This window comes from Bos mutus, chromosome 7, assembly GCF_027580195.1.
Source record: "Bos mutus isolate GX-2022 chromosome 7, NWIPB_WYAK_1.1, whole genome shotgun sequence".
Lineage (NCBI taxonomy): Eukaryota > Metazoa > Chordata > Mammalia > Artiodactyla > Bovidae > Bos > Bos mutus.
Genome location: NC_091623.1, coordinates 83,949,035 through 84,018,335, shown reverse-complemented (window position 1 = coordinate 84,018,335; position 69,301 = coordinate 83,949,035). Strand labels below are relative to the sequence as shown.

General features: G+C 55.5%; 4 protein-coding genes across 7 annotated transcripts in view; 1 reads left to right on the top strand and 3 right to left on the bottom strand.

Annotated features, from left to right (window-relative positions):
- BTBD2 (BTB domain containing 2) overlaps nucleotides 1-4,460 on the top strand; it is a 23,009-nt gene extending 18,549 nt beyond the window's left edge. Inside the window, 4 exon segments of the mRNA XM_005890439.3 lie at nucleotides 2,401-2,593; nucleotides 2,721-2,808; nucleotides 3,050-3,196; nucleotides 3,465-4,460. Of these exon segments, the coding sequence (XP_005890501.2) occupies nucleotides 2,401-2,593; nucleotides 2,721-2,808; nucleotides 3,050-3,196; nucleotides 3,465-3,626 (590 nt within the window). The 3' untranslated portion in view covers nucleotides 3,627-4,460.
- Nucleotides 4,461-16,636: 12,176 nt separating this feature from the next.
- Nucleotides 16,637-40,929, bottom strand: CSNK1G2 (casein kinase 1 gamma 2). 2 transcript variants are annotated; one of them, XM_070374329.1, is made up of 12 exons: nucleotides 40,652-40,929; nucleotides 25,426-25,857; nucleotides 19,380-19,420; nucleotides 19,185-19,254; nucleotides 18,960-19,108; nucleotides 18,630-18,864; nucleotides 18,471-18,556; nucleotides 18,301-18,385; nucleotides 18,053-18,201; nucleotides 17,866-17,949; nucleotides 17,661-17,767; nucleotides 16,637-17,549 (listed from the first exon to the last, which is right to left on the bottom strand). In XM_070374329.1, exons 2-12 carry the CDS (start codon nucleotides 25,607-25,609, stop codon nucleotides 17,495-17,497), a joined length of 1,245 nt encoding a protein of 414 aa, XP_070230430.1. In that variant the 5' UTR covers nucleotides 25,610-25,857; nucleotides 40,652-40,929; the 3' UTR covers nucleotides 16,637-17,494. The 2 variants fall into 2 exon arrangements, with proteins under 2 accessions (XP_070230430.1, XP_070230431.1); XM_070374330.1 differs by lacking the exon at nucleotides 40,652-40,929 and having other exon boundaries at nucleotides 25,623-25,642.
- A 6,661-nt stretch (nucleotides 40,930-47,590) lies between these two features.
- On the bottom strand, nucleotides 47,591-64,526 carry SCAMP4 (secretory carrier membrane protein 4). 3 transcript variants are annotated; one of them, XM_005890433.2, is made up of 7 exons: nucleotides 64,438-64,526; nucleotides 57,482-57,530; nucleotides 55,784-55,912; nucleotides 55,136-55,292; nucleotides 53,782-53,883; nucleotides 50,720-50,837; nucleotides 47,591-49,123 (listed from the first exon to the last, which is right to left on the bottom strand). In XM_005890433.2, the coding sequence occupies exons 2-7, from the start codon at nucleotides 57,486-57,488 to the stop codon at nucleotides 48,944-48,946; spliced, it is 693 nt and encodes a 230-aa protein (XP_005890495.1). In that variant the 5' UTR covers nucleotides 57,489-57,530; nucleotides 64,438-64,526; the 3' UTR covers nucleotides 47,591-48,943. The 3 variants fall into 3 exon arrangements, with proteins under 3 accessions (XP_005890495.1, XP_070230428.1, XP_070230429.1); XM_070374327.1 differs by lacking the exon at nucleotides 64,438-64,526 and adding an exon at nucleotides 64,301-64,430; XM_070374328.1 differs by lacking the exon at nucleotides 64,438-64,526 and adding an exon at nucleotides 58,836-58,919.
- Nucleotides 57,481-64,285, bottom strand: ADAT3 (adenosine deaminase tRNA specific 3). Its single transcript, XM_070374326.1, is given in 4 exon segments — nucleotides 57,481-57,530; nucleotides 58,923-59,907; nucleotides 59,910-60,171; nucleotides 60,174-64,285. Coding segments are annotated over 3 exon segments (1,098 nt in total). The 5' UTR covers nucleotides 60,210-64,285; the 3' UTR covers nucleotides 57,481-57,530; nucleotides 58,923-59,107.
- Nucleotides 64,527-69,301: the final 4,775 nt, after the last annotated feature.

The following is a 69,301-nucleotide window of genomic DNA, read 5'->3' as shown; positions in this document are numbered from 1 at the left end:
AGCCGTGTCCGTGTGAGAACAGGACTGGGCTTGAGACCCTGATGTTGGAATGACCTCCAGAGGCCAACCATCCTGAGTCCCCACATCTCAAGTGTCCACACACGTGTGTCTTGAGTGTTGCAGATCCCCAACAGGGGCTCATGTCCGGGGAATGGGCTGTGGCGTCCGGGTCTTCCATGAGCCTATGAAGGGCTGAGAGGTGTCTGGAGCCATGCTGCAGGGCTCAGGTTGGGACTCAGGCCTAGGCAGGGTTGGCCCTGGCCCTACCTCCTGCCCCATGGGGACCCTCCAATCCTTTGGGCCGTGTGGCAGTAGATGCCAACTTGGCACCCTCCCCCAGGGAGGCTGGGCCTCCCCTTTGGGTCATTTTCGTGGCTGATGCCAACCTTGGTCCTGGAGCCACACTGGCCTGGGAGGTTCTGGGTGGAGCTCTAGCCCACAGCAGGTGCACCACGTCCTGTCTCTCCCAGGTCATGCTGCTCCTATTCCCGCTCTGGTTCAGGGTCTCCAGATTGAACAGCGACAGCAAACAGATCATTTTCCAGTGTGTCTGCCATGCAGTGGCGGGGAGGCACTTCTTCTATGGGTCAGCTCTCTATGATCAGAATCTGACTTGACCAGGTGACCTGTTTTATCTGGCAGTCACTGGTGGCACAGCAGAACTTGGGTACAGCCTCAGAGGCCGTCTCCGGTACTCTGGGGCTCACTTATCCATCAAATACTTAGCACTTCCTCATACCAGACCCTGGCAGCACCACAGTGACGGGGCCGTCCTGGGTGCTGTGGGGTGTGGAGCAGCCTCCCTAGCCCCACTCCCTCCATGCCAAGAGCCCCGCTTGTCTTCTTTAAGATTTTAATTATTTGGCCGCGTTGTGTCTTAGTTGTGGGACGCAGGATCTTGCATTTCGGTGCATGGACTCTGGTTGTGGTGCACAGGCTCTAGGGTGCAGGCTTCAGTAGTTGCAGGACATAGGTTTTCTGGTTGTGGCACTGAGGCTTGGTTGCCCTGTGGCATGTGGGAACTTAGTTCCCCAACCAGGGATTCAACCAGAGTCCCCTGCATTGCACGGCGGGTTCTTAACCACTGGGCTGCTAGGGAAGTCCCACCCTTATCTTGATGATCACGGATATCACAAACATTGCCCAGTGTTCCCTGGGGAGCTGGGACCTCCAGGTGAGAGCCCTCAGCTATAGTGTTGAGCTGTCCCAACCTAAGATGCCTGTGTGAGCCTTGCAGGATTCCTCTTTCTCCAGCCCTGCTTGTCACCCTGAAATAGCTCTCCTCCTGGTCCCTCAGCCCACCTGGTTTCCAAAGCCCCCCAGGGTCTCAGGTCTCCTGGAAGTACCACCCTCCAGCCTTTCTTGGCCCCCTCGCCCCTCCTCCCATGAGGGTCCCCAGGCTGGAGCACCCGCCCCCCACATGCAAGCTCTTGGGGTGTGTGCCAGACCTGGGCCTTGTCCTTCTGCTATGGGCGGGACCTCTGGGGCTTTGGCTGTTTGTCACTCAATTGTGTTTTGGAGAATTTTCCTGCCTCTTCTATTCCCCTTGAAAATGTAGGAAAGTAGAGAGAAGGTTGGGAAAATGTCCCCCAAAGACTACCCTGGCTGTGTGCGTCAGGACTGAGGTCACAGGTGGTTTGCTTTCTGTTTTCTGTGTGGAGATTTAAAGAGCGGTTCCTGTCTGTGTTCAGTTTTGTATCTTATGTGCTCCACAGACATCTCTCCCCTGTTGCTGCAATATGCGTACATGGGGCTACCGGGTCTGTGAGCCAGGCCATGGCTGACCTGCCCCAGAAACGAGCTCAAAGCTGGTGAATGAGCGATTCCTGTAAAGGAGGGCAGTGCCATCTAGGCCTGTTGCAGGCACCTTGTCCTGCCACAGGTGGTGGGCAGGGCGGGTGTAATCCTCCCGCCCTGTGGCCCAGGAGACCCCAGCACACTGGTCTTCCCCACCAGAAGCTCCTCTGAGTTCTTGGGTTTGCTGCATCTAGGCTCCCACCTCCAGAGTCTTCCCCAGCTCCAGGCCTGACTTGGGGCCAGCACCCCCGCATCTGTAGGTGCCTGGGGTAGACAGGCAGGGGCATGAGCTCTGTGGACCCATGGTGTTCCCCTAGGTAGTCCCCGAGGGGGTCAGGAGACCCGAGTAGCTGAAAGGGGTTTTGCCCAGTTAGCTAGCACATTGGAGCATTGGCCCCATGTCAACCTGGGACCGCTCCCCAAACGCTCTTGGAAGGGCCATTTCCCCCTCACTAACACTCCCCCCCCGCCCCCCCGCCCAGGGGCTGCCTGGACCCATGACGGTTTGCAGAGAAAAGAGGCTGGGTCTTATGTCTTGCCTTCTGGTGTCTTTGTGCGCTCACGGTTTGCCCCATCCTTCCCAACTCCCTCCTGTGCCCACAGGGCCCGCGCAGTCGGGGATCCTGGTGGACCGTGAGGTGGTCAGCCTCTTCCTGCACTTCACCGTCAATCCCAAGCCACGTGTGGACTTCATTGATCGGCCACGCTGCTGCCTCCGCGGGAAGGAATGCAGCATCAACCGCTTCCAGCAGGTGGAGAGCCGCTGGGGCTACAGCGGCACGAGCGACCGCATCAGGTGGGCGGGGCAAGTCTCATGGGCAGGGCAAGTTGTGGGGCGGGGCCTAGTTGGGGCCTCCCCATGGGGAGGGGCAGGGCCTGGTTGGTGGAGGTCACTCAGCATCTCCTTCCTCCGATGCCCTCAGGTTCTCGGTCAACAAACGCATCTTTGTGGTCGGCTTCGGGCTCTACGGCTCTATCCATGGGCCCACAGATTACCAAGTGAACATCCAGGTCCTGCCCCTACCTCTGGGCCCTGTCCCTCCAGATCACCCCTTCCTCTTCTCGCCCCTTCTTCACATCCCACCCCTCTTCCGCTAGTCAAGGGGGGACCCAGGACCATGCCTCTCTACCCCCACCATTGGCCTCCTCCTTTCAGGTTAGCTTAGTCCTCACATCCAGGCTCCGTGGGGTCCTGTGGGTGGGCACCGGGTTGGGGGCACCGGGGTGAGCTGTGCCCGGCTCTGGCCCTTAGATCATCCACACGGACAGTAACACGGTTCTGGGCCAGAACGACACGGGCTTCAGCTGTGACGGCTCTGCCAGCACCTTCAGAGTCATGTTCAAGGAGCCGGTGGAGGTGCTGCCCAACGTCAACTACACGGCCTGTGCCACGCTCAAGGTGTGCCTGACCCCACCCCACCCAGGCCCCTGACCCCAGAAACCTACCCCAGGACCCCAACCCTGAACCTGACCCCCAGCCCAGACTCAGGGTCTCTGAGCCCCACCCAGGACCTCGCCTCCCAGTTTACTGCCCACCTCTAAGGATGTGAGGCTGGGAGGGCACAACCTTGTGTCCTCCTTTGGAGGCCTGCTGCGCACACTGGGTGGGCCCTGAGCTGTGTTCTTATGCAGCACATCCTTGCGGACCTGCTGGGTCCTCCCCACAGGGCCCAGACTCCCACTATGGCACCAAGGGCCTGCGCAAGGTGACCCACGAGTCGCCCACGACGGGGGCCAAGACCTGCTTCACCTTCTGCTATGCGGCCGGGAACAACAATGGCACATCGGTGGAGGACGGCCAGATTCCAGAAGTCATCTTCTACACCTAGGCCACTGGCCCGGTGCCCCCCAGCCCAGGCAGGCCGCCTGGCCCCACTGCTGTGCCTGCCGCCCACGCTGCTGCCCCCCACAGGGCCAGGAGGGCTCCTCTCTGCGTGCGGTGAGCTGGCTGCCTATTCCAAGGTGATGGAGGGGTGGGCAGGGCGGCAGAGACAATCCCCCTCAGGACTTGGGGGGCAGGGTCAGCCTAACCCCGCCCTGAGCAGAGGGTCCACCCGCCCACCACCCCTGCAGCCCCACTCAGGGTTGGTGTAGGGTGTTGCCTCCTGTTTGTTTCAGCTGCACATGGCAATGCATCCTGAATTCCTGTTTCTCTGGTAGGAGAGCACGTGCGGGGCCGTAGCTGGCATGGGGGGCTTGTGTGCCTCTGCTCTGTTCACTGGGGAGGCTCAGGCCCCCCAACCTGCCCGAGAATGAGGGCTCAAGCCCTCCCAAGGTCCTGCAGGCCGGCTTCCTGCCAGGCCCAGGCCCTGCCCCTGGGCCCAGTAAAGGACCATCTGTGTCCAGCCTCCCTGGACGCCCCTCCCCGCCCCTGCAGCTGTGGACGCGGGTGGCAGACCGGGTCTGCCTGGGAGGGGCCATGTTGCGGGCCAGCCATGGTGGCCACGTCCCCACTGGCCCGCCTGCCCAACCTGTAGCCCCACTCCCAGCCCCCAGCAAGTACTCTGCCCAAGGTGCTGGAGGGTGCAGCCCCTACCCCACCCCCATGCTTCCATCTGGAGCCTGTGTCCTCCCCTAAGCCATGGAAGGTGTGTCTGCACACCACACCCCAAATGTTTTTGTTTTTTTTTTTTAAATAAAGGAAAGAAACGTATAATCCCTGAGACATGTGCTGCTTCCAGTGTGATGGGGTCCTGGCAGTGGAGCCAGACTTCTCACCTTCAGCGCATCCAGATCACATGGGGGCTTGCCCTGGGCTCCTTCTGGAGCAGCCAAGAGTGTCAGGAGCCCCCCCCCCACCCCCTGAACCAGGAATCTTGTTGGCAGGGATGCAACCCAGAGTGGCCGTGCTGGCTCTGCCCAGGGGGGTGTCCTCCTGCTTCCACAACCCATCCTGGCCCCTCCTGTCCAGTGAGGACTCTTAGGGATGAACCGGACCCAGGACCAGGCTGGCTGCAGAGACTCTGAGCCCCTGAGCTCCAGCCCTTGGGCTCCTCGTCACTTCCTGAGACCTGCCACACTGTAGGCAGACCCCAAGTGAGGGGTCCATGGGGCAGGGGACCAGGCCTCCCACTGTAGCCCCCAGAGCAGCCTGTCCTGGGGCCACTACAGTTCAGGACAGAAGGACAAATGGTGTCAGCCTGGGCACCCACAGGTTGTGGGCATGCCAGAGTAAAGGCTGGGCAACAAGCCGGTGGGCTCATTAGAAGGGGTCCCAAGATGGCTGTGCCCCACTCCCAAGGCGTGTGGCTATTCAGGGTCACAGTGAGCTGCTGTGACTGTCTCCTGCCAATGGAACATGTGGCCTGCACTCTGGAGGAGGACCGCAGTGCAAGCTCCCTACAGCAGTGCACAGATATGAAGCGAGAGACAAAACAGAACAGATCTACATGTACTTCAGAAGCTGGAGTTATCAGCGTTCCTCGACATGATAAAGGCCATATATAACAAGTCCAGAGCTTACACCGTACTCTGGTGAGAAGCTGAGAGCATTTCCTCTAAGATCAGGAACAAGACAAGGATTCCCACTCTTGCCCACTCTTATCCAAGAAGGTTTTGGAAGTCCTAGCCAGAGCAATCAGAGAAGAAGAAATGAAAGGGATTCATGTTGGAAAAGATGAAGTAAAACTGTCACTATTTGCAGATAACATGACGCTATACATACATTACCAGAAAACTACTAAAGCTCATCAATGAATTTGGTAAAGTTGCAGGATACAAAATTAATTTACAGAAAGCTGTTGCTTTTCTCTAACAATGAAATATCAGAAATTAAGGAAACAATCCCATTTACCACTGCACCAAAGACAAAATACCTAGGAATAAACCTACCTAAGGAAGCAAAGACCTGTAGGCCAAAAACAATGAGAGCCTGATGAAAGAAAATGAACACAGAAACATGCAAAAACATAGCATGTTCTTGCACTGGAAAAATCAATAGTTAAAATGTCCGTACTACCCAAGGCAACCTACAGATTCAGTGCAATCTCTTCCAAATAACCAATTGCATTTTTCATAGAACCAGAAGAAAAAATTTTAAAATTCATATGGAAACACAATCCTGAATAGCCAAAACAATCTTGAGAAAAAAGAACAGTAGAAATCAGAACACACTCATAACTTCACACACTACTACAGAATACAGTCATCAAAACAGTGTAGCACTAACAAAAAGACATGGAGCAACAGAACAGGCTAGAAAGACCAGAGAGACCCATGCACTTACTGTCAATGAATCTATGAGGCAAATGGACTTCCTTGGCAGTCCAGTGGTTAAGACTCTACAATTCCACTGCAGAGGGTATGGATTCAATCCCTGGTTGGGGAACTAAGACCCTGGATGCCATGCAGTGAGACTGAAAAATAAAATATGCTCCCCAGGTGGCTCTAGTGGTAAAGAACCTGCCTGCCAATGCAAGAGACTTAAAGAGACACGGGTTCAGTCCCCAGGTCAGGAAGATCCACTGGAGGAAGGCATGGCAACTCACTCTACTATTCCTGCCTGGAGAATCCCATGGACAGAGGAGCCTGGTGGGTTACAGTCCATAGGGTTGCAAAGAATCAGATGTGACTGAAGCAACTTAGCATGGAAGCATATATACATATATATATATATATATATATATATATATATATATATATATATATATATATATATATATATATGTATGTATGTATGTATGTATGTATGTGAGGCAAGGATATACAATGGAGAAAAGACAGTCTCCACTAGTGATGCTAAGACCTGACAGCTAAATTTAAAAGAATGAAATTAGAACTTTCTCTAACATCATATATAAAATAAACTCAAAATGGATTAAAGACCTAAATGTAAGACTGGATAGTATAAAATCCCTAGAGGAAAACATAGGCATAACACTGACATAAATTGCACCAATAGCTCTTTTGGCTCCCCCTCTTAGAGTAATGGAAACAAAAGTAAAAATAAACAGATGGAAACTAAACTTAAAAGGTTAAGAAAGTCACTCTGTCATGTCCACCTCTTTGTGACCCCATAGTCTGTCTAGTCAAGGCTGTGGTTTTTCCAGTAGTCACGTATGGATGTGAGAGTTGGACTATAAAGAAAGCTGAGCGCCAAAGAATTGATGCTTTTGAACTGTGGTGTTGGAGAAGACTCTTGAGAGTCCCTTGGACTGCAAGGAGATCCAACCAGTCCATCCTAAAGGAGATCAGTCCTGAATATTCATTGGAAGGACTGATGCTAAAGCTGAAACTCCAATACTTTGGCCACCTGATGCAAAGTACTGACTCATTTGAAAAGACCCTGATGCTGGGAAAGATTGAAGGCAGGAGGAGAAGGGGCTTACAGAGGATGAGATGGTTGGAGGGCATCACAGACTCAATGGGCATGAGTTTGAGTAAACTCCAGGAGTTGGTGATGGACAGGGAGACCTGGAATGCTGCAGTCCATTGAGTCGCAAAGAGTCAGACACGACTTGAGCGACTGAACTGAAGTCTATAGCCCACCAGGCTCTTCTATCCATGGAATTCTCCAGGCAAGAATGCTGGAGTGGGTTGCCATTTCATTCTCCAGGTTAAAAGCTTTAGTACAGCAAAAGAAACCTTGAACAAAATGAATAGGCTGTCTAGCCTATGGATTGAGAGAAAACATTTGCAAACAAGTGACATATAAGGGATTAATTTCCAAAATATGCAAACAGCTCATACAACTCAGTATAAAAGAAAAAAAGGGCCCAATCAAAAAATGGGCAGAAGATTTAAATAGACATTTCTCCAAAGAAGAGATACATATGGCAAAAGGCACATGAAAAGATGCTCAACATCACTAGTTATTAATACTAGGCAAATGAAGATCAAAACTATGAGGTATCACGTCTCTGATCAGAATGGCCATCATCAAAAAGTCTACAAACAATAAATGCTGGAGAGGGGGTGGAGAGAAGGGAACCCTCCTACACTGTTGGTGGGAATGTAAACTGTTGCAGCCACTATGGAGAACAATATGGAGAGTCTTCAGAAAACTAAAAATAGACAATCCCACCCCTGGTCATCTATCCAGATAAAACCATGCACCCCTATGTTCATAGCAGCACTATTCACAATAGCCAAGATGTGGAAGCAACCTAAATGTCCATCAACAGGTGAGTGGTTAAAGAAAATGTGGTACATGTATGCAATGGAATATCACTCAGCCATAAAAAGAATGAAATAATGTCATTTGCAGCAACAAGGATGGACCTAGAGATTATCATACTAAGTGAAGTAAGAAAGAAAGACAAACATCATTTCACTTATATGTGAAATCTAAAAAATAATACAAATGAACATATTTACAAAACAGAAACAGACTCACAGATGTAGAGAACAAACTTACAGTTACCAAGGGTAAGGATGAGGGGTAGGGATAAATTGGGAGTATGGGATTACCTACTTAAAGCACAGGAAACTATCTAGTATCTGTAATCTATAATAGAATAATCTGAAAAAGAACATAAATGTAACTGAATCACTTTGCTGTACATCTGAAACTAATACAAAACTGTAAGTCAACTGTACTTCAAGAATAATTTATCTCCTGCAAAGCATGGTCTCTGGCTAAAGTGGAATCACACTGGAATCAATCACAGGATAAAAACAAGAAATCCCCAGATGTTTGTTAACCAACTCCTTGACATAAACATAGGCTGAAACAGAAACTATATGGAAATAAGGAGCTATTTTGAACTGAATGATACTGTGATTATAACATACCACAATTTGATGATCCCACTGAAGCAGAATTGAGAGGGACGTTTATACTTTATGCATAGACTGGAAAAGAAGGTTTATTTTTATTATTGTTGTTTGGTTGCACTGTGTTACTTGTAACATCTCAGTTCCCTAACCAGGGACGGAAACCAGGCCCTGATAGTGAGAGTGCTGAGTCCTGACCACTGAACCAACTGGGACCTCCCAATAATAAAAGTTTAAAATCCACGGTCTAAGCTTTCATCTTAAGACACTAGAGAGTTAACAGCAAGTTCCACTCAAAACAGGAGAAATAACAAAATAATGAGGCTGAAAATGAAGCAGAAAATGAATGAAATACAAACCGTCAGATGGCTCTTTGACAAAAACACAGCAAAATGTTTCTTTTTGTTCATTTTTTGTTGTTGTTCATTTGTTTTTAAAGACAGATAACACATGACTAATATCAAAAGTGAGAAAGGGCCACCATGACAGATCCTACAGACATTCAGTAGATAGTAGAAGGGGTTCAATTTCTGGACAGGATATAGACTGATGTGGCAGACCACAGCTTTAGCTGGTTATAAAAAAACTAGAAAAAGAACAGACTCACTACAGGAATCATATATATGTACAGCCACAGTGGAAAACAGCATAGAGGTTCCTCAAAAAATTTGAAACAGAATTACATACTCTGGCCACCTGATGCGAAGAGCTGACTCATTGGAAAAGACCCTGATGCTGGGGAAGACTGAAGGCAAGAGGAGAAGGGGGTGACAGAGGATGAGATGGTTGGATGGCATCACCAACTCAACGGACATGAATTTGAACAAACTCTGGGAGATAGTGAAGGATAGGGGAGCCTGGTGTGCTGCAGTCCATGGGGTTGCAAAGAGTTGGACACAACTTAAGTGACTAAACAACACCAACCAGCAATCCCAATTCTGGGTATTTATCCAAAGGAAATAAAATCAGTTGTATTAAAGAGACACTCGCACCCATGTTCACTGCAGCACTGTTTACAACAGCCAAGACATGGAAACAACCTCAGAAACAAAGAAAATATGATATATATGTTGCAGATACATTATAATCACATTATTTAGTTAGAAATCATTCCTAATTTGCATACAGCAGAAATACACACATACACATTATTCAGCCTTAAAAAGAAGGAAGTCTTGCAATCTGCAACAACTTGGATGAACTTGGATGACATTGAGTGAAGACACAGAAAGATTAACTACCGTCTGATCTTGCTTATGTGTGGGACATATTAAAGGTGAAATCACAGAGTTCAGTTCAGTTGCTCAGTCGTGTCCAACTCTGCGACTCCATGAACCGCAGCACGCCAGGCCTCCCTGTACATCACCAACTCCCGGGGTTCACTCAGACTCAACGTCCATCGAGTCAGTGATGCCATCTAGCCATCTCATCCTCTGTCGTCCCCTTCTCCTCCTGCCCTCAATCTTTCAGGGTCTTTTCAAATGAGTCAGCTCTTTGCATCAGGTGGCCAAAGTATTGGAGTTTCAGCTTTAGCATCAGTCCTTCCAATGAACACCCAGGACTGATCTCCTTTAGGATGGACTGGTTGGATCTCCTTGCAGTCCAAGGGACTCTTAAAGTCTTCTCCAACACCACAGTTCAAAAGCATCAGTTCTTCGGCGCTCAGCCTTCTTCACAGTCCATCTCTCACATCCATACATGACCACTGGAAAAACCATAGCCTTGACTAGACGGACCTTTGTTGGCAAAGTAATGTCTCTGCTTTTGAATATGCTATCTAGGTTGGTCATAACTTTCCTTTCAAGGAGTAAGCATCTTTTAAGTTCATGACTGCAGTCACCATCTGCAGTGATTTTGGAGCCCAGAAAAATAAAGTCAGCCACTGTTTCCCCATCTATTTGCCATGAAGTGATGGGACCAGATGCCATGATCTTCGTTTTCTGAATGTTGAGCTTTAAGCCAACATTCCTCTTTTTCATTCCTCTTTAACTTTCACAGAGGCAGAGTGTAAAACTGATTGCCAAGGGCTGGGGCTATGGAAAAGGGAGATGCTGGTCAAAGGACACAAACTTTCAGTCATAAAATGAGTAAGTTCAGGGATCTCAACTACAGCATGATGACCACCGTTGATGATACTGTATTTTACACTTGAAACTGGCCCAGAAAGTAGATCTCTCATCACACACACAAAAAAGTAACCATGTGAGGTGATGGATGTGGTAATTACCTTGACTGTATGCATCTGTATATTAGATCATCGCATTGTATACCCTACATTATAATAATTATATATAATTTAAAATATATTGATGAAACATGGATGCTAAGAAATCGAGAAGAACTAGATTCCAGTGAGGAAAGAGCCCCTTCCAGGTGAGTGACCCCCAGCAGCCTCGGAGGAACTGGGCACTGCTGGGGCCGTATGGGCTGGCAGGACAGCCCGGACCCTGGAGGGGCTAGAAGCACTGCCCAGGTTGTCTCCTATGGGACCTTGCCTTGCGCTGGGTGGGGAGTGCGTGGGGGTGAAGAGGCAGAGTGAAAAAAATGTTCTTTTTCTGCTATCACGCAGGAGTCGCAGGTCAAGACAGTGAACGTCAGGACACCTGGACTAGAAAGGAAGCTAACTTGGGGAAGTGCAGCCAGTCAGCCAGCTCAGCTCCTGTAAGGGCCCCACCCCCCACTGCTCTCTGGTGCAGATCTATCTGGCAGATCATCCTCGTACAGTGCTTGGGATGTGGTAAAAATTTTGATACAATGAAGGAGGAAAATGTTATCTGAAATGAAGAAGGAACAACAGCTGGTAGGAGCAGACCTACAGGCGACTCAGATGTTGAAGTCAGTTGTCAGGGATTTTAAAAATTTCTGTAATGAATCTGTTAAAGAATATAGAGGAAAACGGCAGGAGGTTGAAAAGATGGAGGATTTCAACAGAGAAATGGAAACTTTACAAAGAAAGAAAAGGAAGTTCTGGGACTAGAAAATACTTAAGCAAGATTTAGAGAATGTGGGCAGCTTACAGGCAGACACAACAGAAGGGGGATGGATGTCTTTGAAGACAGGTCGAAATTACCCAAATGGAAGCCCAGAGGGAAAAATCAGGGGAAACAGGCGGAGTGCGAGAGACCTGTAGGATCACATGGAAGTCCTACATACAGGCAACTGGATTCCTGGGGGGGGGAAATAGAAAACATGAGCAAAACAAATATCTGGAGAAATAATCATAAGAAATTTCCCCAAACTGATGAAAAATATCAACCCACAGATCTAAGAAGCTCACCAAATGGTCAGAAGGATAAGTAGAAAACTTGTCATACAGATCAATAAAAAACACACAAACCAATCAAAAAATGGGCAGGAAAAAAAGACCTACGACATTTCTCCAAAGACAACATACAGATGGCCAACAAGCACATGAAAAGATGCTCAACATTCCTAAGTATTCAGTTCAGTTCAGTCGCTCAGTCGTGTCCAACTCTTTGTGACTCCATGAATTGCAGCATGCCAGGCCTCCCTGTCCGTCAGCAACTCCCGGAGTTCACTCAGACTCACATCCATTGAGTTGGTGATACCATCCAGCCATCTCATCCTCTGTTGTCCCCTTCTCCTCCTGCCCCCAATCCCTCCCAGCATCAAGGTCTTTTCCAATGAGTCAACTCTTCGCATCAGGTGGTCAAAGTACTGGAGTTTCAGCTTTAGCATCATTCCTTCCAAAGAACACCCAGTACTGATCTCCTTTAGAAGGACTGGTTGGATCTCCTTGCAGTCCAAGGGACTCTCAAGAGTCTTCTCCAACACCACAGTTCAAAAGCATCAATTCTTCAGTGCTCAGCTTTCTTCACAGTCCAACTCACATCCATATGTGACTACTGGAAAAACCATAGCCTTGACTAGACGTCTGGACCTTTGTTGGCAAAGTAATGTCTCTGCTTTTGAATATGCTATCTAGGTTGGTCATAACTTTTCTTCCAAGGAGTAAGCATCTTTTAATTTCATGGCTGCAATCACCATCTGCAGTGATTTTGGAGCCCCCAAAAATAAAGTCTGACACTGTTTCCACTGTTTCCCCATCTATTTCCCATGAAGTGATGGGACCAGATGCCATGATCTTCGTTTTCTGAATGTTGAGCTTTAAGCCAACTTTTTCACTCCTCTTTTACTTTCATCAAGAGGCTTTTTAGTTCCTCTTCACTTTCTGCATAAGGGTGGTGTCATCTGCATTATCTGAGGTTAGTGATATTTCTCCCAGCAATCTTGATTCCAGCTTGTGCTTCCTCCAGCCCAGTGTTTCTCATGATGTACTCTGCATATAAGTTAAATAAGCAGGGTGACAATATACCACCTTGACGGACTCCTTTTCCTATCTGGAACCAGTCTGTTGTTCCATGTCCAGTTCTAACTGTTGCTTCCTGACCTGCATACAGGTTTCTCAAGAGGCAGGTCAGGTGGTCTGGTATTCCCATCTCTTTCAGAATTTTCCAGTTTATTGTGATCCACACAGTCAAAGGCTTTGGCATAGTCAATAAAGCAGAATAGATATTTTTCTGGAACTCTCTTGCTTTTCCGATGATCCAGCAGATGTTGGCAATTTGATCTCTAGAGAAACACAAATCAAAACTACAATGAGGTACCATCTCATACTAGTCAGAATAACTATCATGAAAATGTCTACAAATAACAAATGATGAAAAGGATCTGGGAACCCTCCTGCACTGTTTCTGGGAATGCACATTGGTGCAGCCACTGTGGAGAGCAGTATGGAAGTTCCTTAAAAAAAGAACTTCCCTGGCTGTCTAGTGGTTGGGAATCTACACACCAGTGCAGGGAACACTGGTTCGATCCCTGGTCTGGGAGGATCCCACATGCCAAGGGGCAGCTAAGCCTAAGCACCACAAGTACCGAGTTCAAGCTCTAGAGCCCATGCTCCACAACCAGAGAAGCCACCGCACCACAACCAGAGAGCAGCTCCCACTCCCACAACTAGAGGAAGCATGCACAGCCCAATACATAATTAATGAAAAAAAAACTAAAGAAGAGCTGCCATTAGATCCAGCAATTCCACTGCTGGGCGTACCTCCAGACAAAACTCCAATTTGAAACGATACATGTACCCCAGTGATCATAGCAGCACTATATAATAGCCAAGCCATGGAAGCAACCTAAATACCCACTGAGAGAGCAACGGATAAATAAGATGTGGTACAACTGGCTATACCCGAATACAAAAAAGTTTTTGGTGTTTAAAAAAAAAAAGATGCCATAAAAATAAAGATATGGTACATACATACAGTGGAATACTATTCAGCCATAAAAAGGAATGAAATAATGCCATTTGCAGCAATATGGGTAGACCTAGAGATTATCATAATAATCAAAATAAGTCAGAGAAAGACAAATACCATAAGATGCCACATATATGTGGCATCTAAAATATGACACTGATGAACTTATTTACAAAACAGAAATAGACTCAAAGAAAACAAACTATGTTCATCAAAGGGGATGGAGACTGATGAAGAAATAAGTTAGGAATTTAGTATTAACAGATACACAGTGGGATATATGAAACAGATAACAAGGACCTACAGTATAACACAGGCAACTATATTCAGTATCTTGTAATAAACTATAATGGAAAAGAATCTGAAAAAGAATACTTATGTTTATATATATACACACACACATACACACATATAATTGAATCACTTTGCTGGTACATCTGAAACTAACACTAAATCAACTATTCTTTAATAAAACAACAAACCTCACATCTGAATCAAATAAATTTAAAACTAAGATAAAACGCACACAGGACAAGAAAGGACACATTCCTTTGAAGGAGACAGTGCCCATTCAACTCTCACTGGGAACGATGGAGCAGCATCTTCAAAACGCTGAGGCCAACAAAGTCACACCCAAGCCACCTGCCGAACCAAAGTTCCATTCCCAGCAAAAATACCTCCTGCTGATGCAGGTGAAATAAAGGTATTTTCAGGCCACCAAAAGGTGGGAGAATTTGCTGCCAATGAACTCACACCATGGGCATTTTATAGGAAGCTCTTCAGGAACTCAGAGAGAACCTCTGGTAGATCTGCAGGAAGCCTGACCATGTGGGTAAACACACAACACTCTTTTAAAAATGTGACTGAAAGACTTGACCATATAAAGCAAATATGACTACAGGGGAATCATGGGCTTATATAATGTCAGAAGTACAATAAATGGTAAACAGCACAAAGCAGGTCTAAGTGGGAATGGGCCAACAGCATACAGGTGGTCTTCTGTTCTGCACTTGTTCCCTGTTTATAACAAAAACTGCCCTGTGAACCAACGCCTCTAGGGCTCCATCACCACAGGGCTGGGCTGGCCTCCTCTGCCTGCCCTCCTGACAGCACCATTTCCACTTCCCCATGACACAGAGATGGCCTCCATCACCCCACTCCCCCATGCCCGGTCAGGCAGAGCTGACCTTGAGGCCTCAGGGCTGAAGAGACGCCTAGGACACACGTGGAAGCCTCGGCTCAGGGTTGTTTCACCAGCTTCCAAAAAGGCTGCAATGCCAGATCTTCCGGCCTGGGAGTACGATGCTACCACTTCGCCCTCAGGCATGACTAGTCGTCACCTTTAAAACCCAGCTGTCTTGTGAGGACATGTCTTGTGGGTGACTGTCCTCTAACTCACGGTGGAGACTCCAGGCTCTACGTGGAAAAGTTCCCTTCAGCAGCAGTTTTTTTTTTTTAATAATTCATTTTTATTTTCAGCTGTCCTGGGTCTTCATTGCCTTGCGAGGGCTTTCTATAGCTGCAGTGCGTGGGTGCTTTGCATTGCAGTGGCTTCTCTTGTTGCAGAGCGTGAGCTCTAGGGCACATAGGCTTCAGCAGTTGCGGCTCCTGGGCTCTAAAGCACAGGCTCAGCAAGTGTGCTTAGTTTGCAGCACACAGGCTTAGTTGCTTCAGGGCATGTGGGATCTTCCTGGAGCAGGGATGGAACCCGAGTCCCCTGCACTGGCAGGCAGTTCTCTGGCTGCTCACTGCCAGCGTTCTCTTCACGCCCTTCTTCTTCTCCCCAAGCCTTTTCTCTGATCTTCCTTGGAGCCTCATGCACCTTAACAGTTTACTCTCTGTTTCTAAATGAAAATTTCACTTATTTTTACCTTTGCTTCCCAAATCTGATTGGCTGGTTCTGGGTCCGGTTTTTGTGTCTGTCCTTCACGTTTGAATTTCTGATCCTAGGTGGTTTCACATCTTCCACTGCTGGGAGAGTCTTGTCCGTCTCAGGTCTCATGTTACATTCTGGGGAGCCCTAGGCTGTGGGGATGCGGGACCTCTACCCATCTTAGCTGGCTGCCCCCAAGGCCCGGCAGGGGTGGGCGGGAGGCCAGGCTCTGGAGAGGCTGGGCACATTACTTATTTCATGGGCAGGACATTGCATGCCTCGGGGCTTCCTCATGTTGTCGTCAGTGACTTGGGGTCCCTGTGAAGCTGCTCCAGGAGCCGCTACAATCTGGGTCAGGCCAGAGTCAGAGGGCAGCATGGCCGGATCTTAGTGAGGGCCCACCTCCTGGCCTGCAGACGGCTGCCTTCCTGCTGCGTCCTCCAGATCAGTGGTCATTCTTCCTCTCTGTATAGGGACCCTGGCTCCATCCTGGGGGCCCAATCTCCTAAGACCAACCCCACTGAGGGTTTGGCGCAAACTCTAGGCCCCCAAGAGGGCGTTTCCTCAGCCATCCCAGGGCTCCTTGCTTTACTGCAGGTTTCACTGGAGACCCAGCCATCCAGACACTGGCTGAGGCCCTTCTGCTCCTGGAAGGGAATCCGTCTGAGTGGGGGTTTCAAGTGGACGTGTGTAAACTGGGGCAAAGTTCCCCACTCTTTACGTTTGTATTTGTGGCTCCTCTATTCTCACTGTGATGTAGTTAACTGATTTTCCACTTGCCCCATATAAACCAACTCGGTTCTTATCTCCACTTCAGTTCTCTTACCTTGTTTCCCACCTCCGTTTCTTCTGAGCAGGGCGTTGCTACTCCCTGGCTCCCTCCCCAAGTCGTGCACCTCCTTTCCGGACACCCAGTGGTGCCTGTCCCTTCCCAGACACACCCCTCTGACAGACTGGACACCACGCTGGCAAGTGTTTTCATTTTCCTTTATTTTTTTTAAAAAAGCCCCTAAGTTCTATGGCTTCCAGGAAGCATCAGAGAAACGGAAGTGCCATTTCTGTACACTTTGTAAAGCCAGACCTAGACGCACGCACCGCGAAGACGCCCCAGCTGCTCTGCCCGCAGCTCGCAGCCCCAGGGGACCACTGGGACCGCACTGACGGGGCTGCCCGCTCCACACACACCTGCGGGGCTCAGACGGGCTTTAAGGCGCTTGTCTCCAGGCTCGGCCGGCAGCGCGGAGCGACACAAAAAGCCCACACACGCGCCGCCCACGGGCCTCGAGGTGGCTGCCCCCAGCCCAAGTTCAGGCCGGCGGCTCCACCGACAGGTGCACAGGACCCCTGAGGGCCGCGCCTGCCGGCCCAGGCTTTGGTGCAGCATTTTGGTTGGGGGCCGCCCCCACCCCGCCTTCCCTTCCAGTCTGGGGAGGCCCAGGGCGGGCTCACCCCCGGCAGCAACGCCCCGCAGCGCCCCCTCGAGAAAACGGCCTTTGGATCGAGGGAGACAAGCTGGACTTTATGACACTAACGGGCAGGCGGCGGTGCCGGCGGCCGCTCTACTCACTCAGCAGACGCGGGCAGGGGCGCAGGGCAGGGCAGCCGCTGTGGTTTCTCTTTTCCTTGTTTTAAATAGTTAATGCTCTCGGAGGGGAGGACTAGACACAGGTGTAGAAATCTCGGCCAAAGTCTTATGTGAAGGTCGTGACCCGGCGCAGGGGGCAGCAGTGCTGCCGGCCTGCAGTCTGCGTCCGGCTGTGGCCAACGCGGCCATGGACAAGCTGGCCCCGGGGGGCTGCAGCGGGAGGATTCGGGGGTCACTGCCCTGGAGTCACTTGTGTCGCTGTAGCGATTTTCTCTTTCTCCTTTTGAAGAAACAGCAGCACCTGGAAGGGGGACGCAAGGCTGGAAGGGGGCACAAGCTGCGGAAGGGGTGAGGGTGGAGAAGGGTGAGGACCCAGGACATCCCTGCTTCCCATCCCTGCCGCGGGCCTTACTTTGTGTCGTCAGCCACCTCCACCTCTGCAGGGGCTGTGATGGGGGCGTTGGAGTGCCCGGCGGTGGGGTCGTCAGCATTCAGCTCCCCGTTGGTGGAGTTAAGTGCCTGCGGGGGGCGGGGGTGGGGAGTCATGTAGGCCCCGCCTGACACCCCCACCCCCCTACACACACACACTTTGGTGCGGTCCTTGGCCCGGCACTCACCTGGTTTTTGCTGTAGAGCAAGGCTTTCTCTCGAACCTGAGGCTGCGCGGGCAGGTCAGAGTGAGCCGTGCCGATGGGCGTGGGCTGCAAGGGAGCCAAAGGCAGCTGAGGCTCAGCTGGGGGCCCCTACCAGCCACTCTCACCTGCCAGGGGCCCCTCCCGTGCCAGCCCCCCTCCCTCCACGTACCAGGGGCTTCCCGGCCCAGTCGTACTCGTAGTCAAACACGAAGCCGCTGCGGTCGAAGAGATCAGTGAAGAGCTTGCGCAGGTAGTCGTAGTCCGGCTTCTCGAAGAAGTCTAGGCGCCGCACATAGCGCAGATAGGTGGCCATCTCCTCTGCAGACACCAACAGGGATAGTGGAGGCCCGGGGCGGGGGCACTGGGCAGGGGTCTGCAGAGCAAGGGGGCGGGGGTACGTGGGGAGACGATTCTCACCTGGGAAGCTCTCACAAAGCACCTCGATGGGAGTGGCCCGCTTGGTGTCCCCGATCTTCTGGTAGCGTTCCTTGAGCGTGTCGGCCTGCGGGGGAGTGCAGTCAGCACCTTGGCCCCCCCGCCCACCCGCGGGAGACCTCCCACCTGCCCACCCGGCCTGACCCACCCACCTTGAGCCCCTGCCAGGGTAGGCTGCCGCGCAGGAAGTACATGAACATGTGGCCCAACGCCTCCAGGTCATCACGGCGACTCTGCTCTGCGGGGGACAGCAGGTCAGCTTGGCCCTCCCAACCACCATCCCCTGCCCGGCCCACACTGCATTCACTCACCCTTGCCCAGGTGCGTGTTGATGCTCATGTAGCGTGCCGTGCCTGTCAGGCTCTTGTGCTCACGGTACGGGATGTGCTTCTTGGTCTCGGGGTCGATGTACTCCTTGGCCAAGCCGAAGTCGATGATGTGGATGGCATGCTGCCGCTTCGTGCCCGGCCGCCCCACTAGGAAGTTCTCTGGCTTCACATCGCGGTAGATTAGGCTCTTGGTGTGCACGTACTCCATGCGCGTGATCTGCCGGTGCGCGGGCGGTAGGTGGGCCTCAGCCCGCCCTCTGCGCCCCCCACTTCCGCCCCACCCCGCCCCTTCCGCCCCAGCCCGGCCCGCACCAGCTGGATGGCTATCATGAGCACCGTCTTGAGCGTGAACGTGCGGTCGCACAAGTCGAACAGGTCCTCTAGGCTAGGCCCGAGCAGCTCCAGCACCATGGCGTTGTACTTCCCGCACGGGCCGAAGTAGTAGACCTGAGGGACGCCCTCTGCGGATGGAGGACACAGACTAGCGCGGTGCCCAGGCGGGCTCCCCCGGTTTCCCCATGCCCGGCCCCGGGGTACCTGCGGCGCTGAGCTGCTTGTAGAAGCGGTACTCCAGGTGCAGCTGCGGCGCCCGGGACTTGATGGGCTCCTGGGAGGGACGAGAGGACGCATGGGCGGCACGCAGGGCGCAGGCCTGCCCTCCTCCCGCCCCGACCCTGGCCAGGTCCATCGGGACAGCTGCCGCTTGGGGCTAGGGGCAGGGCTTGGACTCACCAATTTGATAGCTACGTATTCATTTGTATAGAGATTCTTTCCTGTGGGAGAAGCAGCACATCAGGCCCGCGGGACTTCCAGCCCACGAGACAGCGCACCACCCACCCCTCCAAGGGGCATCTCCTGTTCCCCTCACAGCCCTCCTTATGCTTGTCCCCTCCTTTCCCGGTCTGGGAGGGAAAAGGATGCCCGCAGGGGCTCCCCCCGGCTGTGAGCACCCCCACCCATCCCCGTCCCCAGGCCAACCCTGCCTCCGCCCACTGGGGGCTGCTCCCCTGTCCTCAGCGGGATCCTTCCCGCCAGCACGCCCACGCACTCCAATTTCTCCCATCTGGAAGAGTGAACACAGAACAGAGTCCTGGTGACCCCAAGGCCTTCTTTAGCTCCGGAGACCTGGAGGAGACATCCATACCACCCCACGCCCCGTCTCTGTCCCCAGATGCTCTCTGAGCCCCCATCCACCAAGCCATTTGACCAGCACTCTCCCCTCTCAGTTCTAGGGACCCTCGAGGGCACCCCCCAGCCCGCGCCCTGCCTGTAAGTCCAGACAGTTAAGTTGTGAACGTCTGTTGGACAAGCCCCACCCCCTCGCCGTGGAGCAAGGGTCCCAGGCCGAGCCCCTTCCCCAGCCTGAGGCTTGCCGCACAAAGCCGATGGGGAGGAAAGTAACCTGCATCCTTGGCTTAGAAACTGACATGCCTGGGGCAGGAGGTCTCTCGTAGCCCCTCACCAGCCACCTGGACCTCCAGGTGTGCATGGAGAACCAGCTACTGTGCTCAACCTCATAAAACTGCAAACACAAAAGCTCCAGAACCCCTGCCCTGGCCAGCTTTTCACCTGCTAGTTCCCATCCTTGGCTGAGCCCCAGACAGCGCCCAGGGGTGGCGGCCTGTGTGCACACCCAGCAACCTGCCGCACCCTCTCTGCCCCTCCCAGCACCAGCCGGCCACCCTCTGGGGCCTGAGTGCTAGCAGGCCCCATGGTGTGCTGCGCCCCCAGGAGACCTCACGCTGAATCCCCCCGCTGCTGCACCTTGCTTCTGAGACGGTCCAGCATGGGAAGAGGCCTCAGCTAACCCTCCATCCCCCTGCAGTGGGACAGTGTGAATGACCAAGGTGCTGGGCCCACCTGCCCCACCCATGGGGTGCGTGAGACACCGGTGTGTAGGACCACACAGGCAGAGGCCAGGGCCCACATGCCTGTCAGTCAGCTCCCTCCTTCCCCCATCCTGGGTCTCTCATCACTGTGGCCCCCGCCTGGGGTCTTCAGCTCAGCCCCTGCTCCTCCAGGGCCTCGGTTTCCACTATGGTGCACAGTCAGCTGGTCAATTTCCCCAGAGACCTGACAACATGGCCCCCAATTCTGCAGAGGAATCACGCCTTGGGAATTAACGTCACAATGTGTTTAGTGCTCAGCATAGTGCGCATACCACCTTCGTTAGGTTTATCCTGGAGACACCTGGAGGGTAGATTTTTAAATGTTTCTTTTCCAACTGTTGCTCCAAAGGAGAAATACAGCTGATTCATGCTGGTACACCCAGCAGCCTTACTAAACTCACTCCCTCCTGTTTACTGAGCAGCTACTCTGGCCTCCGCACATGGACAGTCAGGCTGTCTGGATGGGTCACGGTGTTTCTTCCTGTCCCATCTTTCCACATTTGGTCCATTCACTGCTGCTGTCGGGAAAGGGTACCCTCTGGGACCCCTCCTGCAGCCTCTATTCTTCCATTCCGATGAGTAAAAGACACCCGTGGGCAAGGAGAGAAAGCCTCCATCTAGTCCTGTTCGTCAGGTTTTGAGTAAAAAACAGGCATGCCTCATGTCCCCCAACATTTTATTATGAAAGCTTCAAATACAGCAAACTGGAGAGCCGGGTGCGCAAAGCCTGCGCCCTTGCCACCAGGCGCATCAGCTCGCGGTCTGTTCCACTCTGCTGCACAGCTGCACGGTTGTCACCTGTTCATTCTCAGATGCGTCTCAAAAGTTGTAGACCTCAGTCCCCTGTTTCCTAAGTACTCCAACCTGCAGGCCACCTTTAGTCTGTACTTGTCCCTGTCTTTCCCTTGGGAAGCGACATTTATCATTGAAGAGCCCTGCATCTGATGAGCTCTGTGCCACCCCACCCCGTCAGGACAGAGCGCATCCCACTCACCTCCCAGAAGAGGCCTTCCTTCAGCAGCGCATCACTTCCTGGCCAGGTCTGCTGGCTTGCCCTGCCCTCCACACCCCCAGTCGCCTGGCTGCTGGCTCCTGGGAGGTGTCTGTCTGGATCTCACGCCCAGTTTTAATTGTACCACCTGTCTTCTGACTGAGCCATACCCTTTTCCTGTGCCATGGACACTGGCATTTTGTCCAGGGGTGCTCTGCAAACAGCACCTCCCAGTACGCAGCCCACCTGCTCCTGCTCTTAACAACACTTCTGGATGTTTAAACTTCGATGATGTCTAACTGGTCCCTTCCAGTAAATGGTAGTCTTATTCTATGTCTTGTGGTAGAAACCTCATGTTTTGCCATTTGTGAGCTCCGGGGTTCAGCTGAGTTGAAGGTGAATGTGTGATCTGTGCACACGCACACATGCATGCGGGCATCTGAAGTCTGTGGTTACAGTCTCCCCATGGATCTCAGGTATTCTGGGCTCAGCAGAGGGTGTGAAGAGTAACAGTCTGAGAGGCATGGTGAAGAACAACTCAGGCGGGACACTGTGAGCAGAAGGGAGATGCCAGGGGCTGCCCAGGGCAGGAACAGGGTGCAGGCACTGCATCCAGGGCATGGAGACTCCCCGAGCTCCCCTGCATTCGGCTGAAAACCCAGAGAGCCCATATATTGGGAGGGGGTGACTCCCGCCCTTAAATAAAGTCTGCTCTTGGGCCAGCCTATCAAAGCTGCAAGCCAGCCCCTCATGGGTTCAAGATGAGTCCCCAGGATGAAGCATAATCCAGACCTCACGGGTGCTATCCACGTTGTCCAACATATGATCAAACATCAGTACACATGTGAAAAACGGGAACAGGACCGTAAGAAGGAAAAACAGAATCAAAGGGACCATAGACACTGGCGTTTAAAATAGACACTGCAGACGGGAACCCTCCTACACTGCTGGTAGAAATGTAAGGTCGTGCAGCCACCGTGGAGAGCAGTATGCAGGTTCTTCAGAAATCTAAAAACAGAGCTGCCATATGATCCTCCAACTGGGCATATATCTAATGAAAACTCTATAAATTCAAAAAGACACATGCACCCCAATGTTCACAGTGGCACTGTTCACAGTAGCCATGATAGGATGCAGAAGCGACCTCAATGCCACGGACAGATGAGTGGATACAGAAGATGTGGTACATATATACAATGGAATACTATTCAGCCATAGAAAAGAATGAAATAATGCCATTTCCTGGTGGTACAGTAGATAAAAATCCACCTGCCAATGCAGGGAACACAAGTTCCACCCCTGAGCCACAGTGACTGAAACCATCCGCAACAAGAGACGCCACCACAATGAGGAGCTAGTGCACCGCAAAGAAGAAGAGCCCCCGCCAGCCTCAACTAGAGAAAGCCTGAGGCAGCAAGGAAGACCCCACAGGGCCAAAAATAAATTTTTTAAAAAGATGAAAAAAAAATGTCTATATGTGTAACTAAATCACTCTGCTGTACCGTAGAAGTTAATACAACGTTATAAATCAACTATATGCCAATTAAAAAATGACTACTTTAAGTAAATTCAAGAATTAAAGGAAAAGATGGGCAAAATTAACAGATGGAAATAACAGGAAAAATAAGAGGAATCAAATGGAAGTGAAAAATATCATGTATGAAATGAAAATTTCAGTGGATGTACCTAATATATTACAGATGCTGCAGAAGCAAAAAAAGGGTGAACATACAATAAAGAAATGCAAGCTCTCCAGATTGAAGAAAGAAAACAGACTAGGAAAAAACTCAAAGGAACTTGAGGGACCTGTGGGCTAGCATCAAACACTCCTGACAGGCTTCTCAGGTGGCTCAGTGGTAAAGAATCTGCCTGCCAACGCAGATCCCTGGTCCAGGAGGATCCCACATGCCACAGCAACTGAGCCCATGTGCCACGACTGCTGCAGAGCATGCACCCTGGAGCCCGTGCTCTGCAATAGAAGCCGCTGCAACGAGAAGCTCACACACCGCAACTAGAGTGTAGTCCCAACTCACTACAAATACAGAAAACCCCACACTGCAAGAAGACCCAACACAACCAAAAAGAAACAATTAAAACAACACTCCTAACCGTATGTGACTAGAGTATGAGAAGGAGAAGAAACTAAAGTAGAAAAAATATTTGCAGAAATAACGGCACTCCTTTCCCAAATTTAATGAAGAAGGAAATGGCAACCCACTCCAGCGTTCTTGCCTGGAGAATCCCAGGGACGGGGGAGCCTGGTGGGCTGCCGTCTATGGGGTCGCACAGAGTCGGACACAACTGAGGCAACTTAGCAGCAGCAGCAGCAGTGCAGATCCTACAAACTCAATCCCAAGCAGGATAAACAGAAAACCATACCTAAACAAGGCAGAATCAAAATCTGAAACCAAAGACAAAAAGAAATCTTTGGGGGCTTCCCTGGTGGTCCACTGGTTGGGACTCCACTCTGCAATGCCGGGGATACCAGTTGATCCCTGATCAGGCAAGATCCCACATGCCACGGGTCGACTAAACCTATGTGCCACAACTACTGAACCCACGATCTCAAGCCTGAGAGTTGCAAATACTGAGCCCTGCACACCCTAGAGCTTGTGCTCTGCAACAAGAAGTCACTGCTACGAGATGCCCATGCACTGCAACTAGAGCAGCGCCTGTTGCAAGAAGAGAAAGCCTGTGCCCAGCTTCCTGAAGACCCAGTGCAGGCCAAAAAAAAAAAAATGAAAACAAGACAAATGATACACAGAACGAGGCTCGGCATTAGTCACTGGGGAAAAGCAAATGAATTCCATATTAGGCACCATTTCACACCCACCGACAAGCTCAGAATGGAAAGCCAGCAACCTGAAGTGCAGAGGCGGCTGTGGGACATCCAGCGCTCTCCTGTGCAGCCTGCAGGGTTTAAAGAGGTTCCCGGCTCCGGAAACCAGTCTGGTGGTCCCTCATAAGCACTTACACTCTAGAAGAGCGCCCTGGGGCGGTTTTATTCACAACACCCCAGATCTGGGCACCGGTCCCTAAGCAGGACGAGAGGAGAGAGGAACCCAGAGTCACTTAGGCAGGCGCAGGCAACCAAGTGACTGAGCAGCAGGGGCGGGCGGGGGTGGGCCCGGGAGCCGCGCTGACACCGCTGGCTCTCCAGCCCCGACCAACCTTTACACACGAAGGGCGCAGCACGCAACACATCGGTGTTCTGTACCTGGGTTTCGGAGCAACAACAGAACCTGGATTCTTAAAAAGCATTTTTCTGCTGAAATTACCCAGACCCGTGCGGTTCAGGCTGCCGCCCCAAATGCCAAGGTCAGGACCCAGGGGTGCGAGTGCATGCGCGTGTCCGTGAGAGCAGGTGCAGATGCTCCATGGGCAGCAGGGCTGGGTCTCAGCCCCTGACGGGCAGTGAGCGGTGCAGGCCAGGCTGGGGGGAACCCTTGGGAAGTTGCAGGGGGGGATTCCTGTGTCTCCCCCGCCCACACCCCTGCCATCAGCAGCCTGGCCCCGCCCTTGAACCTGGAGCCCTAGAGCCTAGGCGGCAAGGCTCTGCTGGCCCCACTCCAGCAACCTCGCAATCTGCCAAGGTGCAGACTCTAGCCGGGCCTCCACCCAGCCCCATGGGGCTGCCGGACACATTTGACACTGGCAACAACAGCCACGAGCTGGGCAATGACCACTAGACAGGGACTCGGGATCGCCCAGAGCTCAACCAAGGGCTGTGCAGGATATGCCCCTGGTCCTCTGCTCTGCCCCATGGGTACCATGGGCCAGGAGCCCCCAGCACAACTGCTCCTTCCCAGGGGGGCAGAAGCCCCACGCACTTACCTGTGTCCCGTCCCCACGACTCCCACCACCCCTGGGGCCCCAGACGTGATCGCACGGGGCTCACCTAGCCGGAGCTCCCCGAAGTTGCCACAGCCTATCTTCTTCCCGACCCGGAAGTTGGGGCCCACCATCAGGACCCCCGAGCTGGTCCCCGAGCTGCGGACGCTGTGGCTGGCCCGACCGGCGGCCTTGGACATTCTCCGGCCCTCCTCCGACTCCCCTTTCCCTCCTTTCTTGTCAAAATCCATAAGTTTGTGGTACCCTGGCCTCTCCACGGTGACTCAGCTGCCGTGCAAATCTGGCTCCACGGAGACCTGCGGTCGCGGCGGCTCTTCGGGGCTAACACCCCATGGCGCCCGGCGCGCTCCGGCTAGTGGGACGCGGGCGCACACGAGGGCCTGGCCGCAGCGCTCATCTCGGTGGCCTCCGGGTCGCACATGGGGGGAGGACTCATGCTGCTGACGGGTCCCGGGGGCTCAAATCTCGTGGCTCTCGGCTGGAGGAGAAACAGAGGCCCGGGTTAGGAGGACACGCGCCTCCCCATCATGCGCCCCGAGGTCCAGAGCACAGCTTGGCCAGATCTGGGACTGGGCGTTCACTGCTGGTGGAACCTCCTTCTGGAAAGATCTGAGGCACTGGTGCAACCTGGAGCCTTTTGGGGGCTGAGGGGTGGGAGGTTCAGGCCTCTTGAGAATCCCACGTGCTGCCTGCCCCTGCCCCCCCAAGGACTGCAGGATGGCTGTGTGGGCAGGGGAGATGCCCAATTGAGTGATTGAGGTGCCACCCCCCGCACGCGGCACTGAGCCCTCAAAAGAGGACAGACGCAGAGCAGTACATGCAGGGGCCTCGGAGACGGGCCCCACCATTGACATGGGACTCCAGAGAGGCCCCTCCCTCCCCCACCCAATGTCCAGGCCTCGTTCCAGGAGCTCGTGACCCTGTGGTTAGGTGGGTGACCCGCTGCTGCGGGACAGAAAGCAGGCAAGGAGGGGCTGTGGAAGGCAACACCAGCCTGGCTTCACTTGGCCCAGCAGCCCCCTGCCTTGACAGGGCTGGCTGGGCACGTGTTGCTGGGGTGAGTCCGACCTGGCCTCGCCAGTACAAAGCTGGGGTTGTGGATGGGATGGCAGGCACCCCCACAGTCCCCCAGGTTGCAGGAGAAGCAGCCCAAACCAGGGGGTGCAGACACATGGGGCAGGTGCCCTGAAGCAACCCAGGCTGTGTCTGTGGTGTGGGCTCCTCCCCCCGCACCCCTTCCTACAGCGCCCTGCATACCAGTCACCCTGTGTCTCGAGAGAGGAGGGTCTCCTCTGCCAGCCATCCCTTCTCTCAGCCACAATCACTGCACCCTCCAACAGGCCTTCCACCACCTCCTGTTCTCTCACACCAAAGTCACAAAAATCTCTCTAGAAAGAAAACACTAGCATCCTCCTCTAACACCTCCCTAGCCCGCCTAGGGCCCAGACTGGCCACTGTGAGGCTCACACCTGTGCCCCTCCCTACCAGGCACTCAAGGGCGGGCACCTGGTGAAGGCCATGCCCACTTAACAGCCAAGGTGAGGGGAGGCAAGGCCAGAGCCAGCTCCTGCCCAGAGGGTAGGGCGGACCAACACCAGGGCCCTGAGGCTTCAGCAGGATCAGCTCTGTAGAGCCTGGTGCCCCAGCCCCTAAATGGGTGCTCACACAGCCTCCAGCGCTGATACATGGAAGGGCCAGGCAGCCCCCTTGTATCACTGACGGCACAGGTGCCAAGAACAGGCTCCAAAGGGGGGACCCCCTGGCCACGTGCCCAAAGGCAGGACCTACAAGCTGGTAGGGCTGAGGCCAGGGTGCTCACACACACGTGTTACAAGCCCGTCCCCGCTCGGGCACAGCCCAGGAGAGTCCCAGACAGGCAGGAGCCCAGGCTTCAGGCCAAACCTCACTGCTTACAGCCGGCAGCGCCCACGCTTCCCAAACACATGAACAGCGTGTACAGACAATCCGACCCCAGCCAAGACCCGCGCACCCAGCTCCACCACTGCTCGGGTTCCTGGCGGCCACATCCGCCCGTGCTAGGGCCCAGCCTGGGGCCTTGTGAATGCGGCTCTTACCACCAGCAGCATGTGCCGCCGCCTGAGACCAGTGCCCTGGCACCTGTGGACAACACACCCATCACTGGGCTCAGGGGCGCTGGCCTGGCCAAGCAGCTGCTGCTCTGCCTTGACCTCCTATCTCCATTGGTTGCACTGTGGGAGACTGGCCAGAACCACTGCAACGCCAAGGGGGATCAGACAGCCCGGCAGGAGTGACCAGAGGGAGGGAGGGGCCTGACCGAGGAGCTGGGGGCTCAGGACAGAGCAGGCTGCCCACCCCCCTGCTCCACGGGCTGGCCTCCACCTCGAGGGGCCATGCTGAGCCCCACTTGCCCACAGTTCCCTGTGGGGGGAGGATGTTCAACCTCAAGGATCTGGGAGTTAACTGTGAACAGCTGCTACAAACTTATAAGGAAATAACTATATTAAAAACATTAATATGCAGTAGAGAACAAACGACTAATAGGGACCTACAGTAGAGCACAGAGAACTCTACTCGATACTCTCAATGACCTATATGGGAAAAGAATCTAAAGAAAAGTGGGTATGTGTAAACCTATAAGTGGTTCACTTTACTGTATACCTAAAACTAACACAACATTGTCAATCAACTCTACTCCAATAAAATTTAAAAGCAGACAAAACGGCCAGCAAGCCCACTGGGGTGGAGACTGAATGCTTAGTTCTGAGCCCCTGGGACATCTTTATTCACATCTGGAGACGATGACCACAGGGGGCTTACAACCCCTTCCAGAGAGGACAGATCAAAGGCTCTTACTAGACCTTGGTTTCCGAGAAGGCAATGGCACCCCACTCCAGTACTCTTGCCTGGAAAATCCCATGGATGGAGGAGCCTGGTGGGCTGCAGTCCATGGGGTCACTAGCAGTCAGACACAACTGAGCGACTTCACTTTCACTTTTCACTTTCATGCATTGGAGAAGGAAATGGCAACCCACTCCAGTGTTCTTGCCTGGAGAATCCCAGGGACGGGGGAGCCTGGTGGGCTGCCATCTCTGGGGTCGCACAGAGTAGGACACGACTGACGCGACTTAGCAGCAGCAGACCTTGGTTTATGCTTGCAGAGTTGTGCTACAATCACCTCTGGTTCCAGAATGTTCCATCCCCCAAAAGGAAGCCTGGTCCCATCAGCAGTCACCCGCCTCAGCCCCTGACAACCAGGAACCCACTCTCTGTGTCTGTCTATCAGCCTGTTCTGGATGTTTCCCACCAGTGGGATCACACCCTGCGTGTCCTTCTGTGTCTGCTTCTCTCACTGAGCATCGTGTTCTCAGGGTCTGTCCACGTGGTAGCCATTGTCAGGGCTTCTCTTCTTTCCGTGGCTGAGGGATGCTCCTGGGTGTGGAAGGACACACTCACCCATGGAAGGACACCCAGCTGTGTCCACTCTTGGGCAACAGTGAACAGAGTGGCTACAGTGCTTCTGCACAAGTTTCTAGGAGGCCACGTGCTGTCCCCCTCCCAGGCACTACCTACGGCTAGAATGGCAGGGTCAGGTGGAGGCTCTAGCTTAATTGCTGAAGGAACTGGAGGCTGCCTCCCGTCAACTGTCCTGCTCCCACCGGAGCTCTCCACTGCCTAGGGGTGGTTCTGATCTGCATTTCCCCAATGGTCCCGCTCCACCTCCAGATACACGCCTTCCCTAGCACTCCCTGCCCCCATCCAGCACTAGACACACTCCTGTGAATCACTCACTGCCTGTGGGAACAGCACCCGCAGGGGATGGGCTAAAGGGCTGAGGGTCTTCACAGGGAGGCGGGACAAGGGCCTTCCCACCTTGGGAGGAGGTGAGCCTGGAGGCCAGAGTGGAGCCTGGCTCAGAGCAGCTGGACACCTGACTTCATGGGAGCTTGTGCCCATGACTCGGTAACACGCCAGTGTGGGATTCCAGCACAGCGAGCCCATGCCCTGCAAACATCAGGGTACCTCCTGCTCCCAGATATCACACCTGCATGGGTGACCCTCCTTTCTCTGAAATCCTGCCAGATTCCACAAGTGGATACCAAAAGCCCCCTACCCCCGGATGGACACTCAGAGGTGGTTTCCTGCCAGATTTTCTTTCCTGTTGGAAATTAACTAAAACACAGGTCCGTGCATGCACCCCCACCCACAAAGGTGCACCAGAGGGGGCCGGAGAGCCCATGGGAAGCTCAAAGACAGCAAGGAGACACCAGCATTCTCCTGTCTCCTTGCCCGAGGACACTGAGGGCACTGCCACCAGGTGCCCCTGCCCACGAGCAGCAGAGGGAGAGCCAGGGAGTGTATGGCTGGGGCAGGACACTGCAGGCCCTCACCCAGGGGATGGAGGAGCCATGCGTGGAGGTCTGGAGGGACAGCAGCCCAACCAGGAAGACCAAACATGGGAACAAAGTAGGGGAGGGGAGGGCTGGAGACTGGGGCTCGACTTCCTGGCCAACAAGATGTGGGTGCATCCGCGTCGATGGAGGAATGGTGGGCAGGGGCACCCATTCTTGCAGTTCCCATGCTGCTGCTGTGACCTACTCATCCCACACAGGCAGGGACTGAGGTCTGGGTCCCACTTTGTGCAGTTTTTATGGGGCAGCATCACCAAACATCACTCTGCCCCGACAATACACACAAGGAACCCTCCAGGAGACCTCACTTCCCTGTGCCCCAACCCCAACTCTCCCAGAGGCCCTCCCCGGTCAGCAGCACAGGGCGCCCAGACCCCTGGTGTCCTGCCCTGAGACTCCATTCTGAGCTGTGACCCCTGGTCCAGGTGGGTCATGCTCTCAGCCCCACCCCGAGATCCAGAGCGGCCTCGGCACCTCTGTCTGGCCTCCAGCTGCAAACCTTTCTGAGCCCACAGAGCTGCCTTCTGAAAGCCGCAAAGCCAGGAGGCCTGTGCCCTCGGGCTGGCTGGGAGGTCTCTGGGTGCAGGACGTGAGGCCCAGGGCAGGGACTCTGCCCTCGCAGCCCCTCCTTCAGCACTGCCTCTGGGGACCCCGGTAAGGCCCAGTGCCTACTGTAAGTGAGCCTTTGCACCAGGAGCGCCATGCTGGCTCCCATGCCGTGTCCCTGGGGTCCGGCGAGCAGCACAGGGACAGCGACCAGGCCTGAAACTAGAAGCTGTGGTGGGTGTGCTGCCCCAGCCCGGCCCCCCAGCCCATATGGCCCTGGCAAGACACCAGAGGCCCGACCCATCCGTCAGGCTCTGGACAACAAGGCAGGCGTGTGGCCACCACAAGGTCACCACCTGCAAGGGACAGTGGCCACCAGGAGACGGGTGAGGAGTCCAGACCCTGACCCTCCCAGAGACAGGACGCCAGTGCCTACTCACCCCGTGAACAGCAGCTACCACCCACCACACCATAGGGGTCTTCCTGGGTCCTCTCTCGGGACCTCAAGAGGGACGGCCAGAGCGAGTCACCCATTGGCCTGACAGGTGCAGGAACGACAGAGTGGACACAGGACTAAAAGTGAGCTAAACGCTGCCAGGAGCCGGAAGTCGGTAGGTGCCCCGGCCCACCTGGTGAACCAGGAAGCGGGTGTGTATGATGTCAGCACAGGCGCTAAAACTCATGGGGGGAGGAAGGGAGCCCAGCCCTACACCTGACCCGAAAGCAAGCCAGTCTCACCCAACCAGCATGGACCCCAGTTCCTCCCTCCCAAGGGCACCCGGACTCACTCCTCGCTCAGGGAAGGCCCCCAGGGGTGTGGACTCTGCTCAGGCCCTCGTGGTCAACTTAAGCCCCAGGCAGGCAGGGCTCCCAGCCCACCCCCAACCCCCCCAGCGACCCCCGGCCTGCCTTCCAGCTCAGGGGGCTTACCTGCTGCGTTCTCCTGGGGGTCCTCCATCTTGTCAGGGCCAGGGCCAGGCCCCCTGGCAGGGGCCCCAGGAACCCCCTTCTCTGACCGTCTCCACCCAGTGATGTCACAGTCCCCACTGACATCATGGGCACAGCCCTGAGCCAGAGTCAGGATGCATCTGGAGCAGTGGCAGCAGCTTCCCTCCTGGGGGTGGCCCCACCACACACTGCGGGCTCTGCCGTGGTAGCCACCCGGGAAGCGCAGGGCTCTGGGACGACCCTGGCCACAGCCTCCCTCAGGCACTTCCAGACACACACGTCCCCCTCCTCAGGCTGAGCCTACTGACTTGTATAGGCAGGGCCTCCCTCCAGGAGTCACCCAGGCCCTGGGCCCGGAAGCCACGAGAACCCCAAGTGCCAGGTTGTGGCACCTACGCACCACTCCCTGAAAGGGACTCAGGCTCTGGAGATGCGCCAGCCAGGGGGGCCGCAGCCTGGAAGCCTGAGGTCACTGACAGTGTTACAGCAGAAAGAAAGGGACTGGGCCGAGAACGGGGACCAGACCCCAGGACAAGGCCAGCGTCCAAACAGTATCAAGCAGAAACGGTTCACGACATAGGATTTACAACAACGGAACACAACCCTAGATAAATGGGAAAGGAGGGAGCACCCGCCAGGCAGGGGCTGCAGCAAACCTGAGGGAAAGGCCCTGTGCGAGGACATGCAGGGTTCACTGAGAAAGGCAAGGAAGACGGTCAGAGTTCACGCTCGGGGTCATGAAGAGCAGGTGTGGGCAGATGCGCAGGTTCAGCCAAGTTACAGACGAGCCCAGAAGGATGTGGGACTCTGCACTTTCCTGCAGCTTTCCACGGACTTAAACACGTGCATGTCAAACCCCTCGGCCCCATTCCAGCACGCAGCAGGCACTTCCATGGTGGGGGCGGGGTTGCTGGACATCAAGAATGGGTGGGGCCAGGCCATGGGCTTGCTGGAGTGACCAACAGCTCGCTCCCTGGGCACACTTGAAAGCCCCCACAACTGAGAGCTAAGAGAGGGATGTGGAAAAGAGGGATCGGGGAGGGACACAAAAGGCGCTCAAACGACGCATAACGCCTGATGAGAAGGGACAACTGAAGGCACGGAGCTGGGGCTAGGCGGCCACACGGGCCACCAATGAGAAGACAGGTACACATACAGGAATGGCTGTACTCCCACAGGAGGGCTGGCGACTGGCAGAGCCCGGGGGCCTGGGGCAGAGAGGACGGGGGAAACGCGAACCCTGGCTGAGGACGATGCACCAGGACCAGCCCATCAGCTGCGATGTGAGTGACACTCAATGGAGGTGTGACCCACGGGGACCCCAAACTGACCCACAGACTCGCTATAAACCTAACATTGCTCTGAAACAAGAGTCTATTTAAAAAACAACCTCCACCACCTCTGGCAGCACCCCCCAGACCACCTCTCCCTCTACACGGTGCGAGGTGGGCACACTCCTGCCCAGGACCTTTGCACCCGCAGCCTAGCACCCGCCCAGCCCCTCGGCCTCCACCAGAGCACTCGCCATGCCACCAGTCCAGCAGGCACCCGTCCCAGGGACACAGTGGGCGCCAGGCAGGAGCACAGCTGCTCCTTGGCGTCGGGGTCCACAATCCCCAAAGCAGAGCAGGGAGGCCAGGTGACACCCTGGCCAGAGAGAAAGATGGAGCCCCAGCTGAGCACGGGGAGGGGACACAAGCCCTGAAAATGATGGAAACGTGGACTCTGGGGCCAGATGAGGGGGAGACGCCTGATGACCTCTGGAATCCTGGCTGGCCTCTGCTAGCAGGTGCAAACTCTCCTGAGCTCAGAAAGGTGGAGAGGGGAATGGGAGAGCTGGGCTGGACCACCCTCCAGAGTGTGTAGCCTCAGCCCAGGGCAAGGGGCTGTGTGGGCAGACACATTAAAGACATTAAAGGGCCAGAGCACCTGCAGACCCACCAGAAAACCACATGCCCTGTCTCCCCGTCTTACCGGAGCTGGCCGAGCATCACTCATCCACCCAGCTCCCCTGCTGGGGGAGATGGCTCCTTTAGTCTGGACAGGTCCTCAGAGATTGGCACATCCTAGACAAGGACCCAGCCCCTCTGCTCAGGACTGATGGTGGGGGGAGGACCAGCACCCGCCTACCACATGGGATCCCGTGTCCCAACTGGAGCCTCCCCAGACCTGGTGCAGCAGGGAGAGGGCCAGGCCAAGGCACAGGAGCACAAGCCCCCGGGAGGATGGCTTCACTCCTGTGGGGGAAGCTGGAATGGTCCCTCTCCCCAAGAAGGAGGAGACCCACGGCCACTCCCAAAGGGGGTTGCGGAGCACAGCGAGCAGCCAGACCTGCCTGTTACACACCCATGGTGTATGGGGGTTTGGAAGGACGTCACTGACGCGTGAACAGTGCCCACCGCCTGATTCTGAGTGAGTTCTCAAAACTTTCCCACGCTTGGCCGAAACACCCATTTTCCTCAATGTGTGCATGTCTTTTGCCCCTGAAAAACACCGACGACGGGATGGGATCTACAGTAACACGCGGCCAAGGCACCTGGCCCCGTGGGGCTGCAGTCCCTCCCGGCACCCAACAGGCCTGCTCAGAGGGGCACCAGGATGGAAGACCCCGGGCTGGCCTGGGGGTCTGAGACGCCAAGGGGCAGAGCCGCCCTGGCCCAGGTCCTCTGAAGGGCTGGCGCTCCAGAAACTGCAGGGCAGCGGGAAGACGGTCTTCCAGAAAATGGCCAGGGTTCCCAGGCTTGGAGGAGGCAGAGACACTATGACCAAGGGTCAGACCCTATAACGCAGGACAGGACGCAGAACCTGGAGAGGGAGCCTGCAAGGACGGGGACAATCAGGACCCTCCTCCACAGCAGGTGGCACAGAAGACGAAGCAGCCACTGTGGAAAAGACAGCAATTCCTCACAAGAGTCACCACTCGATCTCCTCAGTATCCACCCGCGGGAACCGAGAACACATCCACACAGACCCGTGTGCACAGCACGCAGGCATCCACAGCCGCTGGACTCACGACTGCTACGCGGACCACACAACCCAGTGAACACACGTGTCCCTCCACACGGGAGTGTCCTTCAACCAAGAAAAGGGGTGACGCCCTGACATTCATTACCACGTGGAGGGACCCTGAGAACACGATGCTCAGTGAGGGCAGCAGACACAGAAGGACCCACAGGGTGTGAGTCCGCTGATGGGAAACATCCAGAACAGGACGATCCACAGACAACATTGTGGGGTAGTGGTTCTCGGGGGCTGTGGTTCTTTTGGGGTGACAGATGTTCTGGAATTGATTTTGGTGATAGTTGCACAACTTGTGAATACACTAAAACCACCGAGGTCTCCTCTCCAGTGAACTTTACGGTCGGTGAGGTGTATCTTAATTAAAGCCAGTGTAGCATGTGGCATCACAATAAAGCTGTCAGGAAGGGCGTGGGGCTGGGCGTGCGGCCCAGAGCAGGGCTCCTCTGTCCAGTGTGGGTCAAAGTCCGACCCTCAGGCAGCTGCCAGAGCCACACCTCCCACTCCTGTGACAGATGCGGTAACCATTTCAGACAGGAATCAAGAGGTGTGCACCCACAGGAAGAGAAGCCAGGGAGAAGGCAGGGAGGGGAGGAAGGAGAGCTTGGTCCTCCCCAGCAGCGCTGGCCCAGGCCGAGGGGACACAGAACTCACCCACTGCTCGCCCAGCGCTCTTCAAACTAGCCAGGGCGGCCACCCGGCTCATGCTTACCCGCACCCACCCCGGGCTGCCCTCCCCACCCGAGCCACCCTGCTGGCCTCTGGCCCGTCTCTATCCATGAGCTGGCAGCACTCCAACCTTGGTCCCCCAGATTGGCCATGAGCTGGGGAAAAACCCCTGGCTGAGAGGCTGCATCACAATCACCAGATGCCCCACCTGCCCCCAGATGCTGGCTGGAAGGACCACCACCGGATCGCAGAGGTTCCACTCCAACCCACCAGCGCCAATGCGGCCCTGAGCCCCAGACGGACGGGAGGAGGATGCCAGCCTGCGGTGGCCAGACGCAGATTAAACACCAGACGCCCAGCAGACAACAGAAGGTCAGATAAGCAATGAGTTAACCTTTACTGCAAGTGTGTCCCACATGCCACCCGGGGTAGTTTATGCCAGGCGACTTTCGACCGTTTGTAGGAACTACAATTGCGCCTGGCGCCCCACGCTTTATCAGCAATATCTGGCCACGCCTGACAGCCGTGCCGACAGCCTCCCGGCAGGACTCAATCCCCAGGGCCCTGATGTTTTTCTACTCAAGCTCTGTATTTGTTAAAATAGAGTGTTTCCAATGAAAATTTAAGCTTCCAAATGGTGATAAGCCACACACACCCAAATACGAAGGATGTAAACTATCTCAACAGTAACCTCTCACACCGACGACGTGTTTGACCGTTTCTCAGATACCCCAAACTAAATGAGATAAACAGGTCACCTGTTTCTTTCTACTTTCTAACCAGCATACTGCCCACCATCCACGTAGCTCTCATCCTGTCCGTATTGGGGGCAGGGGCTGTGGGTCTTGACAGATATGTCTGCCTCCAAAAGACTCGGGACCACTTCCCCCCAGGGCACCAGCATGACCATTTCTGACTGGAAAGTCGAGGCCAGGGTGTGAGAGGCGCCAGGCATGCCCTACAGCCTGCCTGGGTTGGGGGCACAAGTTGGGGGCACAAGCCAGGGGCACGTGGGGACTAGCCAGGCTGGAGCTTCTGGGCCAAGGGTCTCATCACAGACTCCCCGGGCCGGCCACACAGGAAGCCCCAAAAGCCCAGCCACAGCCTGGAGACCAGAAATAAACCAGGAGGGACCGTGCGGGTCACCCTTGGGCCAGCAGGAGAGCGGCCCGAGGCAAGAGCAGGGGACACTGCCCTGTGGGGGGACCTCAGCCAGCCACCACGTCCAGTCCACAGGAGCAGTATCCCTCCTGACCTGCTTCCACAGACTTCCTGCTCCCGAGGGCAGAGGCATGGGGCTTGTGGAAGCCCAGAGACAGGCTCAGGGAGGCCCTGAGATGGGCACCCGCAAGCCCCTCAGCTGCAGCTCACTGCGCACTGCAGGCTGGTGGGAAACGGCGAGGTGGGTGCTCACTGGACCCGACTGCCTTGACTTGACACCGGGCAATGCCTAGACATTGTCCCTATGTGGCTGCCCTCGAAAATGACCTGCTCCAGCGCCCACAGGGCGGAGGGGACAGACCCGGCCTAGAGAGCATGTCCCTGCCTACAGCTTCAGAGGAAACAAGCCCATGTCCCGGGGCCGGCACGGGGAGGGAGGACTAGGCCTGGACAAAGAGCCCCACAGCTGCTCCCTGCTGGTGTGAGAGTAGAGGCCGAGGCAGGGCACTGGCGGAGGACACAAGGGGTCCTGGAAGCTGCCAGTGCCTCAGGTGAAGCCACACAAGCAAAGGGCTGCCAGGCCAGTGGGTCTCCGTGGGCGATTCCTAGCACACGGTGTGATATGGTTCCTATAAGATGCCAGGCTCCCAGTGTGGGCCCTGGAATAACCCCCAAGCCAATTCTAGAACCCACAAGGAAGGGAGCCCTCAGGGCTCTGCACTCTAGGCACCAACCCCATCCCTCTGTTGCACCCCTCTTCTCTCTCAAAGCCCTTGGTCTTCCCAGAATTATCTCCCTTGGATTCTTCATCTCAGCCTACTCCCCATCCAGGTGCCCCACACGCAGCCCCGCTGGGTCACCCACCAGGCTCCCAGAGAGCCCTGCCACGTGCCCATCAGCTGGGCCCTGGGACTGCAGTGAGCACGAGGGTCACTGAAAACTCTCATTGAGGTTCCATGGAGGCTGTGGGTCCCACAGGGAGTGACACTGCCCTGCAACCCTGCCCTGCAACCTGGTGTGGGAACAGCCGGACCTCCAAAATGGGGATCATGCTGGATCACGCCAGGGGTGATGTTTAAGCACAGCTTTTTAACACTCTGAGGTGTGTCATGAACCAACACAAAGTCGTGACGCATGAGGTGTATCTGTTTCTACCTTTGAACAGTGATGCCGTGACCCAGGACGACACAGGACACTATCTGCACCTGGGTGCCCCCGCCCTCCACCTGCTGGAGAGACTTCCGTTGCCTTTCCACTCACGCAGAGGCACTGCCAGCGGGGGCACTGGCGAGAGCAGCCCTGCCAGTAGCTCAGGCGCAGGGACACCTGGCTGGCGCCGACGCACGCACTCACGCACACACGTGCGCATGTGTTCTGCAGGCTAGATCTATGCAGCGAGGGGAAGGGCTCGCCCTCCTTAATTTAAGCTACCTGGCTTCTGCCACTCACTGAAAGGGACTTACAGGAAAGCTGCAGACACCTGGGCAAGCCAGATCAGTGGACCATCCTGGGTGCCGAGGGGACACGTGGGGTTCTGAGAAGGAAACGCCGCCATTACCCCCTGCCTGAGAATCCCACCGGCCATCTGTATGGACCCCCACATCACAAGGGTATGTAGGTTCTGCCAGGAGCTCAGTGGAAAATGGGCAGGACTGAGGGGCTGAGGCCAGAGGAGCCGGTCTTCTCACCCTGAGCCTCTTGCTCAGGCTGCATCCAGTGGGCAGAGAGGGTCCTGAGGAGCACAGGCCTTGGCAGAGTGAAGGTCCTCCTCCTGGAGGTCACTTGGGCCTCGCTTACTCATATGTAGAAAGGGAGCTTGGGGACTCGCCCAGCAAGGCCCCCAAGTGCCCAAATAGGGTGGGGCAGGTGCAGAACTGCTCAAAGTGGGACCTTCTGCACCACCGGGCCTCGTTTCCTGACCAGGCAACAGAAAGAATCCTGACTCGTGGCTTAGCGCGCACCTGCTGCCTGGATCACAACAGCAAGGCCCCCATTCAGGTACGACAACCCCAGAGAAACACCCAACACTGATGGTGACCACGACCCAACCCACACACGCAGCTCCTTTACAAAAGCCCTTTCCAGGGAAACCAACGGTTCCCCCCACCACGCTGACCTGCCCGACGCGCCCCCAGCCCTGCTGCCAGCTTCCCCCCCCAGACTAAGGCCTTGTAAAGCCTCTCTGTAAGGCCTCTGTGGTCCCGGGGGAAGGGGGGTAGGTCTAGAAACTTTTTAAGACAGAGACCAAGCCCCACAAGAGCCCTGAAGAGAAACGCTGCACCTCTGAGGCAGCCATGGCAAGTCCACCCGACGAGGCTTTCCTGGTGTCCCAGGCTGTCCAGGAGACATGCCCTGTCCCCAGGTACTGCCTTGTGGGGGCTGGGCCCTCCCTGAGCGCTACCCACCAGTAGATCCCCAAGGCTCAGGTGGCCCCGCAGCTGTCCGGAACACCTCTCAGCTGGCTGGCTTCCCTGGAGCTGGGATGAACAGATAGGACGCGTTCAGTTTATTAAAAAAAAAAAAAAAAAAAAAAACCTCACCTACTTCCTCTTGCAACCCAGAGGTAATTACTAGGTAGTTAGAAGGAGGAGGTGGTTCAGATGGAATCAGAAGCCACAGTTCAGAGGAGTCTGTGCTCACAGGACCTGCTGTCACAGTTCAGAGCCAGGTGACTAGATGCCTGTCCCCAACCCGCCTCAGAGAAATGACAGAGATCCAGAATCAGATGGGAAGGCCTGACAGCAGGGGGGTCAAAAACCAGAGCCCTGCCCAACGCCTGCTGCAGACCTTGGGGTGTTGCCTATAGCTGGGGTGGAGGTCCAGCCAGCTCCTTCCAGATCTCCTTCCCTCTCTCCACTGCCAGATGCAGCAGACACAACTGGCCCCCCGAATCTGGGAGCTGCCCCCCACCAGCTAGATTCCCACCCCACACTCACCACCCCCATTCCATTCCTCAGAGGCTGGGCCACAGATACCACCGCAGGGGTTGAACTAAACATCTGGGGCTCAAGAGACAATAAGATGGGCCAGTAAAGTCTTGTCTAGCCCTGTGTGTGCTGCTGAGGGAGCTATAGTCAGCCTGCCCTCCCACCCCCACCCCAACCTCTGCCTGCAGAGCCCCGAGGAGGCCACAATTCAGTGGAAACACAGCAGATAAAAACAAACTCCTGGCAACGACCACAAACTTCCCCCAGCAGCTCAGTCTGCTCCCCTCGGGGGCCACATCTAGCCCCCCAGCGGCTACCCCCCCTTCCCTATCAGAGCCATCCTCCCCCTCAGATTCGTGTTTCCCCACTCATCCCTCACACCCTGAGCCAAAGGAGCCCCTGGGGGGGGTCAGGAAACGCCAACTGAGCCTGTCTATGTCCCTCAGGGCAGGGACGAAGGTGCCCAGAAGCCCCTCAGGATGGATGTGTGGGCACTCCCAGGAGCTCCAGACACTGGCCCGGCCTGGAGCCCCCTATTGAGGGGGCTGGGGAGAGAATGCTGGACTCCACCTACGTGCACGGAACCCTCCAGGCCGTTTCCTGCAAACAATGCCATCCGGAGGCCAAGGGAATAACCCAGCTGCCCAAAGCCGGCCCAGGACGACGCCCCGGACGTCAGAGCAGGGCTTTCTCTCAGGCCCCCAGCCCGGTCCTGAACGCCTCCCCTGAGAAAACTGGGGCAGAGGGAGCAGGGGAAGCGCAGGACAGGGAGGGGGTGGTGTGGCTGCCGGGCACGCAGACGTCGGCCCCCCCCTCCTTCATCTGAAGTGTTTCCGGAAAACAAAGCCGGTGGCGAGGGCGGAAGGAGGAGGCGCAGCCCGGCGAGCGCCGGGAGTTCCTGAGCGTCCCACAACAGGTCCCCCAGCCCAGACCCCTCCTGCTGTTCCCCTTTCCTGCCCGCAGCTCCCCCAACATATCTGCAGGGCCACAAAGGGGCGAGTGTGCGCGCCAGCGTGGGGAGGAGCGACGGGCCCAGCGGAGAAGGCTGGAGGGGTGGGAAGCCAGGGGGAATGGGCAGTGGGCTTGAGCACTGGGGGGGGCAGTGAAGGAGGGAGGTGGGGTGGGGCTGAGGGAAGGACAGGCCAGCAGTCAGGAGTGACGAATCCGTGGAGAACACTGAGGTCTGGAGTGAGGAAACAGTAGAGTGTGGAGAGAGAAATGGAGGAGGAGGGGAATAGTGAGGTCAGTAGTGTGAGGATCTGTAGGGAGTGACAAGTGGCAGGACCTGAGTTTGGGAGTCACTGGCAACGACAAGGTCTGGAGTGCAAGGGGGTGGGAATGAGGAGTTGGGTCGACAGTGTGGGGGTCACTGGGCTGTAGGGGCAATTGGGGTCGCCGTGGGGGGTGCAGTCGGGAGTGCAGGGCTTCACAAGAGCAGGTCCACATTGTGGGCGTCTGCGAGGTCCGGGAGTCCGAACTGCGGGGTGTAGGGGGTGCGGGGTCTGAGGAGTCTTCGAGACATATGAGCAGAGGGTCTGGGGGTCCGCGGGGGTGGGGCCGCAGGGCCAGGGCGCGTGTCCGCCGCCGCCAGCGAGGGCGCGCGCGTCGTTACCTGACAGCCTCCGCCGCGGCCGTGGCCCCGGGGCCGGACTGGGCGGCTCGGGCTCCCTCAGCAGCGCTGCGCGGACCCCCGCTCCGGACCCTGTTCGCGCTCCGGCTCTGGCTCCGGCGCCCGCCTGGGTCCCCGCTCCCGCTCCCGCGCCGCCGCCGCCGCCGGCCTCCGCATGTTGGGCGCGGGCCGTCCCCGCCGCGCGGGCGCCCGGCTCGCCCCGGTCTCGCAGCGTCGCCCGCGGCCCGCGCTTACGCCGCCAGCGTCGCGGGGGAGGGCCCGGCGCCCACTGCGCAGCCGCTGGAGGCCTTGGGGCGCGCACGAGACGTCACCGAGGGCGGGGCCGGGGCGGCGCGCCCGCCGCTTTGCGGCAGCGGGTGACGCCGCGCGACAACCGCCGCGCTTTGCGGCCGCTCCGGGGTGGCCGGGCCACAGCCCGCCGGACTACAGGAGGCCCGTGGCCGTGAGGACACGCAGGGGCTGAGAAAGAACTGGGGCCGAGAAAGAACCGGGCCCAGTCCACCCTCCCGGGGGGGTGGGGCTCCCGCCGCCGCCGACCTTGGCCCCCCCCACCGTTGCTATGGTGACGCGTGGTCGGTCGCTCCGACACCGCCCCACCGCGCTTCTGTGACGTCAGGGTCTCGCCACTTGACGTCACGGCCGGGCGGCTCCGCGGGGCGTGGTAGCGCGGGGACCCGCCGACTTCCGGGGCGGGCGGCTGGAGTCGGGTTGGGTGGGGCTGGGAGCGGCGAGGGTTGTAGGTGATGGGACGGCGGTGGGTCGGTGCTTCTCTGCGTCGTAATAAGCGGTGACGTCAATGAGCCAAGGAGGGGGTCACCCAAGGTCCTGGTCCAGCTGGGCCTTCCGGCCGAGCAAGGGCCCTGGCACGCAAGCTGGCATTCAACAAGTGTGGTCTGCAGAGTGCTGGCTCACGCACCGTGTCAGTCAGGGGCGACTGGCAAGGGGCCCGCAGTGAGACCCTGCTCCACCTGGAGCCTCTTCCTGCGGGGAATTTTTTACGGTGGAGGGAGACTCATCCACTCTCGTCTTAGTATTTAAGTGCCTGCTAGCGGCTCTCGGAGAAGGCAATGGCACCCCTCTCGAGTACTCTTGCCTGGAAAATCCCATGGATGGAGGAACCTGGAAGGCTGCAGTCCATGGGGTCGCTGAGGGTCGGACATGACTGAGCGACTTCCCTTTCACTTTTCACTTTCATGCATTGGAGAAGGAAATGGCAACCCACTCCAGTGTTCTTGCCTGGAGAATCCCAGGGACGGGGCATCCTGGTGGGCTGCCGTCTATGGGGTCGCACAGAGTCGGACACGACTGAAGCGACTTAGCAGCAGCAGCAGCAGCAGCGGCTCTGAGACCAGAATGGTGAACTAGACTGTTGGCATGGCTTCCCAGTGGGTCCTCAGTCCTGAGCCCGGGGGATAGACAGGACAGAGACTAAATAGACATGACAGTTTCAGGTGGTGTTATAAGGTGGCTTGGAGCAGGATGACCGAAGGGCAGACCTTAAAGGCCAAAAGCTAGATGTGGCACATGGAAGGAAGATTTCCGTGGTCTCTGATTATCGTCCTGCTGTCCCGCAGCCACAAGCGGGGAAGGAGAATTAAACCTGAGGGGAAAGGAGGAATGGCAGAGCTGTAGAGCTGGTTCTGCCCCACTTCTCCTCCTTCAGCCCCCTTGTAATGTCGACACCTCCAGGAAGCCCAAGTCACGTCCCGGTGTTGTCCTTTCTCAATTGCTCCTCACCCTCTCCAACCTGAACCTACCTTCGTTTCAAATCCACCTCCTCCACCAGCCATGCTAGACCAGGGACCACATTTCTTGCTCACTGCTGTGCCCACACACAGTATAAACTCAGTCTGTGTGGTCACCATGTGTGGTTCATTTGTTATGAACGAAACAACCGACGACTCTAGGGTCCTTCCAGATTCTGGAGAGCCGGGAATTGTATTTCCTCAGACTTCCTGGCCCCATCTGTCCTCTTCTCTTCACTCTTGACGTTCAAAAAAAAAAAAAAATCTGCTCTCCAGTGCTCAACTCCCAGAAGAGCCGGGGGCATGGTAGCCTCTCCTCCAGAGGTGTTTGAGCCTTAAACTTGAGCACCAGCCTTGCCTCTGTAAAATGCAGGGTGGCTTGTGCAGATGAAAGACTGTAGAAAAAGCCACAACTGGGGTTGGGCCAGCCAGAGGCTGTCTCACTGTGGGTAGGTAACTGACCCCTTCTGGTCCTCTGCATCTTCATTTGTAAACTGTAACTAATGATACCCCACTCCGGTACATCATGGGAATCCATAGGTTAGTGAATAAAGAACTGCCAGCATAGGACCTTCTGCCTCACATGGACATATTTCTAATCACCTAGGATCTGTAAAAAAGCAAACAGGTTTCAAAGCTTCCTCTTTTTTTAACCCACTTCAAGTGCAGCCCACATGTTCCTGCTTCGTTTCGGCTTTGATCATGGGGACACCATTTGGGAAAGTTGGGATAGGAAAAAAAACCTTTTGGGGCTCTGACAAAATAATAACACTGTAAAGAAGATGAGCTTGTCTCCCCATTGCCCCCATCCCTCAAGGGTAAGTCAAACAACATCCCAGCTTTCTAATAAATCCCAGACATCTGTGGATTTCAGCAAGAGACAAACAGGAAATGCTCTCTTCTGTTCCTTTTACCCATGAAAGAGGCAGGTCTATGGAAACATCCCAGGACAGGTTCAGGGCTGCATCCTGGTTGTCCAGCTCCAGCACACAAACACAAGTTGGGGGGCCATGTGCTTTTGTTGAACTGAATGGAAATAGCCCTCCCTATGGCCAGGTCTTTCCCCCAGTGGGGCAGGGACTTGGACACAGATATTCTCATTTTTGAAATGTGGAAAGTGAGGCTTACGGAGCCCAAGTAAAGTGCCCAGTGTCTCCCAGAACTGACCTCCAATTCAGCTGCCCTCCAGCAGAGGGTAGAGGGTGGGCCCAGCACCCCCACCCCAATCCCAGTGGCTGCAGGGGAGATCTGGCAACATAAGCTAACCAGTGATTGGTATTGTGAGCTACAGAGCGTAAAGCAAGGTCAGAAGACAAGAGGCTGTGCGGAGCAGCCATGAAAACTCTGCACTTCCACTGCAGGGGGCACTGTTCTGCCCCTGGTCAGGGAATGCTGCATGGTGCAGCCAAAATAAAAAGAGAAACCAAGGCCTCAAGGATGTAGAAGCTCCTGGGGCACTTCATTCCAGGAGTCTACCCATCATCCTCTGAGAACAGCCCCAAGCAACCAGGTCTGTACCATGTGACTACCCCACCATCTCTGATTGGCTCATGAGCCAATCAGCGTCTCCTCTAGGGACTGGTCAGGAAATTGAGGCCAAAGGATCTGATTTGTGTGAAATATGTCCCAGACAATGGCCTTCTGCCACTGCAGGGTCGCCATTGTTGTGATACAGTGTAGGCTGACCAAGCATCTCAACTTCCCCGGGTCTCCTGGGACCCTGACTTCTCATTGCTAAGACCTGAAATCCCACCAAACTAGAAAGGCTTAGTCCCCTGAGCACAGGACATACAGTGTCCTACTTGTCCCCAAGGGGGGTCCCCATGAGGAACTCTTTTGCCCCACTCTTAGAGGCCGAGGTCTGGGCAGATAAAGGCTTGGATTTATTGTTTAGTCGCTAAGTCATGCCTGACCCATTTTAGCACCCCCAAAATTCATATTCCACCTGAAACCTCAGAAGGTGACTTTGCTTTGAAATAGTGTTTGTTGATGTCATCAATTAAGATGAGGTCATGCTGGATCATGCCTCTTGATGAGGGTCAAAGAGTAGAGTGAAAAAGCTGACTTAAAACTCAACATTCAAAAAACTAAGATCATGGCATCCAATCCCATCACTTACTGGCAAATAGATGAAGAAAAAGTGGAAACAGTCACAGATTTTATTTTCTTAGGCTCCAAAATCACTGCAGATGGTGACTGCAGCCATGAAATTAAAAGACGCTTGCTCCCTGGAAGAAAAGCTATGACAAACCTAGATAGCATATTAAAAAGCAGAGACGTTACTTTGCTGACAAAGGTCGGTCTAATCAAAACTATGGTTCTTCCAGTAGTCCTGTATGGATGTGAGAGTTGGACCATAAAGAAGGCTGAGCCCCAAAGAACTGATGCTTTCAAATTGTGGTGCTGGAGAAGGCTGTTGAGAGTCCCTTGGACAGCAAGATGAAATAGTCAGTCCTAAAGGAAATCAACCCTGAATATTCATTGGAAGAACTCATGCTGAAGCTTCAATACTTTGGCCACCTGATGTGAAGAACTGACTCACTGGAAAAGACTGATGTTGGGAAAGATTGAGGGCAGAAGGGAGCGGCAGAGGATAGCATCATTGACTCAATGGAGAGGAGTTTGAGCAAACTCTGAGAGATCATGAAGGACAGAGAAGCCTGGGGTGCTGCAGTCCATGGGGTCACAGACACCTGAGGCCAGATCACTCCAGGGTCCAGGCTGTGGTCCTGCCCTCTCACCACACAGGATGCTTCAGAGGATGGTGTCCTTTTAGCATCTCTTGGTCCTTACAGCAACCTTTGCTCACACCTGAACAGGGTCTGACTCATGGTCCCCAGTCACCCACCTGCCAAGGTCCAGCCCCGGCTGATCCAGGGTATTCGCCCACCAATGCCACGGGCATCGGCCAAGTTCCCGTAATTTAATTTACTCTGAAGAATCAACTCCAGTGACCTCCAGGCTGCCTCAAGAAAGGCGCCCAGCTGACCTGTTGGGTGAGCAGAAACCATGAGGCAGTGGAGAAGACATTTTGGGTCTAGTTGGTGATAGCTTAGGTCACAGGAACAGAGATGAAGACTGACCAGGCAAGCAGGCGTGTCTAGGGGTGGCCAGAACAAAGCACCCTGAATGGGTGATTTACTCTCCCCTGGTTCTGGAAGCTAGAAGTTCAAGGTTGAGGTGTCTCAGTGGTGTTCCCTCTGAAGGGGGAAGTGAAGGCCCTTTGAGCATCTGGCAGTTCTCTGACCCTGGCTGCATCACCCCCTCTCCAGCGGCGTTCTCCCAGCCTCGGTGTCTGGGTCCACACTTCCCCTTGGATAAGAACACCAGCCATCCGTCCTGTGTTGGGGCCATCCCACCCCAGTCCCATCTGAACACCCATGTGCTCTCAAGGTGACCTGTCCACGTCCTGCTCAAGCGCAGCCCCTCCCCTCAGGGGTCCTGCTGAGGATGCTCTCAGCACAGCCTCCCCTGTGGGAAGCCCTTCCTCCCCAACAGTGTCCACCACCATCATGAACATGGCTCTCATCCATCCCAGGGCCCTGTCCCCCATGGCCAGACCCCTCGCTGCAGCCTCAGCTCTTCCTGCTCTGAAAGTCGTAGTTTTCCTGGATAGGCTGAGCAGTGGCCCCACATCCTAAAACCTGGGAACTTCCCTGGAATCAGGATCTTTTCAGATGTATTAAAGCTTAGGATGCAGCTGAGATCATGCTGCTGTGGGGTGCACCCCAAACCCAAGGATGGTTACCTTGTTCTACTTTTATTTTTTTTGGCCATGCTAATCTTAGTTCCCTAACTACAGATCAAACCTGCGTTCCCTGCACCCCTGCAATGGACGCATGAAGTCTTAAAACCACTGGACCACCAGGGAAGTCCTCAGGGATAGTGTCCTTGTAAGAGACAGAAAAGTTTGTGAGAAAAGGCAAAGCCTGGAGCCACTGGGGGCTGAGAGAAGCTGGAAGGCTGCTGCCCTGGGGCCTGAAATGCAGTCTGGCCACACCTGGATCCAGAACCAGGCGGGATCAATCCTTCATTTAGGCCCCAGGTCAGTGGTCCCATCCCAGCCACCCCAGCAGACAAGCTACCTTCTTGACCTGGCCTCCATCCCCTCACCTCCACCCGGTCCTGTGTCCCCTGTATCACCTCTGAGTCCAGGTTGCAGATCCCCTCCCCCAGGCCCACCTGGGCCACCCATCCTATCTGCAGCAGACACTGTTCATCCTCCAGGTGCTCCTGCCCACCAACCTGTGTCCCCCACACCAACGGGCAGCACAGCCCCCACAGCCTCCTCGTCTCACTTGTGGATACTCTGGGGGCAGCTGTGACGGAGCATGGCGGACTGCACCCACCCATGTATCCCCTCTAAGTTCGGGAGGGCAGAGGCCAAGATCAAGGGACCGCCTGCTGACCCTCAGCTTTTGGAGATCACAGCCAACCTGGGCTTATAGAGGCCTCACCCCAACTCTTCCTCCACTTTCATGTGGCCCCTCCCCACGTGTCTGTGTCTAAACACGCCCCCTTGTGAGGCCCAGTCCTGCTGCGTCAGGATCACCTGCTCCTGCACGACACTCCCTTAACCACCCCTGGAAGGATCCTGTTCCCAGTAAGTCCTGCTCTGAGATGTCGGGTCAGAACCGCATATGAACTTCGGGTTTCAGCATGCAACAGCCCCTATCAGCATGCAAAGGACCCCTACTTTGGGTCCTTTCTCTCTGGTCATCCGCTGCCCTCCCCCGGTGTCTGTGGAGTGACAGATGCACTGCCCCCATTCCGTGTCTACACGGGGTGTCCACTCTGCCACCAGGGCCCCCCGAGAGTCAGGTGAAGGCCCCTGCAGACCAAGCTGCTCCTACTCCAGCCGCTTCTGTCCTTGTGTCTTCTTCACACCAAGTGGTGCTGGTATTTCATTTTCTGCAAATTTCCTTTTTCAAGTGAAAGCTGTTGAGCGTGAAGAGAACATGACTGAAAGCAAACAAGGGAATGACCCCAGGGTGCAAGGATATGGCCGCCGGCTCCTCTGTGGTGGGTCAGGGCAGGGGCCCCAGGCAGGGCGGCTGGCAGCGTGGACAGGACTCGGCCCAGGTGCACAGCATGGTCCTGGTTTATCCCTCCCGAGGCCACAGGCACCAGGATCCATGGGAGGAAGGCCCTCAGAAAGCTCTCTTGGAGGCTCACCTGATGCACAAAGGATGTCTTTATTTCCTGGATATTTTCACGTAACAAAAACCACAATGCACAGTGAGGTGCGGGGGCGGGGTGGGTGCTGTGGGCGCACCCTACTACCGGCTCAGCGCCCATCAAAAGCAGCACCCCAGACAGGGGATGCTTGGCCCCACCAGGAGCGTGACGCTAACCTCATCACAGGAGGTGGCCTTGGGGATGTGAAGGAACCTGGTTTCCCTTCTGGGCCCCAGACCCCGGTGCTCTCGCAGCCGTGGCCACTTTCATGCACCACAGGGCATTCAGCAGGAGTAGCCAAGCAAGCAGGCATAGGGAGCAGCCTCGGGGAGAGACCCAGCGGCCAGTGGGACAGGAAGTACAGCTTGTCCCGAGAGCCGGGCGGCTGGGAGCCAAGGGGCAGTGTCAGGGCACCCGGGGCCTGGCCCACGAGGGCCGAGGACACTGGGAGGCGTCTCTGGCCCTTCCCCTCACAGAGGTGCTGGCTGCTTATGTGGGAAGGAGAGGGCAGGGATTCAGATTCCTAGTAAGGCACGGACTTATTGAGTCTCCCTCGTTCTTGTCCTTCAGGTTGGTGACTCCAGCTCCTGCCCCGCAGCAAGGGAAGGGCTCCACTCTCAAGAGATGCAGCTGTGTGCCATCTGTTTCCAGCGAGGCAAGCTGGCGGCTCCCTCCCCCTCTACCACAGGCTCTAATGAGGCTCTGCCTGAAGGTCCCAGTTCTGAGACCCCTCCATGGGACAAGCGTGGCCCCAGACAGGGAGGCTGGAGGCAAGCTGCCAAAGGACGACAGACAGAAGGGGAGCAGTAGTTCCTATCATGAGACTGAGGAGGTGAATCAGCCTCTGGGCCTCCCTGTGGGCTCGCCCACTAGAGGACCAGCCACTCACCACCCAGGCCCTCAGCCTCCCACCAGACACAGAACCCTGGTGCCTGGACAGCCTCCCTCTTCAAGTCACTGGGCCAGGAGCGACTGCCTGGACAGAGGCTGTGAGGGGTGGACCTGGGCTGGGCCCTTCTCCATGTCATCAGTTCTGAGAGGGGCGGCCTGGTCAGCCCCCTGCGACCCGGAGGGAGAGGGTGTGGCTGCAGCACAGTGGACGTCGCCATGGCAAACGGTGCTCCAGACTATGGGGGGGTATCCTGCCAGATGGCAGTGACCAGACAGCTTCCGGGCAGAGCTGCCGAGGAGACCTGCCTCAAGAATGAGATGAATGTGGGTTCGGGTCGCCGAGAGCCCCTGAGCTGCCCTCTGAGCTGCGGGGGGGCCTCACCAAACCCAAGGTGGTGGGAGTGGACGGTGAGGGGTAGGTGGGCTGGCGGCAGGTGGGCAGCAGGGCTGCTGGCTCCCCCTAAGGCCACTGGCCACCACTGGCCGGGTAACTGGGCACGGTGGGGTACTCGGGCAGGCTGTTCCCCGAGAAGTTGTTGAACTGGGCCTCCCTGGATGGCGGGTTCCTCCAGGTGCCCGTGCTCCACTCCGTCTGCGCCTTCTGGAAGCTCCCACCGGTCCCTCGGTAGATGCTGTGCACCTGCGGGGGTGAGGATGATGGTGGGGAGGCCACTCAGCTTGCGTGCAAGGAGGGGCTTTTCTTAACCGAGCATGACTAACATGACAACACTTGCAAGAACTTTAGAAAACGTGCAGAAGCTGAGGCGGGGGGCTCTGAGGGCCATGCCTACACGGTGACTGCTGCCGGCTTGTCCCCAAGGGTCTCCACTGTCCCAGCCGAGCCCAACACTCGGCACAAGTGCTTCTTCCAGGGAAGGGGCTCTTCTGGGGCAGGTCTGAGGCCTGGCGACTGCCTGGTGACTCCTCCCTCAGCCACATCAGACCCGGGACCCCCAGATCACCAAGGGGGTGACATCATTCTCTTCAATGATGTCCTCAGCAGAGGCCTAGGCGGATAGGCCACTGCCCTTGCACCGTCCAGGAAGCCGGGCTCCTCAGATGTGGGGCTGGGCTGTTTCTGGAAGTCTGGCAAATCCCGTAACTGAATTCATTTAACTTGAGGCTCCTGACCAGCAAACCTGACGGTACTGTCCTTTCCCACCAGAATTCGTCTTTCTTTCTTCCCAGTGAACTCCCAAACCTGGGATGGTGCAGGGGACCCCAACAGGGTGGCCCTACTCTGGGGAGCCTGCTTGGCTTGGAAGCCCCTCCCTTCTGCCCTGACACATCCCTGCCGGAACCACAGCCACCTTGTGTGGCCTTCATCCTGGCCTCTGGCCAAGTCTTCCAGGGTCTGTTCTGCACTGGTTATCCCCCAACCCCCTTCAATCGTCCACACAGTCAGGAGGCTTTGGAGGCAAACATGGGGGGAGCAAGTACCCCTCTGTCCTCCCAGACAGTCCCAGGACCAGCTGAACAGCCCAGGCCTGGAAACCTGAGAAACAGCTGGGACCCTGCAACAAGGAGGCTGGAGGGACCCAAAACCCAGGCTTCAGGAGTTGCTGGCCAGGCTGCAGCACAAGGCAGGTCCAGCCTCCCCAAGCAGGCTACCAGGCACATGGCCAAGAAGGTCACCCCAGGAAGGCTGGACAGGTGCACTGTCAGGCATCAGTCTCTATGTGGTCCCAGGACAACCCTCGTGTGGCCAATGCCCCAGACTACAGTGCACATGTTCCCACTGGTCCCTCAAGGCATCTGGAGCAGGGCCAGGGAGTGGCCATGACGGTACAGTCAGGGCCAGCCTTTCAAAGCCTGAGCGCTCAGTATGAGGGCAGTGCGATGGATGTGAATTTTCAGTTTTAGTTACTTTCACTTAATTTGGGTTTAACTGTAACCAGTAGCACGTGGCCAGTGGTGGCTGAATCAGCAGTGTGGACAACCCTCCAGGACACACATGCTGGGGGCTCCAGCAGACACCCAACCACCCCAGTGTGCAAGTGGTTACCCTTGGCCACACGGCGCTGTCTGCCCTCCTCCCTGGAAGTCTACGTGGGCAGGAAGGCAGGCAGTCGAAGGCCCAGATCGCAGAGAGTCTACCCTGCTGTCAGCACTCACTTCACTCGCCAGCGCTTGGCTTCTTGCTCCTAAAACAAGCCAGGACGAGTCCCAGGGCTGGGAGGTCAGAGAACAGGATGTGAGGGAGGAAGTGAAACATCCCGGGAGCTGGAGGACTCACCTTCATGATCATGACAGCCATCATGGCAGCCGACATGGAGAACATGATAGCTGGGAGCAGCATGACCACAGCGGCCCCGACGCTGGTCTGGAAGAAGCCAATGGCTGCCAGCCAACCACTGCAAGAGAAGAGAACATGTGCGGGAGCCAACAGGACCGTCAGATGGGCCCACTACCTCTCATATATAAAGAGCTCCAGCAAATCAACAAGAAAAAGGTAACCCGCCAGCAGAGACATGGGATTCTCATGAGGACTACCATGGAGCCAGTATACTTAGGGAGTGATGCTTAACCCACCCACAAAGACGTGCAAGTCAGACAGAGGTGTCGTTCTCACACCACTGTCCTGAAACATGTCGTGCAGAGGACAGAGAAACGAACCCTACTCTGTCAGTTTGGGCTGCGCCCTTTCTGGAGCACAATGGGGTCTGACCCATAACAAGGCTTAAACATTCATTTCCTTCTCCCTCAACTGTTTCACTCATCCAGTGTCTGTAACGAGGACAATCTGAGGATGATCTAAACATCCACTAGTTGGGCAAAGCATGAACATCAGTTACACTAAGAAGGTGTGAAAACAAGAGAAAGTTGAAGGTCTGGGGTAGATCCTGAGCCCGCACATGGAAGAACATGAATCTGGTGTCCAGGCAGGCCAGGGGTGGGGTGGGGGGGAGGCAGGAAATAGAGTTCTTTTGAGAATGTTTTTCTTAGTGAGTAACAAAACCACACAGCTCAGGAAGCTTAGAAAAACACACAATAGACACCTCTCTCCTGTCAACGCCACTCCCCAGCCCAGAGGGAACTGGCATCCCTCATCTGCTAGTTCACTTCCAGAGAGTTTACAGAAACATGTGTAGGGGATTCCCTGGGATCCAGGGGTTAGGACTCTGTGCTCTCACTGCCAGGACCCAGGTTCAATCCCCTGTTGAGGAACTAAGATTACACAAGTCACACAGCAAAAAAAAGATAAAGTGTGTGTGTGTGTGTGTGCACGTGCATGTGCACAGGCATACAACCTGCTGGACATGCACACACACACACACACACACACGTGGACAGGCCTCGCCCCTTTGTGAAGCCAGGAGGGACGTCCTCGCGTACAAATGCACACTGCTCTGCACTTTGAGGGAGTGTAAGCACAGCTGGGGGTCTGGGAAGATGACAGACCTGGAGATAAGGGGGATGGGACGAGGGTATAAGGTGTTCCCCCAGGGCCACCCAGCCAGGAGCTCAAGGGGCCAGAGCCAGGGAGATGCGGATGCAGCCTGCAAAGGCCAGGGGCAGGTCTGGGAGCTCTGATGAAGGTTCAAGAGTTACCATGTGGCCCAGAAATTCCACAGCCAGGCATCCACCAGAGAGAACTGAGAACACGTGTCCACACGGACAGGTGTACACAATGCACAGAAGAACCACCAGCAACAGCAGAAGGGCAGAGAACCCAAGAGTCCACCCACAACAAATGACACACACACTGCGTCCCATCAACTCAGCCACCAAAAGGGGCAAAACCCTGACACTCGCTACCGTGTGGACGGACCCTGCCAATACACTTGCTCGGTGAGAGGAGCAGACACAGAAGGACACAGAGGGTGTGAGTCCACTGATGGGAAACGTCCAGAACAGGCCGATCCACAGACACAGGGAGTGGGTTCCTGGTTGTTAGGGTATGAGCAAGGGACTGCTCACGGGGATGGGGCTTCACTTTGGGGTGGTGGAATGTTCTGAAACTGGAGAGAGTGATGAACCTACACCCTTGTAAACACACAGAACCACTGAGTCATGCACCTAAGCAGCTGCCTTTCTGGGCTGGGAAGGCACCTCAAGGAAGCCCCAACCGTGGAAAGGACTGGCGGTGGGGGCCCCAGTCACAGAGGGTGCACACTCCACCCCACCTGGAGTCCAATGTGGACCAACCACAAAGGCCAACTGTTAACAAGCCGCAGGGACCCCAAGGGGAAGGCCTGACATGGTAGCGCTGTGGGTGAGGGCACTGTGCCCACCACATCCGGTGGAGGCAAGGGCGTCAGACGGGTGGGGAGGCAGCTCGGGGTGGACACTCTACCCCAGATCCACAAACTGCGAAGAAGCCCCATGTGAACAGGTCACAAGCAGGCAGGACAGACAAGTCTGAGCCTCTGTGGTCACTGTTGCTTCCTAGTGTGAAGCAGCACTGTGGTCTTTTACACATAAGACGTCTCACAGGTTTTAAAAGGCCTTCTGAATGGACTGACAGGGAAGCGTTCACCCAGCGGATGGTGGAAGTCTGGGGCCAGCAGGGAGGGATGGATACCCAGGGCCCAGGACTGGCCAGGTGTCCCTGTAGCTCCACAGCAACCGTGGACCCCCATGCTGTCCACTACCCCCTGGAGGGGACTTGCGGGACTGTGGCCACCTGGACTGGAGCAGGTGGCTCTCTAGAAGGCCAGCCCTGCCAACCTGTGGGTTACATGAATTCGGACCCCTGGGACTTAAGATGAAAAGTTTGTTTCAAATCACTGAACATTTAATAATTCACTATAGCAGCAGCAGACACCTCATGTGTTAACGAGTGCTAAGTCACTTCAGTCGTGTCTGACTCTTTGTGACCCTATGGACTGTAGCCGCCAGGCTCCTCCGTCCATGGGATTCTCCAGGCAAGGATACTGGAGTGGGTTTCCATGCCTTCCTCCAGGGGATCTTCCCAACCCGGGGTTGGAACCCACCTCTTTAATGTCTCCGGCATGGGGCAGACGGGTTCTTTACCACTAGCGCCATCTGGGAAGCAATGGAAAATGCCTCTCCCAGATCGTGGGGCATGGCCCTTCCAGCTGCTCTCTGACCCCGGGGACACACAGCTGGACATGCCTGCCAGGTTCTCCTGGGGGCTGGGTGACTGGCACGAGAACCACTGTGAACGGGCTGCCAACCCGGCACCTCCCAGGATAGGGGGTTTACAAGAGCGATGAGCAGACTTCACCCTCGTCCAGCCATTGGCATTTTGGTGTCCTGGCCACAGTGTTCAGCCTGAGCTCACATCTGTCCTGCACATGACACATGTCCCCATGGCTGACCCCACAAGCTTACCACGCGCCCCATCCCGAGAACCCGACGGCCTGGATGATGGTCAAGATGAACTGGGCTCCGAAGATGAAGAAAAACGCCATGAAGTTGAAGGAGCTGTCGGATCTGGAGGGAAGCCAATGGCTTTGTTACCAATGCTGGAGGAGAGGGCGGGGCCGAGGAAGGGCCCAGGCCAACTGGGCAGGATAGCCCTGCCCCACCACACCTCCAGTTCCCGCCCCCAGGAGGAGGACAACCCTGACACGCTCCTCACCAGAAGGGGATTTAGGAGGCCCCACTACACCGAAGGACCTGCCGGTACCCTAAGGTCAATCTGATAGGTTCCTGGTGGGTTTGCGATGCCCTGCTGCCCTGGACAAAAGAGGCTGCGAGGGGCTCACATAGGGAGGTCAAGCAAGGGGAGACCTGGGATGGAGGAGGGCCGGGGACCTCGCGGCACAGGGCTGCTCCCGGGTTGCCCCCGAAGCTTTCGGGGGGTCCCCATTCTTACACACAGTTGCTGGAATCAGCTTGGGACCTGAAGCCACAGTGCCCCTTTCGCTTCAGCACAAGTGGACAGGTTTCTGGTTCTTGTCTCCAAAGGGCCCCAGGGGCCCCACCTGACTCCCACTGAGGGTCTGGGATTAGGGGCCACATGGAACAGACATAGCACACGCCTGAGTGCCGAGGGCAGGTTTGCGGTGAAAGCCACAGAGCAAGATTCACAGTAGCCAGAAGGGGGCAGCAACACCAACGCCATCCACAGATGATGGAGAAACACCACTTGGTTCCTGCACACATGGGAGCATCAGATACCCAAAGGGATGAAGCCCAGACACTCGCTACCATGTGGGTAGGGCCTGAGAACATGATGCTCAGTGAGAGAAGCAGACACAGAAGGACACGCAGAGTGATCCCACTGATGGGAAACGTCCAGAACAGGCAGATTCACAGACACAGAGAGTGGGTTCCTGGTTGTCAGAGGCTGAGGGGTTAGGATGGTGCTAATGGGGATGGGGTTTCTTGGTGGTTTGTTCTGGAGCTAGACATGCTGGCTGTCCAGTCTTGTATAAACACTAGAAACATCGAGCTGTTAAGCAGGTGAGCTGAGTGGTATGTACAATATGTCAACAAAGTCATTAACAAAACAGGGAGAGATGGATGTGGCTTGTGGACCCCAGTACACAGTGTCATCCAAATACGAGAGGCAGGCTCACACCCGGGCCAGGTGGCAGCTGCAGATCAGGGTACACCCCTCTCAGGACTTGGCCCGGAGGGGGGCGTGCACAGTGAGGTCACCTGCTGTTATTTCTGAGCCAAATGTCAACCCCAGACCCTCCCCAAGGGCCCCTGGAGGGTGGGAGCCACCCCAACTCACCGGAAGGCCTTGTAGGCAGGCCGGAACCAGCACACGTAGCCGCAGGGCGAGAAGAGGAGCAGCCAGAGCAGAGCCAGGCCAAAGTTAGCACCTGAGCCACCCGCGATCCACCAGGCCAGGCAGGCAACGAGGTTGACGCCCAGGGTGGCACAGTAGACTAGGGGAAGGAAGGAGAAAGAGGGCGCTGAATGGGACACCCCCTACTGCTGGGGTGTGGCTCCCATGAGCACAGAGACCTTGGGGCCAGAGAAGGGCCTGGGGGGCCCAGCTCTGTGCAGCTGCCCACCTGCTCCATCCACTCCGGACAGGAGCTCATCAGTGTGTGTACTCAGTTATGTCTGACTCTTTGCAACTCTATGGACTATAGTCCACCAGGCTCCTCTGTCCATGGGATTCTCTAGGCAAGAATACTGGAGTGGGTTGACATGCCCTCCTCCAGGGGCTCTTCCCAGCCCAGGACTGAACCCACATCTCCTGTGGCTTCCGCATTGGCAGGCAGGTTCTTTACCACTGAGCCATGAGAGAAGTTTGTCGGTAAGCTTTATTACTAAACCCTCAGGCTCCCACCCACCAAGCTCAAGACAAGTCCTGGGCCGGGCCTGTCCCGGGCCTGGGTCTCTGGGTGGTGCACCCCTCCCCCTGACTCACACAGCCACAGGCGGTAGATCCTCTTCACCAGGACCTGGTGCTCAATAGGGATTTCGTCAGAGAAGTTCTGGTAGAAGCAGGGCTTCAGAGGAATGAACTTGGGCAACGGGGGGAAGTTGTTCTCCTTTCCTGCAGGGACAGGGGTGCGGAAAAACTCACATTGCAGTCAGCTTGTAGTGGCCCTAGGGCTGTGCCCATCTGCTCCTGGGACCTGTGGATACATCACCTCATGGGGCAGAAGGGACTTTGCCAGAGGGATTAAGCTAAGGCCCCTGAGACGGGATGATCCTGGACTCTCTGGGGAACCCAGTGCCATCACAGGGTCCTTATGAAAGGGAAGGGGTTGGGTCAGAGGCAGAGAGACGGGAGATGCTGAGCCATTGGCTGTGAGGATGGAGGGAGGGGCCGCGAGTCAGGGATGCAGCACCTCTAGAAGCTGGAAAAGGGGGGAGCCGGTGCTCCCTGAGAGCCTCCAGAGGGACCAGCCCTTCCCACACCTGGATTTAGCCCTGTGGTACCCATGTGGGACTCCAGACCTCAGGACTGTCAGAGAACAAATTCTATTTACTTACTTATTTATGAACTTAGTTTCTGACCGCGCCACACAGCATGCAGGATCTTAGTTCCTCCACCTGGGATTGAACTCACACCCTCAGCACTGAAAGCAGGTAGTCCTAACCACTGGCCCTCCAGGGAAGTCCCAGGACAAATTTCTTTCAAGTATCTGAGTCTGTGGCAATTTCTTACGACAGTCACAGGGATACGTGAAGATTCAACAGCAGGGTCCACACATATCCACACTGTTGACTTCAGGGCAGGTTGTGGCACTTGGGACGTGGGAACCCCCTGGGGTTGCCATTACAAAGGACCACAGGCTGGGTGGCCTGATTGGACAGAGGTCTGTCCTGGCTCCGTTCTAGAGGCTGGACAATCAGATCCAGTGTCACAGGGCCACATTTCCCCCCGATGCTCTGGGCGCCCCAGGGTTATGAACCCGTCCCTCCAGCTCTGCCCCATCCTCCCTGCTTCCCTGTGTCTGTGCCCATGTCTCCTCCATCTTAGGATGTCAGTCCCACTGTTATCTCAGGGCCACCCTGCTCCAACATGACTTCATCTCACAGCCACACCTGCCATTAGGTCCTCTTCCTGGAGTCTGGACTCCATGGGGTTTTTGTTTTTGTTTTCTTGGCCTCACTGCGAGGCTTGTAAGATCTTAGTTCTCTGACCAGGGATGAACCCAGGCCCCCAGCAGTGGAAGCTCAGAGTCTTAACCACTGGACCACCAGGGAAGTCCTGGGACTTCCTGTTTTCCAACATGGAACACTTCCGTCTTACATGTGGGGCCCAGGGGCCGAGCTCATCTCTGTATGGTCCCTTTAGCACCTGTGCCACCTTGGTGGGCAGTGGACAGACTTCATAGCACAGTAACAAAGTGCTGCCCAGAGCTGCCCACTTGGGCTCCATGTCCGAGCAACTACACAGGTGCCCCCTGGGCTCTGCTGGCTGGGCCAGATGCTCACTGTGCGGACTTGTCACCCTGTTGTCCAATCCAGTGGCCAGAGCAGCCCCGACTCCCATCCCAGGAGGAGAGCGAGGCTGTGCCCCTCCTGGGGTCACAGTGTGCTCAGCCGCCCGGGGAACTTTCCAGATGGCCAGAGAAGCCAGGATCCCCCACTGCGGGGCGCGGGTGGGACTCACCTGACATTTCCGCTGCGAAGACAGGGTGGGAGTGGAAGCCTGCAGCCACCTGGAGGGGAGACAGGCACAGTCAGGGGGTCTCTACAGCTGCAGGGCGACCCCAACACCACCTGCGGATCCAGGGGCCACTGCAGTTACTGCCCTAACTACCAGAGCATCCAAAGGGGTCTCTGGGCTCTTGGCTCAAGGCCAACCCAGCCCCACATGTGACCCCAGTCACCACCTCGTGTCAGAGCCCTCCACCCCCACCCCAGGCAGCTTGCCACTGATGTGGGGGAGGCATCTGGGTGGAGGGTCCCAGTGACCCACCACTACTGCCCTCCTGCCCGTCCTCCCCCAACTCCCCCACAAAAGTGAACGTGTTAGTCACCCAACCCCCAAACTTTCCCTTTGTCCACGGATGGCTCTGCACACTTCCTATGGCCACAAAGTCTCCGAGTCACCAAAAACTGAGTCCACACTCATTGCAGTGTGACCTCAGGCAAGTTACACAACCTCTCTGGTCCATGGCTTTTGCCCCTATGAGCTTTGCAAGGCCAAGGACCCCACTGCAACCCAATTGAAATGCCTGGGGACAGGCCAGGCACCCAGCGACCCTGCCCAGGAGCCCGTGTCATGGAGCAGCCCCTCAGAGGAGGCACCACAGAGGTGCCAGTTGCACAAGGACCTAGGAGGCAGACATTACCTTCTCCAGGAAGCGGGGCAGGCAACGTGGCCACACCTGGTACCCAACCAGCACAGCTGAGCTTGAACAGCCCCCAGCACTGGGCACTGGAGCAGGTGCAGAGCCCCTTGGAGGGGGTCCAAGGGAAGGATCCAATGACTGAGAGTCTCCGGGTCCACCCCCGGCCCCCAGCTCAGAGAGGGCCTCCCCTGGGACCTGGAGCCTGGCCCAGCCCAGCCCTCCTGTCGCAGGCCCCACCGGCCATCCACCACTCTGGCTCCAGCAGACCCTCTACCTGCCCAGCCCCCATAGGCAAGGAGTAGCCCTGGGACGGGGGCTCAAGGCATGGATGTCTCAGGGGCCTGCAGCACACACATTTGCTGCTCAGAGTCCTGCACACATGGGTTCCAGGACTAACCACTCCAGGGCAGGCAGACCCCCACCGGCCCCTCCAGGGACCCTCTGGGCACCTGGGAAGGATGGGAGACTGATACACTCAGCAATATCCAGGCTGATGGGCCCTCTCCTTAGGCTCTAGCCATAGCCATCCAGACTCTGGGGCCCCTCCCTGACTATACTCCACTCAGCAGCTCACCTCCCCACGCAAATCCAGGTATCAGAGACAATGGCCACCCTGACCCAGGGACTCTCGGCCACCGGGGCCTCATGCCTTTGTTAACAGACACCAACCTGGTTTAAGTTGTTTATTTTCACGTCAAAGCTGTTCCCTGACACCTGAGAAAAGGGGACACAACGCTTGTGACCCCAGGGGCCCACCTGGGTCTGAAGGTGCCCAGCTACTCAGTCAGCTGGACCCCCACTCCGCCCAACTTTGAGGAAGACCGTGTCCAGAAAGGGACGCCCCCCATGTGCCAGCAGAAATAGCATGAGTGTCCATGAGTTGAGACCGGGCAAAAGCCCCTGGCGATGTGAGGAATGCTAAGGAGGGTCCAGGCCAGCACCTATGCCTTGGCGTCCAGCCCGTCGGGGTCCAGTTGGCGGCACTGGGCCTCCAGGATGCCGCGGAAGGCCTGGAAGCGGTGGTTGAGGTCAGGCCGGGCATGCAGGCGGAAGCGGGTACCGAGTGCACCGTCAGGCGAGGGCGCCCCATAAAAGACACGCCGCACCCGAGAGTGGACCAGGGCCATGGCGCACATGGCGCAGGGCTCGCGGGTGATGTACAGGTCATAGCCGGTGCACACGTAGGGCAGCCCGTCCTCGTCTTCGTCCAGCTTGCGCACAGAGCCGGCGCGGACAGCCGGCGCGAAGGAGCAGGCAGGGTGGGGCGCCAGGTTGTAGGCACCGCAGCCCTGGCCTCGAGCCACCAGGTCAATGCACACCATGGCAGCGTGCAGCAGGGGGCTGGCAGCGCTGCTGCAGTCGTGGCCCGTGGCCAGCACGCGGCCTGAGGCTGGATCCACCACCACCGCACCCACAGCCCTCAAGCCCTTCGAGGCTGCCTGCTGCGCGGCCCACACGGCCCGCTCCATGTGGGCCTGCATTGCAGCCCGCTCCTGTGCCGAGAAGAGGCATCCAGCCAGGGCTCGGGTCACCTGCCTATCCTCGTGAAAAGTCGTGGGCCAGTGAGTGCGTGCCTCCTCGAACTGGCTCCTGGTCAGGGGCGGCCGCACAGGCACAGGCACCAGGAAGGGCTGCCCCAGGCCACGGGTGTCCACATCCGGCCTCGGGAGGAGCTCGGCCAGCGATCGCGAGTCCCGGGCTGGCCCCGCCAGGCACAGCAGCATTTCCAGCGAGTGTGGGCGGCGGGGTCAGGGCTGGGCCGCACCCTCTTGAGGTGAGGCTGCGCAGGCAGCGGATGGACTGCTGACACCTCCTTGAGGAGGCGTGAGGTCTGGCTCTTGTCCAGGACGGGTGCAGCATAGGCCAGCACCAGCTCCACAGCCCCAGATTGCTGCTCTGACAGAACCGGGAGGGCTTGCCACGGCGGTTCTTGCTCGGGACTCCCAGCCTTTGCATCTCTGCGCAGCTCCATGACGCTCGGGGCGGGGTCCGTCCTCAGTGGGGCTCTGACTGTGGGAGACAGAGACCGGAGCAGGGCATCATCCTGGGCCGTGGAGGGGCCTGGCGAGCTGGAGGGGTCGTCCCAGGACTGTGCCACGTCTGCAGGCTCGTCCCACTGAGCAAAAGGCACCAGCTGTCGTGCTCTCACTCACATCTTACTAACGCCGTGTTTGCACAGAGTTTAAACCGCCCTTGTCTGGGTGTCTTTTCTGTCCCCCCTTTTTTTTACCGAGAAATGCCATGAGCAAAAATGCACACTGGATCCCAGAGACTTAATACAAAAGAGAAAACTAACTGTATCGTTAAGTCTCTTTCTGTATTCCACGGACACAGACCAACTCACTACACCACTTTATTCAAAGGCCTTGAGATCCTTGGCTCTTCTTATCCTTGGGGGCCCTGGACCCAGTTCCCCATGGATGCTGAGGGATGGCTGTGTTGACTACATGGCTGAAGTGGGGATACTCTACATGTCTCAGGTTAAATAAACGTATGATTAAGGTTAAGTTCAACCGTTTCTTTGTAGTTTCCCAAAACGTGGCTTCTACACACTTCATGTCATGTACACGTCTCGTGTTATATTCCTACTGGTTAGGGCTGCCCTGGATGAGAGCAGAAATGGGCCACAGATGACCTTCACGTGGCTCCAGGGGAGCTCTGTTCCATGGCTGCAGAGCCCGATGCCCTGGCGGTATCTGGGATTGGACCAACCCCTCCCACCTCTTTCCCATGGACGAAGTGTGCTGAGACCATGTAACAGCCTGCCCCTTACTGCTTCAATGCAGCCTACTCATCACTCCTCAGCCCATGGGCCCTGCAGAGGGCACGGGAGGTCCTCACCAACCACTCCAGCAAACACACAGTGTGGCTGGGGGCCCCTGGGGTACCCAGGACGCCAGGGCCAGGTCAGGCCCTGAGGAGGGTCCTGGGCGTGCTGGCTGTAAATCCACTCCCAGCACACACCGTGCCCAAGGCAAAATGGCCCCCACAGCCTGCTCTAGGCCACAAAAGGCCCCACTGTCTCCTGGGCAAGACAGACACAGTCCTGTTTGTCCCTCCAAGACTGCAACCTCTGTCTGACCGAAACAAAACAAGTGACAGAGACAGGAGGCTGGCCTCGGACTGCTGCTGGTGGGGCTGCCATCCTCCAGGGAGGAAATAAAAACCACCAGGAGGCCACCATCTGGCCCAGTGACCCCACTCCCAGGTGCAGGCCCAGGAGAACTGAAACACATGTCCACACAGCCATCCACACGCACGTGTTCACAGCAGCATGACTCCCAACAGCAAAAGGTGGCTGCAGGCCCATGTGTTTACTGAAAGATAAACACATAAACACCAGGTGGTCCCCCCGCACACAGGAGCGTCCCTCAGCCATGGAGAGGAGAGAAGCCCTGACACTCACTGCCTCATGAACAGACCCGGAGAACATGATGCTCAGTGAGAGAAGCAGACACAGGACACGCAGGGTGTGATCCCACTGGTGGGAAACGTCCAGAACAGGCCGATCCACAGACACAGAGAGTGGGTTCCTGGTTGTCAGGGGCTGGGAGGTGGGGGGATGGGGGGGTCTGCTCCTGGAGACAGGCTTCCTATTGGAAGACAGAATGTTCTCGAACTAGACAGAGGTAATGGTCATATAATACACTAAATACACTAAAAAACACTAAAAAGTATGCTTTATGTGGGTGATCCCCACACTATGTGAACCGTATCCTAGTAAAGCTGCTGTTCTTTCTGGCGGCGGTGGGGAAATCTGGCAGTCACCAGGGCATGCGTGCTTGCTTAATCCATCAGTCATGTTGGACTTTTTGTGATCCCACAGAATGTAGCCCACCAGACTCCTCTGTCCAGGGGATTTCCCAGACAAGAATACTAGAGTGGGTTGCCATGTCCTTCTCCAGGGGATCTTCCCGACCCAGGGATCAAATGGGCATCTCCTGCACTGGCAGGTGGACTGTATACCCACTGAGCCACCAGGGTCACAGCACACCTCTAACACGGCCCAGACCTCGTGACTGCTGCCAGTGCTGAAACCGCTCCCTGTCTTCACTCCTGCAAATGGGCTCCCCAACTCCCCTCATGACCGGGACGGAGGCTGCAGGGCTCGTCCCTTTCCAGAGGTCAAGGGACTTGCCCAGGGCCACGTGCCTGGGAGGGCAGAGCTGCGGCCAGGTGGCCAACAGCTCCCAACTCTGCCTTCTGAGCCCCGTGGTGGGGGAGGGGCTTTACAGATGAGACACAGGTTCCTCCAGGGTGACACACCCAGACTGGGAGCTGCAGCCCACCCAGAAATGGCCCCCACGCCCAGTGATTTGCTTAAATGAACCCCGGGGACCTCAGCATGCTGGGAGGCTTATCTGTTCCTCTTTTCCTCCTCAAAACCACATGTCCACCCTGCCTGTGAGCACCCCCTCATCCACCCCAACTCTGGTCACCCCACTGCCCCACCCTGTCCAAGTGCCCTGCATGCGCACCCCCTGACACACACACACACACACACACACACACACACACACTGCCCCACACCCTCCCTGCTGTGCACTTGGCTGCTCCACCCAGCTCAGGCCCTTCCCTGGGTGTGTCTACCTCCCGCTGTCCACAGCTAGGGCACCTCCTAAAGGTTCCTGTGCTCCAATGGGGTGGAGGCCAGCCCCCTCCACAATTGTTTATATTTATGGTTGGAGCTTCTGTGGCTGGCACCCACTGTCAGGGCCATGTAAGGCTCAATGGTGTGGGGAAGGTCCAGGAGGGTCCAGGAGACCAGGGAGCTGGGACCCCCCAACAGCCAGTCCCCTCACTGGGTGCCGGGGCCTGAAGCCCAGAAGGCATCAAGAACATGGGGCTTATTCAGTGAGCTGAGGCAGCCTCTGCAACCAGAGGTAGGGGCCTTATCTCACCCCTGGGTGTGTCCGGGCCCTGCCCACGTTCTCCTGGCTGAGACCAGGCCTTAGGCCCAGGACAAGCTTCCCCCTCAGTAAAATGGGATCCACCACCACCCTGGCTGGGACAGAAAGTGAGAAAATCCATGAGGCTGGGCCCACCCCAGGGCACAGCTCTTCTCAGGAGCCAGTGCCCTGCGAAGGGCAGATTCCAGGAGGGTCCTCGGAGGCAGTGACCCACAGCTGGACCTGGAAAGCAGGTGAAGCAGGGTGGGGAGCCCTGAGCAGAAGGAACACCCAGTGTTGGAGTCTTGGACTCTTGAACAGTCGAGGCGGCGATGGCTTCAAATATGGTATCCAGAACTTGGCCCCGTGGAAGGGGGAAGGTGCATTAATGTCCACATCTGACAAGCTCCCCAACAAAGCAGGGTCCCCAGATAACATGCAGCATACCCCGCTAAGCGTGAACCCACATGAGCAGATGATTTCTGATTTATGTTAATAAATGTGTCTCATGGAACCTTTGCAATACTTTTATACTACTAATACATATATATATGTGCATGTATTTGTTGTTTACACAAAATTCTAATTTAATGGGGCAACCTGCCTGGTTATTTGCAAAACCTAGCCACCCTACCAGCAGGCCTTTGTGCACGAAAAATCGAGAACCATGCGCATGTCGGGTGTGGCAGACCCAAGGCCAGAATTTTAAAAAGCCTTGAAAACTCACACTTCCCTTAAGTATCAGCAAAGATTATCAATTTTTAGGGCTTCCCAAGTGGTTCAGTGGTAAACAATCCGCCTGTCAATGCAGGAGATGCGGGTTTGATCCCTGCGTCGGGAAAATCTCTTGGAGAAGGAAATGGCAACCCATTCAAGTATCCTAGCCTGGGAAATCCCATGGACAGAGGAACCTGAGGGCCACAATCCATGGGGTCGGAGAGTGGGACACAACTGAGAGACTGAGCGCGCGCACAAACAAGACGTACAGAAAGACTGGGGGTTTCGCCCTAAGCGGGCGGAAAGCTTGTAAACGGACAGCGCGGAGGTACAAGGGTGACCAAGACGACCAAAGGCCTGAACACAGTGGAAGCAGTTAGGACACGGGGTCTCCAAAACGGACGGCAGGGGCGAGCGCACGCGCAGAAGGACGACGGGCGCCGAAAGAGGGGTCCCAAAAACCTGGCCGCCCCGCGCGCACGCGCACATGCGCCCCTCCCCGCGTTCGCCCGATGCGCGCGCACGAACCTGGTCCAGTTGGCGCCCCCGCCTTGCTCCCCGCGCCGCTGGCGCCCCTCCGCAGGCGCGCCCCCTGCCCTCGCCCTCCTCGCCTTCCGCGGGAGCCTGGGTCGTAAAAGCCCGAGACCCCGGGGCTGTGTGCTTACCTGAGGAGACAGGCGGAAGCGCTGCGCTTCACCAAGTCTTAGCAACCAGCCCGCCTGCTCCGCCTCTGCCACCGCCTGGAGCCTCGGGGCACGACGGGAGCGTAGTTCCAGGGGCGGAGTCGGCGCGAGGCGGAGGCGAGGCCGGGACTACAATCCCCACAAGGCCGCGCGCACCACCGACTCATTCCACCCCTTTCTTGAGCGCGGCTGCTGTGACCCGCAGGAGAGTGAGGCGAGCTCTAAGTTAAGGGTTCGAGACCCAGCAGGGCGGCAGGAAAAGTTGGACCCTGGGAGTCTTTTGGGAAATCAGCTGAGTGAAGATACTGAGGCATAGGGGTTCAGGCCACGTGCTTCAGTCACTCCCAAAGTGCAGTTTGCTGCTGCCACGTGGCTCCAGAGATCCTGACCCCACAGACCTGGTTAAGGTCGGCTTCCAGTTCTGGTTGGGGCCCCAGCCGACCCCGGCCTTATTTTCTCATCTCTGCAGTAGACGAAGAGGATCTGTTGACACTCCTATGCAAAACTTGCTAATTTTATGAGCAAATCCAGTTATTCATTCTAATTAGAGATTAAAACCAGAGCGTCTCAACAAGGGGCAGTTTGTCCCTCCACTCCCAGGGGTGGTTACGTGGTGGCTACGCCGGGGGTGAGGGTGGGAGGTCCTCGCATCAAACCTAGGATGTCGCTGAACAAGTGAAAGTGGCTCAGTCATGTCCAACTCTTTGCGACCCCATGGTCTATACAGTGAGTGGAATTCTCCAGGCCAGAATACTGCAGTGCTGCAGTGGGTAGCTTTTCCCTTCTCCAGGGGATTTTCCTGATCCAGGAATGGAATTGGGGTCTCTTGCATTGCTGGCGGATTCTTTACCAGGTGAGCCACAAGGGAAGCCCAAGAACACTGGAGTGGATAGCCTATCCCTTCTCCAGGAGTTTTTCCGGACCCAGGAATCGAACCGGGGTCTCCTGCATTGCAGGCGGATTCTTTACCAACTGAGCTATCAGGGAGGCCTTACAATGCATGCTGCTGCTGCTAAATCGCTTCAAGTCGTGTCCGACTCTGTGCAACTCCATAGATGGCAGCCCACCAGGCTCCCCCGTCCCTGGGATTTTCCAGGCAAGAATACTGGAGTGGGTTGCCATTTCCTTCACCAGGATGCCCCCAAATCAGCCTCCCCAATTGTCCACAATGCAGGCTTTAAAGACCTTGGTTTAACCGCACTGCTAAACAAGGAGAAAAATTTGGATTTGATAAAAAGGATCCTGAAGAGGGGAATTTTCATTCTTTCTATTTTTTTCCCCTGCTCCCCTCCTTCAAAAACCAAAGAATCAAAAAACAAACAAGGAATCCTCTGGCAAGATACGTCCAATGTCTGGAAGCTGGTGGCTGGAGGAGAGAACCCTCCTCCTGTAGTCCCCACCGCAGCCCAGCTCCTCAACCCTACAGGGCCCTGAGAGTCCATCCTCTGTGTTTCTCCTCTTAATTTGCAAAGCATTGCCTGGTGTCCCGCTCTATTCCTACGTGAAACCGCATCGGGGGAAGCCATTCTACTTGAAGCTAGTTACTCTCTCTTTTTCTTTTCTCAATTAAAACTTAGATTGATGTGTGCTTTTAACTTAAAAACAAACAAACAAACAAAGACATCGTTCCATCCCTGGATGGCCCACTCAAGATAGCCAAAAGTTCCTGTCTAGCTTTTTTTTTTTTTTGCCACAACATGCAGCTTGTGGGATCTTAGTTCCCCAACCAGGGATTGAACCTGGACCTTTGGCAGTAAAAGCAGGAGTCCTAACCAGTGAACCTAGGGAATTCCCTGCTGATTTTTAAAAATTGCTCTTTAATTAGTATTTCGTTAAAAGCAATGCCTAGAGTTTTGCATCTAAAAAGTGGATGTCTTCAACCTATTTTTCTGCTTGTTTTAAATTTCTCAAAATGCAAAAACACACAAATAGGGATTTAAATGGCACAGCTGCTATGCAAAACATTGTGACAGCTCTTCAAAAAGTTAAACATGGACTTACCCCAAAATATAGCAATTCCATGTCTGAGTATAGACAGGAAAGAGTGGAAAGCAGGGACTTGAATGGGTACTTGCACAGTCATGTTCGTAGTAGGATTATCCACAATAGACCAAGGATGGAAACAGCTCAAATGTCCATCATCAGATGAATAGAGGAACAAAATGTGGTCCATCTAATGGAATATTATTCAGCCACGAAAAGGATGGAGATTCTGACACCTGCTACAACGTGGCTGAACCTTGAGGACATGAGGCTCAGAGAAGCAGACACAGAAGGACACACACTGTCTGATTCCACTCATGGGAAGTCCCTAGAGGAGTCAAATGCACAGAGACAGGAAGTAGATGGTGGGGCCAAGGTCTGGGAGAGGGGATGAGAAGTGCCTGCTAATGGGTATGGTGTTTCCTTTTGGGGTGATAAAGATGTTCCACAATTAGAGACTTCCCTGGTGGTCCAGTGGTTAAGACGCTGCACTTGCAGTGCCAAGGCCAGCAGTTTGATTCCTGGTTGGGGAACTGGAATCACAAATGCTGTGTGGTATGACCAAGAAAGTTTTTTAAAATAAAGATGTTCCACAATTAGATAGAATTGACAGTTATACACATTGTGGATGTACCTTCTCTACCACCAAACTGTACCAAATTGGTGAATTTTTTGTTGTGTGAAATTCTCCTAAAAACAAGAACAACATAAAAGAGAGGAAAAGAAACGGTCCTTGACTTCCTACCTCCTCCTGCCTTCTTTTCCTTGCAGGACAAAGACAGGCAAGATTTCTGAGGTCCTCTCTCCACAGCCTGACAGCTGCTGGCTGGCCCCCACCCACCTATCTGCCTGCAGGGTCCCCCTGTCCACAGTGATTGGTTTGGGGAATGATCTTGTGACTCAAGTTGGACCAATGAGAGTCAGCCTGGAGACTGTCAGAAATATTAATATAAGCAGAGTCACTCATGGTTCCTTAGGGTGAAAGCCTGGAGCTGCCAGGAGTTATCTTTTGCCACCCCACAGTTGATCTTGTCTAGGAGGAAGCCACAGCAGAGGAGGGCAGATCCTAGAAAGAGAAGTCCATGCCTTAACAACATTGTTTAAGCACCTTGATCCAGCCGTACCTAATCAGTACACCCTTGGTCTTTCCTGTGGATTTGATTTGGGTTTGTGTGCGTTTGTGTGTGAGGCACTTTTTTATTTATTTTTATTAATTCTTATTGGAATATAGTTGCTTTACAATGTTGTGCTAATTTCTACTGTACAGCAAAGTGAATCAACTGTACACATACATATATCCCCTCTTTTTTGTATTTCCTTCCCTTTCGGAGAAGGCAATGGCACCCTACTCCAGTACTCTTGCCTGGAAAATCCCATGGATGGATGAGCCTGGGAGGCTGCAGTCCATGGGGTCGCTGAGGGTCGGACATGACTGAACGACTTCACTTTCACTTTTCACTTTCATGCATTGGAGAAGGAAATGGCAACCCACTCCAGTGTTCTTGCCTGGAGAATCCCAGGGAGGGGGCATCCTGGTGGGCTGCCATCTATGGGGTCGCACAGAAGTGCAACACGACTGAAGTGACTCAGCAGCAGCAGCAGCATACAATAGGTTCTCATTAGTTATGTATTTTATACATAGTATCAATAATGTATATATGTCAATCTCAACCTCCCAATTCATGCCACTCCCCACTTGGTATCCATACATTTCCTTTCTTTCTTTTTTTTTTGAGTCATACTTCAGGCTTTTGAAAATCAAGAGTTTCAGCTCCTAGTGTTCCTTTGGTTTTGACATGGTCCTTCATCCAGCACATCCGACAGGTAATGTGACCCTCAAAACACAATGGCAGATTAGTGTCCAGCACTGAAAGGTAGTAAAACCATGGAATCGGTTCCCAAACTGTAAGCTTAACAGCAGCAGATTGCACCCTGGAGTTAGTCAGAAGCCTGGTCAGCTGCCAGTCATTAGCCTTTCTCCTCTGCAGGGCAGGCAGTCGACAAATGTGTCCTGGGGGAAGAGAGGCTTCCCTCCAAGCCACCCTATCTCTGTGGGGCTGGGGCCAAAGTCAACATTTCTTGTGCCAAGTTGTGTGGCTTGTGTGTATCTGGCTCTTCATCCTGTTGACTTTCTGAGGTTGCTATGGGCATCTGTATGGGACCCAGGTCCTTCCCGCCTCTGTGGGGATCTTCCTGGAGATGGGTTGAGGGGGCTGCCTTCAGCTCCCCAGGGAAGGCAGATTAAAGCTGCGAGAGCCTGGAGGGAAAGTTGCCAGCCCCTGCTTCCCAGGGGTTACAGGACACTCAGCAAGTGAATCCTTACCTAGTTACCCAGGTTCTAAGAGGGCTCCGTGACTATTACACACACACAAGATCAGCCACCTGTCGTTGTTTAATAACTAAGTCATGTCCAGCTCTTTGTGACCCCAAGGACTGCAGCACATCAGGTTTCCCTGTCCTTCACTATCTCCCAGAGTCTGCTTAAACTCATGTCCATTGAGTCAGTGATGCCCTACAACCATCTCATTCTTTGTCTCCCCTTTCTCCTCCTGCCCTCAATCTTTCCCAGCATCAGGGTCTTTTCCAATGAGTTGGCTCTTCACATCAGGTGGCCAAAGTATTGCAGCTTCAGCAACAGTCCTTCCAAAGAATATTTAGGGTTGATTTCCCTTAAGATTGATTGGTTTGATCTCCTTGCAGTCCAAGGGACTCTCAAGAGGTTTCTCTGGCACCACAACTCAAAAGCATCAGTTCTTCACCACTTTGTCTCCTTTATGGTCCAACTCTCACAGCCGTACATGACTACCGGAAAAATCATAGCTTTGACACCAGCCATCTGTCATCTGGCAATTTCCCAAGCCCG

Coding starts and splice junctions, on each gene's coding strand:
- SCAMP4 (XM_005890433.2), bottom strand. Junction 55,293..55,783: donor GATCTACCGCCTGTGGCTGT/GTGAGTCAGGGG, acceptor TCCTTCCCCTAG/TCTACTGTGCCACCCTGGGC. Junction 49,124..50,719: donor TGGCTGTCATGATCATGAAG/GTGAGTCCTCCA, acceptor TCACCCCCGCAG/GTGCACAGCATCTACCGAGG.
- CSNK1G2 (XM_070374329.1), bottom strand. CDS start 25,609: ATGGATTTTGACAAGAAAGGAGGGAAAGGGGAGTCGGAGGAGGGCCGG. Junction 18,386..18,470: donor TACCCTGGCAGGGGCTCAAG/GTGGGTGGGTCA, acceptor ACTCCCCCGCAG/GCCGACACGCTCAAGGAACG. Junction 17,950..18,052: donor ACTGGGCCGGGAAGCCCCTG/GTACGTGGAGGG, acceptor GCTCCCTTGCAG/CCCACGCCCATCGGCACGGC.